This window comes from Lynx canadensis, chromosome B3 (genome assembly GCF_007474595.2).
Source record: "Lynx canadensis isolate LIC74 chromosome B3, mLynCan4.pri.v2, whole genome shotgun sequence".
Classification (NCBI taxonomy): domain Eukaryota; kingdom Metazoa; phylum Chordata; class Mammalia; order Carnivora; family Felidae; genus Lynx; species Lynx canadensis.
In genome coordinates, this window is record NC_044308.2 from 90,085,531 (window position 1) to 90,157,619 (window position 72,089).

Here is a 72,089-nt window from a genome sequence, read left to right on the forward strand (position 1 = left end):
AGTATACTAGAAAAAAAAATAAGTGTTGGAAATCAAGAGTTCTGTTTATTATTAATTGCAGATTAATTTTTCAATCTGGAATTCTCCCCAAATCAATAAATATATTAGAAATACTAGGAATTGATTCATATGCCTGGTCAGAATATAAATATGTACAATTGAGGAGGTTGCTTTTGAAAATCAGCAATAATAAAATGCTTCTGTTGTCAAAATAGTAACAAAAGCGTAGTATACCCAAGAATGATAGCAACCAGATATATAGAATCTTTTAAGTAAATAAAACTGTAAGATATCATGAGGGAAACTTAAGATACAAATAAATGGCATTAACAACTCTTTTGGGTAAGATGTCCCAATATTTTAAAGATATCATTTCTCCCAAAATATTTTATTCATTTATTAGAGTCCCTGTATCACCCACTCCCTACAAATCTTTTTCTAGGACATGACCAAATAATTCCCAATTTCATTTGAAGAATAAACCTGTACGTTGAAAGAATAAATCAGGAAAATTATGGCAAAGAATAATAATAATATAAAACTTGCTCTGTTAACATGTCAGTTTCTAACATGTAAATAAAATATTGATGAAAAAGGGGGCGCCTGGGTGGCGCAGTCGGTTAAGCGTCTGACTTCAGCCAGGTCACGATCTCGCCGTCCGTGGGTTCGAGCCCCGCGTCAGGCTCTGGGCTGATGGCTCGGAGCCTGGAGCCTGTTTCCGATTCTGTGTCTCTCTCTCTCTCTCGGCCCCTCCCCTGTTCATGCTCTGTCTCTCTCTGTCCCAAAAAAATAAATAAAAAACGTTGAAAACAAAAAATTTAAAAAAAAAAAAATATTGATGAAAAAGGGGAACCTGGGTAGCTTAGTTGGCTAAGCATCTGACTCTGGATTTCGGCTCAGGTCATGATCTTGCAGTTTCGTGAGTTTGAGCCCCGGCACAGACTCTGCTTGGAATTCTCTCCCTCCCTCTCTCTCTGCCCCTCCCCTGCTCACGCTGTCTGTGTCTCTCTCAAAAGTAAGTAAACTAACTTAAAAAAATAATATTGATGAAAAAATTGACAAGGAATTCATTGGGACTAAAAAGTTATTAGGGAAGCAGGCCCAAGTAAATATGGCAATTTACTTTTGAGGCTAGAATTTTTACAATCTTGAGAAAAAATCAGATTATTTAGTAAATAATGTTGAGGTAATTTTAAATTTGGAAAATACTTAGAGAAGATATTTATTTATCAACATAGGCCAAAATAAACATCCAGGTATTAAATATTTAGCTATTCAAGTCCTAAAATATAAAGAAGTGAATAAAATTTACTTTTGTAGTGCTTAAAGTAAGAATCATTAAGAAAAAAACATTTCAGTATGTAAACATTATTTTCTTTGTTAAAAAACAGAAACAAAGTTAATAAGTCAATGATATACTAGTTAAAGATATTTGCATTGCATATGAAGGACAAAGATTTAATATGTCCATGATATAAATAAAAACATGACAATATAAAAAGGACCAGCAATGATTAGGCAATTTATAATAGGCAAAATGGTCAAAGCCAATAACAATAAAGATATAACTAAATTCATTGGCAGTCAAATATGTGCCTCAGTGCACAAATATGTGCAAGTCTGTGAGCAAATGGGAATTTACATGAACTCTTTGTTGGAAGATAAATTGATAGGTCCTTTTGAAGGGCCACCTGATTGTATGTATAAAATTTGAAGGTAAACAAAACTTTTAGTTCAAAAAATCCACACTGAGAAATATCTGTGAAAAAATAATTTTAAAAATATGAATACCAAAATATAAAACTAGAAAAGAAAAGCATCTTAAATTATAAAATCATGGTTAAGTTAAAGTACATTGCTGTATACAAATACACGCACACACACACACACACACACACACATACTGGAATATGGTGTGGCTACCAAATACTTAAACTAACATGTCTACAATATACTCTTAGGTAAATACTACAGGCTACATGTGTAATACAATCCGATTAGGTAAAAAAGAGACAGAGGAAAAGGGAGAGAGACATGATTTTAATATGCAGTTGCTGGAAATATATACACCAAAATCACAAAAATGATGCTGGGCCTATAAATTATTTTCATTTTCTTCTTTGTACTCTTTTGTATATAAAATAAGCATATATTAATTTGTGGCTGGAGAGATAAGCCTATTTATAAGTATTGTCTTATTTATTTAGACATGAAAACAGCAAATACATTCTGTGCTTAGCTCATGGAAAGAGAGCAAATTGCGCAGATTATTTGCTATCACAACACTGTCAAGAATCCTCCACAACCACAGTCAATTTGAGCTTCTTTAATGGAAACTTTTAATGAGTGTTCGAGTTATGCTATACTAATGCAGTGTTACTCAGATGACTTTCGCAGATAATGTTGAGATCATTTTAAATTTGGAAAACACTTAAGGTAAGATATTTACTTATCACCAGAGATCAAAATAAAGACCCAAATATAAAATATTTAGCTTCAAATACTAGGATAAAATGAGGTGAACAAATTGTACTTTTGTAGTGCTCCAAGGCAAGAATCATGAAGAATTTCAGATTTCATTTCTTAAACATTATGTTTTTCTTTTTGATAAAAAGAAATGAAAACACAGTTAATAAGCAAATGATAAGTTGGTAAAAGATATTCTTAGTGTAGATGAGAGACAAAAGTTTGATATATCCATGATATAAAGAGAAATATAACATTATAAAAAGACTCTTACGATGGAATGATCTCCATGTGTTGAAAGGGCAGAAGAAGGTGATTGTGTCTAAAATGGTGTGATAAAAGAAAGTGGAGGGAGGGATTGTGTTCAGAGACAGAGAGAGAGAGAGAGAGAGAGAGAGAGACGCCTTCTGATTACAGAGAGATTAGAGAGTTTCACTATAAAGTTTAGGTTTTAAGTGTAAGTATATTCCATTGAAAATTTGAGGCAGGAGAGTAACTTGACCCCCTAAACACTTAAGAAAGATCACTCTTACTCAGAAGGGAGGCTGGGCGAGGAGTATGGAGACCAATAGAATGGCTGCTCTACTGGTATTGGAAAGAGGTAAAGATGGACTCCAGAAGGGCTGGAGAAGTGGAAATGGAGAGAAGTCACCACATTTCGGATATATTTTGGAAATACAGCTGACAGGTCATGCTGAGTGAAACAGTAATGTTCAACCACTGAGTTTTTGTTTTTCTAATTGAGGTATAGTTGACATAACATTATATTAATTTCAGGTGTACAACCTAATTCAATATTTGTAAGTATTGCAAAATGATCACCCCAAGAAGTCTTGTTAACATCTGTCAATAGTTATAATTTTTTTTCTTATTATGAAAACTTTTGCAATCCATTTTCCTACTACTTTCAAATGTGCCATACAGTATTTTTAACTATAGTCATACTTCTGTACATTACATTCCCATGACTTATTCATTTTACAACTAGAAATTTGTACCTTTTGATCCCCTTCACTCATTTCATTTACCTCCTAGTCTCTTGGCTAAGGTAACCATCAATCTGTTATCTATGTCTATGAGGTCGGTTTTTTGCCCTTTTTAAAATTTTTATTTTAGATACCACATATCAATGAGATCATGCAGCATTTACCTGTTTCTGTCTGACTTAATTCCCTTAGCGTAATATCACCAAAGTTTATATGTGTTTTTGCCAATAGCAAGAGTTTATCCTTTTTTATGGCTGAATAATATCATATATATATATATGTATATATATATATATATGTGTGTGTGTATACACACACATTTTCTTTGCTTTCTTTATCCATTTATCATTTTGAACACTTACGTTGCTTCCATGTCTTAGGTATTGTAAATAATGCTGCAATGGGAGTGCAGGTAATCTTTATGAGATACTGATTTTATGTCCTTCTGATAAATATCCAGAAGTAGGATTACTGGATCATGTGGTAGTAGTCCTATTTTTAACTTTTTTACTAATCTCATACTGCTTCTCATAGTGGCTGCACCAATTTATATTTCCACCAAAAGTGTACAAGAGTTCTCTTTTCTCTACATCCTTGCCAACACTTGTTATTGCTGGTCTTTTTAAAAATTTTTTTTTAACATTTTATTTATTTTCGAGAGACAGAGCACTAGCGGGGGAGGGGAAGAGAGAGAGGGAGACACAGAATCCGAAGCAGGCTCCAGTCTCTGAGCTGTCAGCACAGAGCCGGATGCAGGGCTCAAGCTTGCAAACCGTGAGATCATTGTCTGAGCCGAAGTTGGACACTCAACCAACTGAGCCACCCAGGTGCCCTTGCTTGTCTTTTTGATACTAGCCACTCTGACAGGTGTGAGATGATATCTCATTGTGGTTTTGGTTTGCATTCTCCTGGTGATTAGTGATGTTGAACACCTTTTCATATACCTGTTGGCCATCTGTATGTTTCTCTGGAAAAATGTCTATTCAGATCCTCTGCCCATTTTTTAAATCGTGTTGTTTGGTTTTGCTATTGATATGTATTAGTTCATTTTATATTTAGATATTAATTCCTTATCAGATATGTAACTTGAAAATATGTTCTCCCATTCTGTAGGTTGCCTTTTCATTTGTTGATGGCTTCCTTCTCTGTGCAACCTACAGAATGGGAGAAAATGAAATGAATGTTGTCTGAGCAAGAAGGATGTTGAAAATGTGAAGAAGGTGATGAATAATGAAAATCTGATATGGTAGAGAAGAGGCCTCCATAAGATCAGAAAGCTGTTGAAGTGATCATTTTAGAATAAGAGTGACTGGGAAGGATTGGATGTGATAGTCAGATAGGAGGTGCTATTCTCAGTTATGAGAGGTCTGTTGTACAACCATATGCTTGAGTGACTGAGGTATGATGGAAGAAAATATCACTGAGCCAAAGATACAAGGAAATAAAAGGCCATGGTGTTAGATGGATCATATTTCTGACTTTAAATGTAGCTAAGAATGATGAGGGTGTCATTTGTAGATGAGGATACAGTAAACCAGGAACCAAAAATCATGATTGAATGAGGAATATGATACAAAGAATGTCAGCTGGTAAGAACAACTGGGAAGGATATGGAGTGGAAAAGTCTGATGACATGCATTTCAAAGGAGTTGGGGTTTTGAAAGAGGGAGGAAACAGTTAGAAAATACCAGGGAAGAGCAAAGAGGACACTCTACCTCCATGCTTTTCTTACTCTCCTTATTTACTTCCTCTACTTCTGTGTATCAGAGGGGGAAAAAAGCCTCTTCTTGAGCAGGGGAAGGAGAAGCATGTCTTCAAGAAGAGCCAAGTATCAGAGTAATAAATTGAAGTGAATTTCAGAGAAGAATTAGAGAATCAGAGAGCAAGTTTTAAAGGGAATAATAGTAAGTCTTGTGAGGGAATACAATACAATAATTGAATTATATTGTTTTAAATACAATAATCACAACAATTGGTGTTTTAATGATGGATGAGTAAATAATAGTTGTAAGGTATCATAGCAATATCTCTGGTCCTTAGGTCTGGATGTTATTTAAAATATCAGGGAACCTACCACCAGGGACTGATGAAATTTTGTCAAGGAAGGAAAAACTTGCAGTGACCATTCAAGGAAGTTGTTTGTAGTCTTGGGAGAATGAATGCATGAAAAAGGAGGTGATTGAAGAAGGGCTGGACTCTGGGTGGAGGAGGGCTCTGGATTTTCCTATGGCTGGAGGTATTTTTAAGTCATTGTAGAACATAAGTCAGGAAGGTATCTGTCATCTCCTGAATTGCTTAAATCAGTGTCAATGCCAACCACCATCTAATGGGCCTTCCTGTACGACAAAGGCTGGAAGACTAAAGGCTATAGTACCCAGCCAAATTTCAACAGAGTTTCTGTATGTGTTTTAGATTTTGTCAATCAAATGGGTTTGAGTATGAATTGAATTTGGAACTGAGTTAAGGGGAGGAGGGCACACGAAGAAAGCCATCGTCATTCTGCTGGTACAGATGGCGAGAGGGCAAAATGCTTGTGCAGTTGGCAGTTCCCAGCCCCAACACCTGGTTTTAGTGGAAATAGTAGCAGCTCCTTTGCATTATTTTTGGAAGCATAGCCTGGAATCTGCCTCTTGGGCCCTGTCAGTGGATTTTTTTTTTTTAATGTTTATTTATTTTTGAGACAGAGGGAGGCAGAGCATGAACGGGGGAGGGTCAGAGAGAGAGAGGGAGACACAGAAGCGGAAGCAGGCTCCAGGCTCTGGGCCATCATCAGCCCAGAGCCCGACGCGGGGCTCGAACTCACGGACCGTGAGATCGTGACCTGAGCTGAAGTCGGACGCTTAACCAACTGAGCCACCCAGGCGCCCCTGTCAGTGGATTTTTAAAAAGTCATCTCTATACCCAATGTGGGGCTCGAATTTACAACCCTGAAATCAAGAGTTGCATGCTCTACTGACTGAATCAGCCAGGTGCTCCTCTCTTAGTGATTTAAAAAATATTTTTTTAATGTTTATTTTATTTTTCAGAGAGAGAGAGAGCGTGCAGGGGAGGGGCAGAGAGAGAGAGAGAGAGAGAGAGAGAGAGAGAGAGAATCTGAAGCAGCCTCCAGGCTCTGAGCTGTCAGCATAGAACCTGACCCTGGGCTAGAATCATGAACAGTGAGATCATGACCTGAGCTGAAGTTGGCACTTAACCGATGGAGCCATCCAGGTGCCCCATCTTAGTGATTTTTTTAAACCATTGTATATCCTATGATAAATGTCCTTTGCTTAAACTACCAGAGTGAATTCTTTCCTTTCCTAAAACCACTCCTCCCAAATATAGATGATTCACCTGAGGTTGGGCAGCCGATCTAATATTACATTGGTTGGGAAGTTAAGAAGTATTAACTAGGATCATCAAATTTTCTCTCATGATTTTTTTTTTAGAAATAAAGTCATTTATGAGAGATAATGGATGCTACTTACAAATTTTTTTTAATCTTTATTTATTTTGAGAGAGAGACAGAGTGTGAGCAGGGGAGGGAGACACAGAATCAGAAACAGGCTCTAGGCCCTGAGCTGTCAGCACTGAGCCCAACACAGGGCTTGAACTCACAAACCATGAGATCATGACCTGAGCCGAAGTCGGACGCTTAACCGACTGAACCACCCAGGCTGCCCCATGGATGTTACTTATAAAAGGTGAGCCTCATTCACTGGATAATTGGAGAGAGATAATCTTGAGTGGATTTGTAGTGTGTGTGTGTGTGTGTGTGTGTATGCACATGTGCACACGTACTCAGGTAAGCATATGTCTCTGAAATATTGCTGAGTAGCTTAGAAATGCTATAAAGTGACTCTTGATCATGACACTGTTTTCCCAGAATCAGAAACTGCCCTCACCAACATACTATTGATTATTTTCTCCTATTCACCTTTCTATTCTCAATTAGACAGAAATGTTACTTGAAACAAGTCACTCATTAATTTCTGAGATATTTATGTTAAAGCCTATGTGTGTGTCAGCCAGTAAGCTAGGTGTTGGGAATACAGGTAAGGAATGAACAGACAGGATCCTTGACTGCATAAAGCTTTCTGTCTGCTACAGAGGTAGATGCTAACAAAACATATTAATTAAATATGATGAATATTTTGAACAGGGAAGACTTGGGTTTAGGGAACAACTTCAATAGGGGGATGTAAGCTCGTGTAGGTGGTTCTTCTTAGGGAAGTTTGCTGCCAACTGATTTCTGACAGATGTAATAGTAGGTTTAACAATACGTACGGTAGCAAACACAAATCTCAAAGGCTTGACCTAACAAAAATTTATTTCTTGCTCCCTTGAAGCAAATGGAGGTTGATTGGGTGGCTTTCCTCTCAGTATGAGCCCACATGTCCTTTCCTTTCTTCCCATTGCTCTGTTTTCTCTAGGGTCTCCTCAGATTCCCCTGCTGCATTGACAGCATTCAGCTGCCCAAAGAACTGGGCTGATTTGAGGAAGATTGTGTATTTGATACTTAATAATTTCAACCTAAAAGAGATTGCTCACATTCCACAGAGAGCAGTCACATGGGCCTGCGGAGATGCACGGGCAGGGTGGAACAGAGGCATTTGGGAAACACAGTCCTTGACAGAGAAACTGCTTCCCAGTACTCTGCAAAAGAGGGAGACATTTACTAGTTTAGTAGCTAGTTGTCTCTGCTACAGGAACAGAAACAAACACACTTGCATTTTTGAGAGATAACTAGCCTCATAAAAAGCTGACTTAGAGAACAATATGACTAAAAGTGAACTGTTACTATTATTAACTTTAGTACCTTTGAGGAAATGCTGGGCTTAAATAGATATTTTCATCCAGCACATAGAAAATCTAACCCTTTAAATTTGGGTCAGAGATTAAAGTGAATAGTGGGTATGATGTGCTCTGGGAGCTAATGCTAGTGTTCTATGGAAGTAATCTCCTAGAATTTAACCCATGACCTCATTTACAAACTTGAAATATTTAGGAGAATCCCAGTAGTAGAAAAAAAGTGAATTTGACACAAATTCTACTTTCAGTTATTGTGTAATCTTCAAATTTAACCATTGTTATTGACATGTTTTTATATTAAATTTCTAATATCTGAGAAATCAATGCAAACAATGGAGAAAAGCTACAGAATTTGAATTGTTATAGAAGAATTGCAGGGTACAAAAAACTCAGTAGTAATACAAATGGGCCTGGGACAGCAAATTTTTTTCTTTTTTACTTTTTAAAGTTTTTTAAATGTTTCGAAATTTCTAATGTTTTTAGAAAGCAGACTGTGATAGTGTGATTTGTAATAAAAAAATATATGTGTCTGGTCTTTGTCCCTGTGTTTTGGCACTGAGCTCCTAAAACTCTTGGAATTTCCAGACAGAAGCAGCAAAGGTGTTTCTTGTTATGTTAATGAGGTGACTGTTAGACCCCCACCTGAGGATGGCAGCTGGTTGCCTGGAGAACCAACGTTTGATTGAGAGTTGGAACTCTAAGTCCCACCCCTGAGCTCTGGGGAGGGGCAAGGGCCTGGAAACTGAAACACTGCCCAAGGCTAACGATTTAATCAATCATGACTGTGAAATGAAGGCTCCTTAAAAACCCAAAAGGGCAGGGTTCAGAGTTTCCTGGTTAGTGCATGTTGGGGGAGTGGCCTCCGGGAGAGGGTATGGATGCTCCTAGCTCTTTCCCTCTCCCTTGCCCTATGCATCTCTTCAGCCTGGCGGTTCCTGAGTTATATCTTTACCATAAACTGACACTCTAGTAAGTAAAATGTTTCTCGGAGTTTTGTGAGCTGCTCTAACAGGTTAATTGCATCCAAGGAGGAGGTTTTGGAGCCTCTGATTTATAGCAGGTCGGTCAGAAGCAATGGTAACAACCTGGGCTTGTGCCTGGGCATCTAAAGTAGGAGGGGGTGGGGGATAGTCCTGTATGTAGGACTGATGCTATCTATCTATGGGTAGATAGTGTCTGAATTGAATTGAATTGTAGGACACCCCACTGGTGTTGGAGAATTGCTGGTTGGTGTGAGGAAGCCTTCACACACACATGTTGGGTCCAGGAACCCAAAATAGAGCCTTTTCTCCAACTATTTTTGAAAAAAAAAATTAGCAGTAAAGCTGAAAAAATACATTTCCAATAAATTTTTCCTCGAGATGAGTAACATTTTGTCACATATTTGTTCCCTCTTCCTGTTTCTTTCTCAGATAAATGGATAGCTAGCTAGCTAGAGATACAAGTGTTTTGCTGACTAGATGAGCTATTGTAGTTATCATGACCCAAGACCTCTATATACTTGAGCGTAAATCTCCTCTAAGAACCAGGACATTCTCCCGTATAAAAATAATACAGTTTGCCATGCAAGAAATGTAACACAAATGTGATACTCTTATCTAAATATAGCGTGCATTCAAAGTTCTCTAATTGTCTAGTCATGTCATTTATAGCTAGCTTTTAACCTAATCTGGGATGCAAACAGAGATCACGCATTGCACTTAGTTATTGGGATGGCTTTCTCTGCCTTTAAAAATAATATTTTAATGGCATTGACATTTTTGAGGGGTCCAAGCTAGTCCTTTGCATAATGTTTCTGAGCTCTCGTTTGTCTGGTCATTTCCTCATGAGTAGATTCAAGTTGAACATTTGTCATAGGGTATTGCATTAAGACGCCTGTGATACTAGTTTCCCCCATTATTGCTGATGTCACGTGTCTATGTAGTTAACAGTGGTGTCTGACTTACTTCTCCATTGGAAAGCTACTACCTTTTTCCCTTTTGTCATTGATAAGTAATCAGAGAGATGATATTTTAGGAATATGTAAAAATCGCTTTCCTTGACAACTTTAATCCTATTGAAGAACATTGACTAAACTGAAGGGTTAAAAGCTTATGGCAAAGTGATTATTTCTATTTTGATTGTTCCTGTGTCACTCCTTCCCTACACACTACCTGTCTCTTTTGTTTTGTCCGGCCCTCTTTTCCTTCCTACCTTACTTTTTCCCTTTCCTTCTGTGACTTCACTGCAGAGTCATGGATTCAATGCTTTATACCTACTGTGATCTTAGTTTCCTTTTCTATAATTCCACTAGGTAAAGACATTGTGGTGGTGTCTACCACATCCGAGATACGTTGCTGCCTCACACGCAGTAAAATGTATGTCATATGCAGAGTTGATTTGGGGAGAGCACACAGAATGATGCCCTGTACATGATAGTTATGAAGTATGTATATCCTTTTGATACAACTTCTCAGTTTTCCAGTATTTCCTTACTTCTGGCACAAGAAGTTTGCTTTGTCCTCTTCCTACCAGTCTTGTTATCAGTTATGTCTCCAGGAATTCTAGTTCTTCTTAATAGGATCTGTGTTTAGAAACCAAGGTCTGGGCATTAGGTTTAATGATGTCTTTTAAAAAAGCAGCCTTATAACAACAAGTAGAAAATAAGTGAGGGCAGGGCATTCCTACAGTACTGCTATTGTAGTAGCATAGGTAATTTTTAGGTCACTGGAATTTATCTAGAGAGCAGTGTGTTCAGTGGCTAGGAGTGTGCACTCTACCACCACATTACACAGTTGTTGTTGTTGTTTTCCAAGCTGCACCTGATCTACCTTTGTGACTTACTAAGTTATTTTATCTCTGTATGCCTTTGCCTCTTCATCTCTAAAAGGGATGTAACATAGAACTTACCTCATTGAATTGTGATTCCGTTCTTTTGTTCAACGTATTTTTATTGAACACTTAATATGTGACAGATACTCAGCTGTGTACACGACAGGCAAACTATATCTTGGAAGCCTTCATTGTCATGGGGGGATAGACTCCCGTCCCCTCCAAAACAAACAAACAATATATATGTATATATGCTGATAGGTTCCAAGGGAAAATGAAACTGGCTAAGGGTGGGTGGTTTTGGGGAAGCCTGCGATTTTATACAGACCAGTTGGAGAAGTGCTCAATGATAATATTTGAACAGAGACTTGAGGCAAGTTGAGCACTAAATCATGCTAATGACTAGGAGAGTTTTTCAGACAAGAAACCGCAAGCACACAACCCCTTAAAAGGGTGAGTGATACCTGGAATGTTCTAGAACAGGTGGCCATAGTAGTGGACCTGGGTCAGTAGGAGGCACAGTTAAGTGGCAAGGATGAAGCCATGTCAGGAGGGCCTTTTAGAAATTTGTAGAGACCTGTATTCTGCCTGGGGTGTGAAGAACCATTAGAAAGTTTCGAGAGAATAATGGTGACACTATCAGATATGGTTTAAAGAGATTGATTATTCTGGCTAATTGGTTAGAGAACAGACTTGATTAGGAAGAGAAAGAGTAGTTATTGCAATGATCCTATATTATCCTGCAGATAGGGTGTGGCAGATGGTGGGAGGAGGTCAGATTCTAGACATATTTTGAAGATGAAGACTGCAGGATTTGTTAGGTCAGATGTAGAATGTGGGAGAATAAATGAAATCAAGGATGGCTTCACAATTTTGGCCATTAATTTTAGGGCTATGATAAAGATTACATAGATAATTCATATAAAGCATTTTCAAACAAGGCCTAGGACATGATAAACAATCAATATATATGGGCTTTTTACTATTTTTCATGAGTGTCACTCTTTTTTCCACTCTTTTCTTTATGCCTTTATGTTTGTTTTCATGTTTTTGACTTCTGGATTTTAACTTGGCTGACACCTTAATGCTTTTTCTGTCAACTGCTAACCATCTAGCTATATAAATTTTAGTAACGCAGTAATCTTAGTGCCAATGACTACGACTGAAATCAGCATATAGTTCACTTACTGTGTAGCTATGGGCAAATTACTAATCTCTCAATTTCATCTCCTATGAAATGAGGATAATGATATTTACCTCCCAAGGCTATTATGAAAATTAAAGAATATCTAGATTCAAAAATGAAAGTCACTACAAAGTATGAGTTATTGCAGTTTTTATTGTTGCCTACACTCTGAGAAGGCTCTTTATGCTAATCCTAGCCACTTAAAGGCATGAAAGAAATGAATTTGAATGCATTAGTCATTCACACTGAGTTTTATTCTTGTTTGGTGATATTTGAATGTTTTTATTGGTGAGATTTGTTTTTTATATTTCACAGTTTGGGATTTATTGAGACCTGAGCAGCTCTATTGAACCACTTTTAAAAAGGTTTAATGAACCCAAATCTTTCACTCAGGATGAACATTGGACCCAGGAAGGGAGTGAGGCAGAAGGCAGTTTTGAATATATGTTTAAGTCATTCAACCTAAGAGGGCTCCACACCTTAGTGCATATTAGATGCTGCCAGGGTACGACTATGGAACACTATTGTAGGCTTTGAATGCCTTGATCACTTATGCAAAAATTAAGGAAGGAACACCAAGGGACTGAGGGTGGCTTTTGTTCACCTCATTTCAGTTGTTAGGTTCTTACTGAGACTGAAGTTGGGGGGAAAAAGCCCTGTATGTTTTTCTTAAACCAGGTAGGAACGCATAGCACCACCACTGTTCATTATTTTATAGGAGTTTGCGGCTCACAGGTATCTCTTCATGTAGACTTATTTTAAACTAAAAATCCTCATTCTCTCACCCATGGAGTTATGCTTCTTAGCCTGATATAATTATTCCTAATTATTAGAAAAGGGAATTGAGGCCAAGGGAAACTAAATCACAGGGTCATTTGCTTACTAAGTGGAAAGACAGGAATAGAACCTTGTTTTCCAGTGGGTCCTCTGTATCTCCCATCTACATTTTGGACCTATGTTTGCTTATGAAATATTGGTCTTTAGGTATCAGAATTGTCCGAATCAGCAAAAAAAAAAAGGTGATATTTGAGCTTTTGCATTTCTTTATAAAAGTTTTATGGAGAAGCAGCAAGGTTATATTTTAATTAAGTTTTAAACACAAGACAGATAAAATAACTTCACAATCCTGTTTTCAGTAAAGGTTTGGGGGTCCTTATGTAATCTGTTCAGCCCGCATGTGCATATGCATTTCACTTTTACCATAAATGATGTAACAGCAAGTAGAAAACTGTGCTTGTCACCAGAATTAGTTCTCCTGTCTGACCCATCTCAGGAGAATATCAGAAATGTAGCATTTTAGAATTAAGTATAAAATAACTGTATAAAAATAGTTACTGCATTTGGTAGGAAGCTCATAAGGTAACTTGAAAAATTCCTTTGTAACTAAGATACAAATGGGTTTTAAAACCCTTTGATATTTATGGGCACCTTCAAAATATGGGAAGAACATTTAAAGCCATTTAAAATATTTAAGTATTTTTTTAACATTTATTTATCTTTGAGAGACAGAGAGAGACAGAGCATGAGTAGGGGAGAGGCAGAGAGAGAGGGAGACACAGAATCTGAAGAGCCTCCCGATATGGGGCTCTAACTCATGGACCACAAGATCATGACCTGACCCAAAGTCAGATGCCTAACTGACTGAGCCACCCAGACGTCCCTAAAATATTTAAGTATTTATAACTTGTTAGGCAATATTGTGATCACGTGATGAAGCCATATATATATATATATATATATATATATATGTGTGTGTGTGTGTGTGTATATATGTATATACATATATATGTACATATGTGTGTATATACATATATATATGTATATACATATACATACACATAGTCATTTTGAAAGCTTAGTTATAAGGGGAATAGGTATGAAATAACTTAATAAGTCCAACCCCCCCCTTCCCCTTCCTTTTCTTTGTCAAAGACACCTTATGGAATTGATGAGTCTTAAATATATTTGTCATCAGGAATATTCTTGCTTTCTTTTACACAGAGAATAGGAATAGGAATTGTTTGGTTAGGTGAAAGAGGCTTTTGAATATGAGATTTGAAAAAAACCCTGTAGCCTATATCTGCATTTTTTCAAGCCTTAATTAATTTTTATGAATTAAGCAGGAATTTTATTTCTAAGTCATCAAAGATTGTTACAAACACAAATAAAGTATCCTTTTAAAAGTATCCTATATTAAATCAAAGGCACATCATCAAAGTAGGGGCACCTGGGTGGCTCAGTCTGTTAAGTGTCCAGCTTCAGCTCAGGTCATGATCTCACAATTTGTGGGTTTGAGCCCCACAACAGGCTTTGTGCTGACACCTCAGAGCCTGGAGCCTGCTTCAGATTCTGTGTCTCCCTCTCTCTCTGCCCCTCCCCTACTCATGCTCTGTCTTTCTCTCTCTAAAAAATAAATAAACGTCGGGGCGCCTGGGTGGTGCAGTCGGTTAAGCGTCTGACTTCAGCCAGGTCACGATCTCGCGGTCCGTGAGTTTGAGCCCCGCGTCGGGCGCTGGGCTGATGGCTCAGAGCCTGGAGCCTGTTTCCGATTCTGTGTCTCCCTCTCTCTCTGCCCCTCGCCCGTTCATGCTCTGTCTCTCTCTGTCCCAAAAATAAATAAACGTTGAAAAAAAATAAATAAATAAACGTTAAAAAATGGAAAAAAAAATAATTCATTTAGGTTGTAGTATTTTCACATTATTTTGTTTTTAATCATTTGCACTGTTCTGAAGATCACATTTAAAAAATTTTTAAAGACATGAAATAATGCATTTTTATTTGTTTTTAAGTATAACCATAACTATAAAGTAGAGGAACTTAAGACAAAGACCTAATTTGCATCATACACAGACAGGATGGGGCAATCTAATACACAACACAATGTGAATCTTTCCAAACAAGTTTGCTAAAAATATAGCTCCCATGTTTAGTGTTACAAATAAAACAATCTTCTCATTTAGAAAAATCAAGACATCATCTGATTAATAAAGCCTGTTCTTCCCCCTGTTTTAGAGTTGCTTGTCTTCATTTAGAAACTGTAAATTCATGAGGAAAAAAACAGGTTTTGTTATGGTCTATAAAGATCTTAGGAACAAATTACAAATATGCACTTTTTTAACAAACACAAATGTTTTCTTTCTCAAAATGTAAGCATTCAATAAATAAAGCAAACATAACATTCCAAGTATAGAAACACTAGTAATTCATTTATGAAAGAGGTATATTTTAGTATATATTTGGTGGTGGTGATGTAGAAAACATTGGAGCTCAACGAAGAATTCTTGAGCAGTCTTTGGGGCAAAAAGGTGGTTTTATTAAAGCACAGGGACAGGACCCATGGCAGAAAGAGCTGCCCAGGGTTGACTGGTGACTGATTATATACCTTCAAGTTGGGAGGGGGTCATGGACAGTGTTAAGCCTCTAAGGAATTTTGGAAGCACGGTTTCCAGGACCTTGAGGGGGCTAGCTATTGTTAAGATAAGGTTATTTACTATTGTCTAGTAAAATATTAGTCATGAGACCCTTCAGATGTATTTCAGTGGGCCATAAATTTGGAGGATTATTGCTAACATATATCTGGGGCAGGGGGGTGAGTTGGAGATAAAGGAAGTTTCCAAAGGGATTTTTATATGTTAAAGAAGACTTATTGGCTCCTAGAGGTCTGGCTCATGTCAAGCTAAGGCTGCCTTCTTCCCTTAGCAAAGTGTCATCATCCCCACAGCTGAGTTCCTAGAGGATTGTCACTGCCTGTTTCAAGGACTTGTCCATGGGCTGTAGACAGTAAGGAAATTTACTTTTTCACTTGCCTTAGTTTCCCACATCAGTAACTTTTTTTGGTCTTAAATATAAAAACACTTCACCAACAGAATCAGGCCATTATTATTTAGTCTCCTTATCAGAGGTGAAACAGTAGAATTTTGGCTCTAGGATCAGGTGACAGGAAAGGATTGAAATATCTAAAAGTCATTTGGCTGGAGAAAAGTGTTTTCTTGAGACTTGGAGGCAGTCATTCATTGCTTTGCACTTACAAGTATTCCTCAGTGAACTTCTTCCCTACAGTCTTTAGAATAAAGCATAGGATCTGGACTCCTGAAGGGGTTCCTTCCAGCTGGAGCACCTACCAGCAAGGCACCCTTGCGAGCATGCAGAATGCTGTGCTGTTGAGGCTCGATAGCCACCTGCAAGACCTTGATTTTCTCCATGCTGGCCTCTAGCTGGAGCTGCTCCCTTGGGCACTGTGGGCGTTCTTGCTGGTCCCGGAAGACAGGGTGGCCAACCATGCTAGGTGCTCTCAGGACTGAATTATTACATTCATCTGTAGTCTAATAATTTACAAAGTACTAAATAATCAACAATTTAATACTACTTTACCATTAATTAAAGGAACAAGAGATTTTCTTAAATCTTACACCTAAAAAAATCATTATTTTTGGGGGGTCCTGTGCTTAAAGAGTTAAGTTATGTCACAGGAATCTATAAATCATTTTAGACCCAGTGCAGACAATAGCTGTTAGTATTTTACATTTGAATAAGATATTGAAAACACATTTGTCAGAGATGTTTGACCTTGAGAAAATACCAGACTGATTTTCCAATGAAAAGACAGGCATTTTTATTCATAGAATTATGAAGGGGAAAGAAGAACCTATAATTTTACTTGATATACTTGTGGTAAGTGTGTGATTGGCACTTAGACCATCTTCCTTTAATCACGACTTAATTAATACATACAACTTTGTTCAGGAAAAGTGGTGAATAATAATTCATTGATGCTTTAGTTATTCACTTTTTACTCTCTGAAAGTAACCTCTAAAATCTTGTATCTTTCAAACCGTTTTTTTTTTCGTTCAATGTGTGCCATGGAATTCATTTCTGATATATCAAAATTTTCTCATGTAAATGTAAATAATTTATAATGAACTTCATAAAAATTTTGCATATGTAGCCAATGACAGATATTTATCCTATTAAAAGATTGAATTACATGTACCTTTTTCAAAAAATTTTTAATGTTTATTTATTAGTTTTGAGAGAGAGAGCATGTACACATGAGTGGTGGATGGGAAGGGGAGAGAGAGAGGGAGAGAGGGGATTCCAAGCAGGCTCCATGCTGACAATGCAGAGCCCAATGCTGGGTGGATCTTGAACCTGTGAGATCATGACCTGAGCCAAAATCAAGTGCTGATTGCTTAACAGACTGAGCCACCTGCGCCCCTACCTTTTTCAAATTTTTAGCATAAGTTTCCCAAATACTTTAATGCCTTGAAAGTTTTCTCACTGTTTATTTTTCAGTTTAGAAAGAAGGACAATCTTTATTTACTATTAATTTAATATTACCTATGCCCTTGGATATGATATATCAATGGTCACTACATTTTAATACATGTAGTTTTTGTTCAACCCATCAGATGATTTCTAATCACAGATTTTTGTTTTTTTAATGTTTATTTTTGAGAGAGAGAGAGAGAGAGAGAGAGAGCAAGCGAGCAGAGGAGGGGCAGAGAGAGAGGGAGATACAGAATCTGAAGTAGGCTCCAGGCTCTGAGCTGTCAGCCCAGAGCCTGGCACAGGGCTTGAACTCACAAACCACAAGATCATGACCTGAGAGGAAGTTGATGCTCAACTGACTGAGCCACCGAGGTGCCCCTGTAATCACGGATTTTAGGGTTAACACCAGTTTATCTAATTAAGCAAAACTGGTTGCACTTACTTATTTTTTTATTTTATTATTTTTTTTTGCATTTACTTATTAATTCATAATTCTCTTCCTTAATTGTTCTTTTTCCTGCCTCTCTATATACTGTTTTTATTGTTGTTGTTGTTGTTTGTCTTAGCCCCCAGAGCCTCTTTCTACTCTTTGGTCATCTCTCAGATCCTGTTCATTGCCTTTCTTTCTACCCAGAACTATACTGGATCAAAATTTTTGAACATTTGCAAGGCACTACTTATATACTGGATTATAATTGTATCCTGGCCCACAGCCTTGATTCTCCCACTCCTAAAGTCAGAAAACATGCTGTTTTAGTCCACATGACTGTGCAAGGATTTTCTGTGCATGTTCAGAAGACTGGCTTGCATAAGACATTAGAGGATTTATTTATCCTTTTGTTCTAGAGATTGGAGCAATTCATTTGTCATGTTTACCTTAATGTAACTACTTAGATTATGTGGATCAGTGGTACCCCGATGGTAGGTAAGTCACCTGGAGTGCTTGTAGAGATACTTACTGTTGGTCAAACATTCTGATTCAGTAGGTAGTGGGTGCTACCTGGGAAACTATAGTGTTAAGCAGAAACCTAAGTGATTCTGGTTCATGTGGTCCAAGGATTATACTCTTTAATAAAAAATGGTAATATTTCTCCTTCTATGAACTACTTAGGGTAAGAAATTAAAGAAGTTAGGATACTTTGGCCAAGTCCTTTACTTTTTTCTACCTATTTGCAACAGTAAGAATATCTCTAGCCCAACTTTGGATTCATTACACTTAAATCTCTTGCATCCTTATATGACTTGAAATTTATTTCTATGACGTACAAAAGACAGACCCCAGTTTCAGATGGCTTAGAGGAAATTTAACTTGCAAGTATATCACTGGTTCTTCAAATTATTAAAACTAAGAGAATGTTTTAGAGATAGAAGATACATATTGTAGATAATTTATTCTAATCCCCTGCTTCTAAATTAAAAAAAAAATATCTAGTCTTTTTAAAGGTTTTCTAAATTAAACATAAGCTAGTTATTGGTATCGTCACTAGTAGAAGACAGGTCTCTTCAATCTGAGTAGGAACTTCTTCCCACTGAACCAATATTTTATTTTATTTATTTATTTTTAAAGTTTATTTATTGAGAGAGAGAGAGAGCGAGCGAGAGAGTGAGCACATGTATGCACGAATGGGAGAGAGGGAGGAGAGAATCCTAAACAGGCTCCATGCTGCCAGCAGATAGCCCAATCTGAGGATTGAAGTCACAAACTCAGGAGCTCCTGAAGCAATATTTTAAAATTTTTACTATTTATGAGAATAACCTGAGGTACCTATCAAGATGAATATTCCTGGACTCAACCTTGGAAATCTTGTTATATAGTAAGTAGGGAGCATAGGAAACTTTTTTTTTTTTTTTTTTGGTAAATGTTTATTTATTTATTTTGAGAGAGAGAGCATGAGCAGGGTGGGGGTGGGGCGGGCAGAGAGAGAGGGAGAGAGATAATCCCAAGCAGGCTCCATACTGTCAGCATAAAAGCCTGATGTGGGGTTCAAACTCATGAACAGTGAGATCATGACCTGAGCTTAAACCAAGAGTTGGAGGCTTAACCAACTGAGCCACCCAGGTGTTCCAGGAAACTATCTTTTTAACCATCATCTAGGGAGATTTGAGTATAAGTGGTCCAAGGACCACATTATGTGAAATATTGTATAATATCCTGCTAAAAGGGTTGAAGAGTTAAATAAATAAAACATGATAACAAGCCTTAATTAGTTAAGGAAAATCATTCAACTAGGCTCCACAGCAGGCCCTGGGCTAATAGATTTACCCTTCAAGAAACCCACTGGTTAGAGGTGGTGGTGACAATTAGGCAAATGAATTATTTACAGCGTGTTAGATGACATGGAGCACAGGGAAAGGAGTGTCAGTAAGGCCATCAGGAAAAATACCCAGAGAAAGTGACCTTGATGGGGTGAGTAGACTGTGACCTAGGGCTCTCAGGCAGTGCGTGTAGCTTGGGTGGGGGGAACCATAAACAACAAAAATTTGTGATGAGGGAAAGCATGACACATAGGATTGTTACAGGATATAATATATGTGCTTAGCACCCATCGTAAACATTCGGGAAATGCTTGTCATTATGTATATTTAACAGCAGACTAAGGCTGTAAGAAATTGGAAAGAGAATCCCATGAGAGACATTGATTTGGGAGGGCCTCAGGCCACTTGAAGCTTTATATCAAATAGTGAATAAATACTTAGGGCGGATGCTACTGTCTATAGCTCATTTTTATGAACTCACTAATAAATTATTTGTGGGAGAGCCAGCAATTTTCCAGGACCTGGGCCTTGAGCATCTGGGAAGATGAAATTTCAAGGAGATATCATAAATGGTATCAAATATTGCAAAAAGGTCAAATGTGAATAACAGCTGAAGAGTCTCCAACAGATAAGGTTGTTAGCTCTTCATGACATGATTCTGATGTGGGTGGTTAAGAATAGTTCAGGAATGCTGATAAATATTCACACCCCTGCCTTCCAAATTGGGACTATTAAATTAGAATCTCTGGGGTATATGGCTTAAGGATCTTGACTTAAAAAAATATCTGGGAGATTATTTTGCAGACTGGGGTTTGAGAACCAGTGAACTAGAGAAATGTATTTCACTATGTGGTAGGAACAGAACTGAAAAGCTTTAACCAGTATACAGAGGAGAGGAAGTGTAGATAAAGTAAGTGTAGATAAGATTTGTTATGTAAGCAAGGCAGGAGTTAGGAAGGTGATTAGGTCAATGGAGGATTTTTGTTTTTATATTTTGTTTGAATTAACACAAACCATGGGAGTCCTTAAGTATGTTATTTTCTGATTAGAGACTTCAGAAGATACTCTGGGATCATTTGCTTACTACCAAATAACTTGTATCTTTATTTGAGTTCTGAGGCTGTAGGTTTTTACTAATTTGCCAATACAGTGATCTAATTTATCCAAAAGTTAAACATTTAGGAATCTTCAAATTTGAAGCACATTCCCCCCCAAAAAAAAAGACTTAGTAAAAGGACTTAGTAAAAAGATTTAGTAAGAAGACTTAGTAAGTGGATCACAGAGCTGGGATGTGAGAAGGGCAGAACAGCATTTTAAATTGTCACATCATTCATTTTAATAAAAAGTTTTTAGGTTCTTACTGAGAGGTAGTTTAGCACACCATTCTCATCATTCTTTTTTTTTTTTCTTAGTTACTTTGTTTATTTTATGTATGTATGTATGTATGTATGTATGTATGTAATCTCTGCACCCAACATGGGACTTGAACTTCTGATCCCAAGATGAAGAGTCGCATGCTCTTCCCACTGAACCAGCCAGGTACCCTTTAACACATCATTCTTAACATGTTTATATTTCTAGTACTAGCATAATTTTTACGCCAGATAGCATTAAACTCTTTAACTGTCTTCTATGCTAAATACCAAATAATGACTATGCAACCATGTTTGTCTGCAAAAAGACTGTCAGGAAGTTAGATAGATGCTTCACTTCTGCTTTCTAAATCTTGCAGAATTTCAACTTTTGGTTGACTCTCACCTGGGCAATTCAGAGAAGGAAATTCTGTGAAGCATAGTTCCCAGCTTAACCAAGTTGCCACAGCACAATCACCCCATAACTTATATTGGGAGTACTTTGTGTTTAGGAGTCTTCTGTACTTTGTATTTAGGAGTCATGATGGTTCCACATACGTTATGAAGTTGTGCCTTGACGACAACAGAAGGGATGCCATGTGAATCAGAAGGCAGTCTTTACTATTGTTCTTATTTCTCCTCTTCCTCTTAATTTATAAAGAGATAGCTTTTATTGACTATGGTCTGCATGAACTGTGGAAATTGTTTACCCACAGTTTAATTTTATTTTCTTAGAAACATGAGAGCTAGGGTAACATTATCATTTTCTTCTAACAGATGAGAGAGCTGAGGTTAATGGATATTGGGTAATTTGGCAAAATTATAAGATCTTTCTATTTAAAAAAATGTTACTCATAGTTTGTTAGATTCAGGAGTATAGTCAAACCGCTGTGCTATGGAGAGAAGAACTAGGATTTCATTATTAGTTTGAATAATGGTAAGAAGAATGACCAGAGTTCAGGTAGGTGTTTATACTTCTTCCTGTTTGGAGAGGACTCACTTTGATCCCTTGATGTAAATAGGCCAGAGGTTGACAGAAAGGCCAACCAGAAGGTCACAGCTCACCAAAACAAAGAGGACTGGGAGACATAGTACAGAGCCTCACAGGACAGAAAGAACTGATAGGAGGTAAATTGCTTGCCTTGGTATTGGTAGGGGAAAGCCTCCTAGTTTCTAATCTACTCTGAATCCTTTGTGTAGAGACAGAGCGGGAAGAGTACCTAGAAATATCTAGTTATCAGAAAAAAATAAGAGTAAGGAAGGATCAATTGAATGGAGTATAATTTTCCTTTTAGAAAACGTTGCTCATATGTAAAGCAACTGCTCATAAGAATTATTCCATTCTTCACTTTCTAGCATAACGTGACTGTCCATTTTAGTTGTGCATTGATAGCCTAGTGAGAATCTTGCAGAGAGTTTGTTTGTTCATATGTGCTCTGTAAGCTGGTCTTCATGCAAACAAAGCAGGACATGGAGCCATGAACTTGGAATTAGAGAATGTGGGAAGAGTTACTAGTTATAGGGAGAAAAAAGGTAAATGATACCTGTCCAGTCTAGTTTATAAAGGGATTATACTTAAATATTAAGGTGAGCTGATATAAAAATCAAATATGTTATTCTTTGAAAATGAAAAATATCTCATGGGAGGGATACAGCTTGATCAATATATATTAAACAACAAAAATAGGTTTACCTTATTATTTTTAAAAATTTTTTAATGTTTATTTTTGAGAGAGAGAGAGAGAGACAGAGTGTGAGCAGGGGAGGGGCAGAGAGAGAGGGAGACACAGAATCTGAAGCAGGCTCCAGGCTCTGAGCTGTCAGCACAAAGCCTGACGCGGGGCTCGAACTCACAAACTGTAAGATCACGACCTGAGCCGAAGTTGGACGTTTAACCAACTGAGCCACCAAGGCACTCCCAAAATAGGTTTACTTTAGATTGAAATTGTTCATATGTTCACAGTAGCAATCATGATAATATGTTTTCCATTATTTCTTTCCTCCCCTTTTTTTCTCACATAATAGTCCTGAGTGTTACAAACACTGGGAAAATATCCTCATTTACCTCACCTTCCATCATTCCCAGAAACATAACTACAAAATTAATCTCTCCTTATAAGTGTTTGCAGATCATTTGTATGGAATACATAGGAGTTAAAGTTACAGTAATATTCTCTCCCATAGGCAGTTGCTAATTTTTTTTATTTTTTATTTTTATTTTTTGGCAGTTGCTAATTTTATCTGAGTGCTGTTACACCTTTAGTATTTATTTATTTATTTATTTATTTATTTATTTATTCATTCATTCATTCATTCATTCATTCATTTATATTGAAGTGTAGTTGACACACAATGTTTCAGGTATACAACAGTGATTTCACAAGTTTACATGCTATTGTTTAAAAATTTTTTTTTGAATTTTTAATGTTTATTTTTTGAGAGAGAGACAGAGCTCAGATGGAGGAGGGGCAGAGAGAGAGTGGGCGGGGGGGACACAGAATCCGAAGCAGTCTTCAGGCTCTGAGCTGTCAACACAGAGCCCATCGCGGGGCCTGAACCCATGAACCGTGAGATCATGACCTGAGCCAAAGTTAGATCCTCAAACGACTGAGCCACCCAGGTGCCCTACATGCTCTTCTTTTAACTAAATTTTAAAGTGGTGTCCAAAATAGCTAATAAGTAAACAGTATTTAAAAATGCAAAATGTATGCTATTTCTCTAACTGCAAAAGGTAACAGCACGCCAGAACATGTTTAAAGCAATTTTCAGTTATTTGTGCCAACATTTTGTATCTTTTTTCCTAGTGGCAATTTTTCTTGGTGGTATTTATTACTAAGATTAATGAGTTTGACTTTCACTAGCTTGAGAGCTAAGTAAATAAGTTCTTAATTTACTTGGGGTGTTTTAGCACTCAGACATTCTGGAATTTCTTTTTTAATCCAATGACATTAAAAAACCACTTAGGAATAATTATACAATGTACATTCAATCTCAGAAGAATTGTTTTTCTACTGTGAGGTAGAATCCAATCAGAAAGAATTTTTAAAAGACTTTCTCCTAACGTGTTCGTATTGATTGAATTGAGATATGGTCCACACAAATCAATACATGAGAAGACAAGTTGCGTGTGATGACAGTAATTCTATCTGCAGGGTAACTGCCAAATGTCTGGGTACCAATGATTGTATTTCAGCTGGCTGGTCAGCACATGATAATTTGTCAGTAAGTCATTTTGCTTTCTCTGACTTACAAAATAATACTTATTTTCCTCAAAATATACATTTTGCTTACTATATCAATATTATTATATTATATATGTAATATATATATTATATATCAAGACTAGAAGGGTTGAAAATGCCCATTTTTAAATTTGACTTCTTTATCTGGCTCTTCAGAGAATGGATGGTCTCAGAATCCACATGCTGTCTGGTTTCCAGTATTGGTTTAGGCAGGAAGGTGCTTGTGGCCAGGTGTAAGACAATGATACGCTACTGCAGCTACTGAAATGTTCTCTACTAGGGACATTTCTGCTTACCAAGGCTAAAGAAAACCAAGGAAGTAGAGCAGCAGATTACATTAGGAATTTCTATAAGGGACTATCAAAGGAAGGGGTAAGAAGTACCATTCAGAGAACCATGTAATTGGGTGGGACTTAGAAGTCTCTAATCTATCCTCCATCCAGTGCAAGAAGCCCACGGGGGCATTTTCTCCCACCACTTACTCATTTCTTGGATTGGCAATGTTAATTATCAGTCAGTGAAACACATTTTACATAAGTAAGAAATGATAAACATCAGAGTACCAGAAAAACAACCCACAAAGAAGAAATATTTAGGATATTCAGTTCAAGGGCAAATACACTTTACTATCATATGATCCTGCTTAATTTCTTACCTTTTTTAGTTCTGAAATTTTTAGTAAAAACATACAATTTCTATTTTTAGAAACCAGGAATGAGATGAAGCTGAAGTTCTCTTCAATAAGAGAATAGTGGTTCTTTAAAAAAGACCCATTGCAGTTTTAATGTCTACAACTGATACCCATTATTCACCTAAATTACAAATTGCATTTCTTTTATGATATATATGTCCATTTCTAGTTAGAAATGTAAATCCAACTATAATACTGTGTTAAATTTATTTTTACATCTCTCATATTCCATTGTGACTGAATATTTCATAAAATTTAAGTTACCAACTTTGTTATCAAGGCATATTTTGCATCAGTGTTCAATATGTTTGGTTGTATATTAATTCATGGGTATTTTCTTTTAACCAGAAGATTTCTTCAGAGACCACTTCTCACTCCAAATTTAACCACATTCTGTTTTGTTCTCTTAGGAAGAATCTGTATTATTAACAGTAATTGAAAGATGTTAAGAAGTCACATATTCTAAGAGTTTTTACATTATGTTATCTGGATGTCTGTAGGTGCCTTTGAAAGAAAATTGTTTAATCTGTGCTTTTCTTGTTTTGTCGACACTCTGAGTAGTAATTGTGGTTACAAGGCATTGAAGTCCATTTAGAGTAGTTTTACACTTTTTTTTTTCTTTTTTGGTAGGCAAAGGGAAGAGTGCAGTAATTTTATCATATGATTATCATCACATTGGAAATGTATCTCTGGGTTGTATAGGACATTTTCTGCAAAACCTCATATTTGTAATTTTGGATCATTGAGGAAATGTTTGAAACCAGTTTGCACAGAAGAGTTTCACAATTTAAAAAATCTCAAAATCCTAGCCATAGAGGAAGATACTAGTTTTGTCCCCATTTTTCAGAAACGAAAACTGATATGGGACGTGTTTAAAGTATGCTGTGCTGGGCCACACTAACCAACAAAGATGATATATTTTAGTAGTTTCCTTAATGAATATTTCAAATGAAATATACTTCTGTGAATGGCCAAGTGAATCACACAATAGATTTTGCATTTTTTTTTCCCCTCTGTGGTTTCTCAAGGCTCTTTTTAAGTAGGGAGCATGCATGTTTTTGAGGGAAAAATGCGAGCTAGAGGAATTAATTTTCAGTTGATGAAAGTGTTGTTTTTATTGTTGGATTTCATTCTTTTGAAGTTTCAATTTTGTATTTTAGGAATTGTTCAGCTAAGGAAGAAAAAAAGCCAGGAAAATTCTGACTTCTATTAGGACCTTTCCATGGGGTAGGAGGTTCTTTGCAAGGGCTTGTCAGCAATTACTTCTGGAGTTTGTGAGCAGTAAGGATCAAGGTAAACAGAACATATTGGACTGTTGGTTTAGACAAGAATGATGATATGACTTCAATATGCAATGTTGGCTGTCACTCACTCCTTGTTTTTTTTCTCCTGACTCTATATTCTCAAATTTTATGGTTATACATACATGCTGTCCACATTAGGGTTGGAGTCACTTCATTCTAAAATTTGATGTAAAACAATAATAGAGAACAAAATCACCCTATACTTAGCAAGGGGGATATTTGGTAAAGTTGATATACTCTAGCACTGCTGTTTAATATAATAGTCGTAGCCATTTGTACTCTTTAACACTCGAAATGTGGCTCCTGTGATGGAAGAACTGAATTTTTAATTCTGTTTAATCTTAGTAAATTTAAAGTTAAATAGCCCCATGTGGGTGAACACCCCTGGGCAGTGATGTGTGTAGCTCTAGAAGTGACTGCCAAATGTCCATGCCCCTGACCCTTTCCCGAATATGTGGAGTGCTGGTTCTTTCTTAGGGCTCATTGACACCTACCTCATTGACAAATTTGAGCATTCTTTTTTCCCTAGTGTGGGCCCAGCTTGAATAGCTAGATCTCTATCTATAAAAGTCTTTGGTTAGCCAACGTCTCCTGGTCATCCTCTAGCTTTGCACCACTGGTTGCCTGTTTGCTTTCTCTGAGTCTTCTTGTAATTGGGACTGGATCCTGTTCCTTCCAATTCTGGCTTACAGTGACAGCTACTGAGCATGCCTTCTGTCAGTTATAGCCATTTCCAGTTGGTGATTTTTGATTCTTGGACATAGAAGTTCCTTTCAGTAATGTGCAGTGGACATCTTGGCTGTGTTCATCAGGGCACCATAGCTAGTTTCTGCAGCTGTCATAGATGTCTGCATGTCAAATCTGGTGATGAAGCTGTCATTTTTCATTTTGTTGCTGCACAGCTGGCTCATTTGGCAAATTATTTAATCTGTTTGCTCTAGCTTCCTTATAAAATGGAGATAATACTCATATCTAGCTCACTTGGTTACTTGAGGAATAAATGAGTTAATACAAGAGAGGGGCTTTGAATGGTGCTTGGATATATGATTGTTGTATAAATCACCATTAGTAACAGTACTTCAGTGTTTTACATCGGATGCTCTGATTAAAACAATTTCCATTTAGCTCTTCATTTTTATTACATGTCAGAATATTATAAAAATACATTCTTTTAATTTTTTTCTGTAATTTAGCCTGAAAATGTTGTAGGGGAGGCTTAAGAAAGTGACTATATTACATATTTAACTTCAAGAACTTGAAATTTTCATTCAGTGCTCGATTTTCATCCTAAATGATCTAATCTGTGACCTTGGGCCATTAAATATGTGTGTGTTTTCTTTTTCTCTCCTATCTCACATTACTGTCTAGTTTAATAACAAATCCTGGGTCAATAGGAACTTCTTAGAAGGTAGTTTAAAAACATCAATTATTAATTACATATGCCCTTTTGAGTTTTACTGCTACCCAAAAAGCTTTAGAATTTTTCTACGCAGAATCCCCTCCCCAAGCCCAAGACAGCTTTTCAAATAACTTGTAAGAGAATCATATTACATTTATTGGCTAGGATTAGTGTCTCTTAGGTTTGAAATAATTTGTTAATAATTGGTGTCTTTACCAGATACTAGGCAGATTTCCTAAAGAATAACCAAGCAAGGACACTGTGCACTTATCTTCATTCAGAACCACTGACTTTATCTGTTGACTTTAGTTCTGGCTTCTGTTCTTCTAAACATTCAATTCATATATAAATATACACATACATGTATATATGCGTGTATATCTTGGTAATTTCTTGTTGTTTTTAAGCATTTGTGCCCTGTAGAAGAGAAGGAAAAAGTGGAAAATCAAGATGAATAATCTTGGCAGCTATGTTGTAGAAATATATAATTTTGTTTACTGAGACAAATGACTAGTCGTGTTGTGAGAAATGGTTAGCCAACTAGCAGAAAACAAGACAAAACAAAACAAAAAAACATATCCAAGATGAAAAAATAAAACATTTATGTGTAAAATATGAACTCTTAGTAATGTAAGAGGAAAACCTGAGAGAATTTATAATCTTACAATGGAGCAGTGCTTCATAACCATAACTCCTAGTCTGGAGCCCATGGAAGGAAGAATGATAACATTACAAAAATCAGTTACATTAGAATAAAATCTGTATCGCAAAAATACCAAAATCAAATACATAGGCCGGGAAAACTATTTGCAATTTATATCACAGTAATGTGTTAATAGTGCTTAAGATTTTCTAGAAATCAAGAATAACACAAAAATTAAACCTGTACACAAACGGAAGACATTTTTTTTAATGTTTTTATTTATTTTTGAGACAGAGAGAGGCAGAGGGGTGGAGAGAGAGGGAGACACAGAATCTGAAGCAGGCTCCAGGCTCTGCACTGTCAGCACAGAGCCCGACGTGGGGCTCGAACCCACAGACTGTGAGATCATGACCTGAGCCGAAGCCGGATGCTCAACCGACTGAGCCACCCAGGCGCCCCAAAGGGAAGACATTTTTAATAAAAGAAGATGATGAAATGGTTCTTGTACATAGGGAATTATGTCTTAATCCTAACCCTAATGTCCATCAGAATCCTATAGAAATTCAAATCCTAAAGCAACATTGATAGAATTTTTTAGTCTCTTGAATTGATGGACATCTGTAAGCTTGTTAAACTCACACTATTGGTATAGTCACTAGTAGCAAAATAACACTCTCACTTGTTGCTTGTGAGAATGTAAACAGTACATCTCCCATGTTGGACAGTTTTGCAAGATCTATAAATATTAAAACTCCATGCATATTTTAACCCAGACATTTTTTTCTCCCATGAATTTATTACTGGTTCTATGGTTGAATATTCATGACATAAAATTTGTATAAAAATTATACTGTTGGGTGCTTGACTGGCTCATTCAGTGGAGCATGTGACTCTTGATCTCGGAGTCATGAGTTCGAGCCCCATATTGGGGGTAGAATTTACTTAAAACACATGCACACCCACAAACACACACCCCCCAAAATAAAAAAGCATTAAAAATTTTATACTGTAGTATTATTATAATAGCAGAAATAACTTAAATTTCTGTAGCATTTGATGGTTAAATGAATTAAGGTATGTCCATACAATGGAAACCTCCCCAACTGTAATAATGAATTAAAAAAAAAAAAAAAAGAAGAAGAATAAGGAAGTTTCCTATACAAGATATGAAAGACAGCCAAGCTATAATGTTAAGTTAAAGAATCAAGGCATTGTAGGAGCTCTTTCCTTTCTCTCTCCCAGCCATTTTGGCAGCTGCTCTTGGTTGGGGCTGTCCTGCATCTAAGGCCTGGAGGTGGTGGCTGAAAAGAAGAAAAAGTCAGTGGAGTCAATCAACTCTAGGTTCCAACTCATTATGAAAAGTGGAAAGTATGTGCTGGGGTACAAGTGGACTCAGAAAATGATGAGACATAGTAAAACAAAACTAGTCATCTTTTTTTTTTTTTTATGAAATTTATTGACAAATTGGTTTCCATACAACACCCAGTGCTCATCCCAAAAGGTGCCCTCCTCAATACCCATCACCCACCCTCCCCTCCCTCCCACCCCCCATCAACCCTCAGTTTGTTCTCAGTTTTTAACAGTCTCTTAGGCTTTGGCTCTCTCCCACTCTAACCTCTTTTTTTTTTTTTTTTCCTTCCCCTCCCCCATGGGTTCCTGTTAAGTTTCTCAGGATCCACATAAGAGTGAAACCATATGGTATCTGTCTTTCTCTGTATGGCTTATTTCACTTAGCATCACACTCTCCAGTTCCATCCACGTTGCTACAAAAGGCCATATTTCATTTTTTCTCATTGCCACGTAGTATTCCATTGTGTATATAAACCACAATTTCTTTATCCATTCATCAGTTGATGGACATTTAGGCTCTTTCCATAATTTGGCTATTGTTGAGAGTGCTGCTATGAACATTGGGGTACAAGTGCCCCTATGCATCAGTACTCCTGTATCCCTTGGATAAATTCCTAGCAGTGCTATTGCTGGGTCATAGGGTAGGTCTATTTTTAATTTTCTGAGGAACCTCCACATTGCTTTCCAGAGCGGCTGCACCAATTTGCATTCCCACCAACAGTGCAAGAGGGTTCCCGTTTCTCCACATCCTCTCCAGCATCTATAGTCTTCCGATTTGTTCATTTTGGCCACTCTGACTGGTGTGAGGTGATACCTGAGTGTGGTTTTGATTTGTATTTCCCTGATAAGGAGCAACGCTGAACATCTTTTCATGTGCCTGTTGGCCATCTGGATGTCTTCTTTAGAGAAGTGTCTATTCATGTTTTCTGCCCATTTCTTCACTGGATTATTTGTTTTTCGGGTGTGGGGTTTGGTGAGCTCTTTATAGATTTTAGATACTAGCCCTTTGTCCGATATGTCATTTGCAAATATCTTTTCCCATTCCGTTGGTTGCCTTTTAGTTTTGTTGGTTGTTTCCTTTGCTGTGCAGAAGCTTTTTATCTTCATAAGGTCCCAGTAATTCACTTTTGCTTTTAATTCCCTTGCCTTTGGGGATGTGTCGAGTAAGAGATTGCTACGGCTGAGGTCAGAGAGGTCTTTTCCTGCTTTCTCCTCTAAGGTTCTGATGGTTTCCTGTCTCACATTTAGGTCCTTTATCCATTTTGAGTTTATTTTTGTAAATGGTGTGAGAAAGTGGTCTAGATTCAACCTTCTGATGTTGCTGTCCAGTTCTCCCAGCACCATTTGTTAAAGAGGCTGTCTTTTTTCCATTGGATGTTCTTTCCTGCTTTGTCAAAGATGAGTTGGCCATACGTTTGTGGGTCTAGTTCTGGGGTTTCTATTCTATTCCATTGGTCTGTGTGTCTGTTTTTGTGCCAATACCATGCTGTCTTGATGATGACAGCTTTGTAGTAGAGGCTGAAGTCTGGGATTGTGATGCCTCCTGCTTTGGTCTTCTTCTTCAGAATTCCTTTGGCTATTCAGGGCCTTTTGTGGTTCCATATGAATTTTAGGATTGCTTGTTCTAGTTTCGAGAAGAATGCTGGTGCAATTTTGATTGGGATTGCATTGAATGTGTAGATAGCTTTGGGTAGTATTGACATTTTGACAATATTTATTTTTCCAATCCATGAGCAGGGAATGTCTTTCCATTTCTGTAAATCTTCTTCAATTACCTTCATAAGTTTTCTATAGTTTTCAGCATACAGATCCTTTACATCTTTGGTTAGATTTATTCCTAGGTATTTTATGCTTCTTGGTGCAATTGTGAATGGGATCAGTTTCTTTATTTGTCTTTCTGTTGCTTCGTTGTTAGTGTATAAGAATGCAACTGATTTCTGTACATTGATTTTGTATCCTGCAACTTTGCTGAATTCATGTATCAGTTCTAGCAGACTTTTGGTGGAGTCTATCGGATTTTCCATGTATAATATCATGTCATCTGCAAAAAGCGAAAGCTTGACTTCATCTTTGCCAATTTTGATGCCTTTCATTTCCTTTTGTTGTCTGATTGCTGATGCTAGAACTTCCAGCACTATGTTGAACAACAGCGGTGAGAGTGGGCATCCCTGTCGTGTTCCTGATCTCAGGGAAAAAGCTCTCAGTTTTTGCCCATTGAGGATGATGTTAGCTGTGGGCTTTTCATAAATGGCTTTTATGATGTGTAAGTATGTTCCTTCTATCCCGACTTTCTCAAGGGTTTTTATTAAGAAAGGGTGCTGGATTTTGTCAAAGGCCTTTTCTGCATCGATTGACAGGATCATATGGTTCTTCTCTTTTTTTTTTTGTTAATGTGATGTATCACGTTGATTGATTTGCGAATGTTGAACCAGCCCTGCATCCCAGGAATGAATCCCACTTGATCATGGTGAATAATTCTTTTTATATGCTGTTGAATTCGATTTGCTAGTATCTTCTTGAGAATTTTTGCATCCATATTCATCAGGGATATTGGCCTGTAGTTCTCTTTTTTTACTGGGTCTCTGGTTTAGGAATCAAAGTAATACTGGCTTCATAGAATGAGTCTGGAAGTTGTCCTTCCCTTTCTATTTCTTGGAATAGCTTGAGAAGGATAGGTATTATCTCTGCTTTAAACGTCTGGTAGAACTCCCCTGGGAAGCCATCTGGTCCTGGACTCTTATTTGTTGGGAGATTTTTGATAACCGATTCAATTTCTTCGCTGGTTATGGGTCTGTTCAAGCTTTCTATTTCCTCCTGATTGAGTTTTGGAAGAGTGTGGGTGTTCAGGAATGTGTCCATTTCTTCCAGGTTGTCCAATTTGTTGGCATATAATTTTTCATAGTATTCCCTGATAATTGTTTGTATCTCTGAGGGATTGGTTGTAATAATTCCATTTTCATTCATGATTTTATCTATTTGGGTCATCTCCCTTTTCTTTTTGAGAAGCCTGGCTAGAGGTTTGTCAATTTTGTTTATTTTTTCAAAAAACCAACTCTTGGTTTCGTTGATCTGCTCTACAGTTTTTTTCGATTCTATATTGTTTATTTCTGCTCTGATCTTTATTATTTCTCTTCTTCTGCTGGGTTTAGGCTGCCTTTGCTGTTCTGCTTCTATTTCCTTTAGGTGTGCTGTTAGATTTTGTATTTGGGATTTTTCTTGTTTCTTGAGATAGGCCTGGATTGCAATGTATTTTCCTGTCAGGACTGCCTTCGCTGCGTCCCAAAGCGTTTGGATTGTTGTATTTTCATTTTCGTTTGTTTCCATATATTTTTTGATTTCTTCTCTAATTCCCTTGTTGACCCACTCATTCGTTAGTAGGGTGTTCTTTAACCTCCATGCTTTTGGAGGTTTTCCAGACTTTTTCCTGTGGTTGATTTCAAGCTTCATAGCATTGTGGTCTGAAAGTATGCATGGTATAATTTCAATTCTTGTAAACTTATGAAGGGCTGTTTTGTGACCCAGTATATGATCTATCTTGGAGAATGTTCCATGTGCACTCGAGAAGAAAGTATATTCTGTTGCTTTGGGATGCAGAGTTCTAAATATATCTGTCAAGTCCATCTGATCCAATGTCTCATTCAGGGCCCTTGTTTCTTTATTGACCGTGTGTCTAGATGATCTATCCATTTCTGTAAGCGGGGTGTTAAAGTCCCCTGCAATTACCACATTCTTATCAATAAGGTTGCTTATGTTTATGAGTAATTGTTTTATATATTTGGGGGCTCCGGTATTCGGCGCATAGACATTTATAATTGTTAGCTCTTCCTGATGGATAGACCCTGTAACTATTATATAATGTCCTTCTTCATCTCTTGTTACAGCCTTTAATTTAAAGTCTAGTTTGTCTGATATAAGTATGGCTACTCCAGCTTTCTTTTGGCTTCCAGTAGCATGATAAATAGTTCTCCATCCCCTCACTCTGAATCTAAAGGTGTCCTCAGGTCTAAAATGAGTCTCTTGTAGACAGCAAATAGATGGGTCTTGTTTTTTTATCCATTCTGATACCCTATGTCTTTTGGTTGGCGCATTTAATCCGTTTACATTCAGTGTTATTATAGAAAGATACGGGTTTAGAGTCATTGTGATGTCTGTATGTTTTATGCTTGTAGTGATGTCTCTGGTACTTTGTCTCACAGGGTCCCCCTTAGGATCTCTTGTAGGGCTGGTTTAGTGGTGACAAATTCCTTCAGTTTTTGTTTGTTTGGGAAGACCTTTATCTCTCCTTCTATTCTAAATGACAGACTTGCTGGATAGAGGATTCTCGGCTGCATATTTTTGCTGTCTAGCACCCTGAAAATCTCGTGCCAATTCTTTCTGGCCTGCCAAGTTTCAAAAGAGAGATCAGTCACGAGTCTTATAGGTCTCCCTTTATATGTGAGGGCACGTTTACCCCTTGCTGCTTTTAGAATTTTCTCTTTATCCTTGTATTTTGCCAGTTTCACTATGATATGTCGTGCAGAAGATCGATTCAAGTTACGTCTGAAGGGAGTTCTCTGTGCCTCTTGGATTTCAATGCCTTTTTCCTTCCCCAGTTCAGGGAAGTTCTCAGCTATGATTTCTTCAAGTACCCCTTCAGCACCTTTCCCTCTCTCTTCCTCCTCTGGGATACCAATTATGCGTATATTATTTCTTTTTAGTGTATCACTTAGTTCTCTAATTTTCCCCTCATACTCCTGGATTTTTTTATCTCTCTTTTTCTCAGCTTCCTCTTTTTCCATAACTTTATCTTCTAGTTCACCTATTCTCTCCTTTGCCTCTTCCATCCGAGCCGTGGTGGTTTGCATTTTGTTTTGCATTTCCTTTAAAGCGTTTTTCAGCTCCTCGTGACTGTTCCTTAGTCCCTTGATCTCTGTAGCAAGAGATTCTCTGCTGTCCTGTATACTGTTTTCCAGCCCAGCGATTAATTTTATGACTATTATTCTAAATTCACTTTCTGTTATATTATTTAAATCCTTTTTGATCAGCTCATTAGCTGTTGTTATTTCCTGGAGATTCTTCTGAGGGGAATTCTTCCGCTTGGTCATTTTGGATAGTCCCTGGTGTGGTGAGGACCTGCAGGGCACTTCCCCTGTGCTGTGGTGTATAACTGGAGTTGGTGGGCGGGGCCGCAGTCAGTCCTGATGTCTGCCCCCAGCCCACTGCTGGGGCCACAGTCAGACTGGTGTGTGCCTTCTCTTCCCCTCTCCTAGGGGCGGGATTCACTGTGGGGTGGCGTGGCCCGTCTGGGCTACTTGCACACTGCCAGGCTTGTGATGCTGGGGATCTGGCGTATTAGCTGGGGTGGGTAGGCAAGGTGCACGGCGGCAGGGGGGGCAGGCTTAGCTCGCTTCTCCTTAGGTGATCCACTTCAGGAGGGGCTCTGTGGCAGCCGGAGGGAGTCAGATCCGCTGCTGGAGGTTTGGCTCCGCAGAAGCATAGAGTTGGGTGTTTGCGCGGAGCGAGCAATTTCCCTGGCCGGAACCGGTTCCCTTTGGGATTTTGGCTGGGGGATGGGCGGGGGAGATGGCGCTGGCGAGCGCCTTTGTTCCCCTCCAAACTGAGCTCTGTTGTCCGGGGGCTCCACAGCTCTCCCTCCCTTTGTCCTCCAGCCTTCCCGCTTCCCGAGCAGAGCTGTTAACTTATGACCTCCCAGAGGCTAAGTCGCGCTTGCTGTCGGAACACAGTCCGTCAGGCCCCTCCGCTTTTGCAAGTTGGACTCGGGGGCTCTGCTTGGCTGGCGAGCCGCCCCTCTGCCCCGGCTCCCTCCCGCCAGTCCGTGGAGCGCGCACCGCCTTGCCGCCCTTCCTACCCTCTTCCGTGGGCCTCTCCTCTGCGCTTGGGTCCGGTGACTCCATTCTGCTAATCCTCTGGTGGTTTTCTGGGTTATTTAGGCAGGTGTAGGTGGAATCTAAGTGATCAGCAGGACGCGCGGTGAGCCCAGTGTCCTCCTATGCTGCCATCTTCCAACACCTGTTTAAACTAGTCATCTTTAACGACTGCCCAGCCTTCAGGAAATCTGAAATAAAGTAGTCCACTATGTTGGCCCAAACTGTTGTCACTATGTGGCAATAATATTGAATTGGGCACAGCATGTGGGAAGTACTACAGAGTGCACACTGGTTCTCATTGATCCAGGTGATTCTGATATCATTAGAAGCATGTCAGAACAGAGTGGTAAATTATAAATCATGCAAAATTTTTCCTTAATAAAACTGGCCAGACCTTCTTAAAAAAAAGAATCAAGTTGCTATATGGCATGTGAAGTAAATAACATAATTCAGAAACACAGTCCAATAAAAATATGTGCTTGTATATTCATACATATATAAACCTCTGGAAGAATGCATATTACTGGAACTTTCATATAGGAACTGGATGTATGGACATAAGGATTAGAAAGAAGCTTTTTACTGTATAATTTTATGTATGTTTTGATTTATGAACAGCATAGATGTATTACCTATTCAAATATACATATAAGTTGAATAAAAATGTTAATTAAGGGAAGTATCCCTTTGAGAAACTCAAAATAAATTATATTTCTATAACTTATGTTTCAAGCCATCTGTAACAATATTAATTTCATTTATTATTTTGGCACAGTGGATCTTTGGGCCTCTGAAGCTCATTGTTTTAAATTTCATATTTGGTTACATTTCGTTAAGTTACGAAGTCATAATTCCTCACTGGAATAGTCCCGAAATTTGTATCATTTTTATTTCAGCCAATAGCAAAATAAAACCCAGGAAGATTACCTTTGCATAATGTCAGAAAGCACGACTGTGGGAGAAATGGACTAAATTTTCTATTTTTTAACTTTCAGTCAGTATTCCTTCAATGATGTTGAATTCTATTACATTGCACTATCATTTCTTACATGTTCTATTTTAGTGTTAAAAGCTTCTATTTTATTATTTTGTAAAAATCTTGAACAGCCTCTTCAAGGACAAAATGTTAGCAAAATGGAACATGAGAATTATGAACTAAAAATATTAATATCTATTTTTCTTTTAATTTATTATTAGTCTGTTAAGATCATCCTTTGCTACAAAGGGAATTCATTTTCAAATAGGAGAATACTTTAAAATATGTCTAGAATATTCTACAAAGTTATGTAAAGAGATTTCTATTAAGAAATTTTATAATTTAAAGACGAATCAAGTTCTTAATACAATAATTGTCTAAAATGAGAATTTGGACTTTGTTTTCTGAAGTCTAAAAATTGTCTTAATGGGAAACTAACAATTATTTTAGCCCAAAAATGAAAGACAACTAACTAGCATTTCCCTCTTTAAAGTATTTTCCCCCCACTCTTAACATCTTTTATTTGCTGCTCTTACATCTTAGATACCAGCTGCTTCAGCTTGTCATCTGTATTTGTTCATCCTCGCCTCTCTTGAGGCAATTAATCCTTGTTTCTTTCACTCCAGTACCACTTTCGACAATCCACCTCTCTTCAAACAAGATTGTTAAATAAATCTTTCTAAAGTACCACCTTCTGGTATCACTTCCAAGCCCAAAGAAGCTCTAATATCTCACAATATGTTCAAGAGAGATAAAATGCCTCAGAGTCAAATCTTGATTCCAAATCTATTTATTGAGCATCTAGGCATGTTGCAAGGTCTACAGAGACTTATTTCCTCTCTTCCCTATATCACTCTTTCTGGAGGTCAGAGTTTTAATTCATTTTCAAGTTCTGGCTCTCATAGGTAAGCAAGGGCCAGTACCCTTCCTCTAGATGCCACAGTCTCCTTATTTGTGAAATTGGAATGATAAAGTATACTTACATTACCGTTGTTAGGATTCAATGAAGTTGATACATGTAAGATGCTTTGGAGATGTGTTTGGTATATAGTAATCACTCTACAAATATGCACTATTTTTATTCCCTTCCTCCTTGAAGAGTCAGGGTTGTGTTTGACTTCTCCCTTAGGTATATCTGTTTCCTGTGTTTAAGATTCTCTTCCTCCTCATCTCTACTTATTCAAATTCTGTCCTTCCTTCAGATCACAGTTTAAGTGGCTTCTTTCTGATACAGATATCTCTGTGCACTCCAGCCAGACACCTAATAGCACTGGACTGCAAATTCCACTTAGCTCTTAATCACATACTACTCAGGAGTAGAGATCATGTTTTAATTATTTGATTCCATCAATGCCTGGGTGCTGAGGCTTCTTTCACAACAAGACAGAATCAATAAACAACAAATTTCTTACATGTTAGGTATATACATCTTCTGGACCCAACTTGAAAAAAAATTATGACCTTTAGTCCTTTCATCATATTGGCAATCCACATATCTTTTATTTTTACATGATACTCATTGGATGTTCCTTGAATATAAGAATCCTGTCACTGGGATTTGTGAATGGGCTTCAGAAGGGCAGCAAAGCCTCTGAAATTGCAGAATTTGGGGTACGGGAATATGTGTATTTTCTCCAGGCGAAGTGGTAGGCCCACAAAAATACTAGGAACCATTCTTAATTATTGTTTTTATCCACGTTTGGTAAGTAGGAACCAAATTAATAATATTCAAATTGATCATTAATGTTATATATCTTATCATTTGCTTAAACTTCCATGTTTTCAATGCAAGATATGCATTTTAAGAATTAAGTATATAAGATTCTTATGATTCCATTTTTATTGTTTTTTTTTAACTAGATGAAGCCTTAAAGAATATTTCTTTTTTTCCCCCATAATTGTCCAAATGAAATTGATGCTTTTAAAAAATGAATGGTGAAAGGTGTGCCTGTCTGGCTTAGCTGGTAGAGCATCGAACTCTTGATATTGGGGTCATGAGTTGAAGCCCCATATTGGGTGTAGAAATTACTTAAAAATTAAAAAAAATAATATAAATGGTGGTTTGTTAACTTCCGTCAAGATGAAGTAGGGAGCTTGGCAGAACTCCTCAGCAAAACAAGCTACATGAAAATTATAAAATATTGTTACTTAAAGTCTATTGAAATTGGGGTGGTTGGCTGGCTCAGTCAGAAGAGCATGTGACTCTTGATCTCAGGGTTGTGAATTCATGCCCCATGTTGGGTGTAGAGATTACTTAAAGTAAATAAATGAATAAACTTTAAAAAATAGTTTATGGAAATTAACCATAAGGGAATGTAACAAACAAATATCTATTCAAGAGTATCTACTATATTTTTGAAAGAACAGCAAGAGACTGTGGCATTTGAACCATGACTAGCTGCATTACCTTTATACCACACAGCTCCATGTTATGGAGGCTCTATTATAGGCATATGTAGCCAAAAGCTGAAAGGCTACTTTTCTACCACATTTCAGTCTAGGATTATAATTTTACCCTGAGAGGACTCTTATGATTAGTGGTTGCCAGGTTATTGTTTTTCCATTCATTTTATTTACAATTTGCCTATGTCTTTAGCCTATTATACATTCTAACAATCTCCCTTTACAATTACTGTTTTGCTTTTTACGTGTTTCATTTCTTCTTTATATGTTTAATATTCATTATATTATCCATCCAATACTATCTCCTACCACTTGTACAATTATTTTTTTTTGTAAATGTTTATTTATTTTTGAGAAAGAGAGAGGCAGAGCATGAGCGGGGGAGGGGCAGAGAGAGAGGGAGACACAGAATCTGAAACAGGCTCCAGGCTCCGAGCTGTCAGCACAGAGCTCGATGTGGGGCTCAAACTCATGAATCGTGAGATGATGACCTGAGCTGAAGTTGGATGCTTAACCAAATGAGCCACCCAGGTGCCTCTTGTACAATCATTATATCAGCATATTCTATAAACTTCAAAATACATTGTTACTATTTTTTTGCTTTAAGAAGTCAAGAAATTTCTACTCCTGACTGGAAGCAGAAGTCTTCTTATTTATTGTTTGATTATCTTATAATTACTGTGAGACATGTTAAAATCTTGGATTTGTCTATTTCTTCAAGTTTTGTAATTTTTCTTTAAATATCTTGATGCTATAAAAAGCAGAGATTTTAGTAATTAACATTTCCTTTGTATTGACTCATTAAATTTTCCTCTTTATCTATATTAGAGAGTTTTGTTTAAATTTTTTTTTCAATGTTTGTTTATTTTTGAGAGAGAGAAAAACAAAGTGCAAGCAAGGGAGGGGCAGAGAGAGAGGGAGACACAGAATCTGAAGCAGGCTCCAGACTCTGAGCTGTCAGCACAGAGCCCAACGCAGGGCTTGAACCCATGAACCATGAGATCATGACCTGAGCCAAAGTTGGACACTCAACCAACTGAGCCACCCAGGCACCACTAGGGTTTTCTTTTAAAATATACTTCTTTAATGTAAACGAAACTTCACCAGTGGTTTTTTGCTTTTGTTTTGTGTGTGTGTGATTTTTTTTTTTTTTTTGAGAAAGCTGTCTTTTTCCATCCCTTTATTTTCAACTTTTCTATGTCCTTTTACTTAAGATATAACTATTATAAACAGAATATAGTTTTTAAAGAGTGTCTCAATCTTTATATTTTAAATGTATTTTAAATGAAATTCTGGTCTGCTTACATTTTATGCAATTAATATGTTTATAAGATTTTATTTTATACCACAGACAACATGGGTTATTAAAATATTTCTGAAGTTAAATAACATGATGAGGATTTTACTGTAGGAGAATTAGATTATGTCATTGCTAAGGCAAGGAATGAGGTCAGAGAAATTAGAAAATTATTAAAATTAACACATGTTTGAGATATTGATTTCCTATAAAATCAATAAGGCTGGGGTGGGGGTGGGAATTAACAGAATTGGTGCACAGAGAGGACAGATGTAATTTTTCCCTTTTTTCTAGTTTTATTGAGACATAATTGACATGTAACACAGCATTATCTTAAAGTGTACGGCATAATGACTTGATATTGTGAAATGCTTACTATACTGACTGGACTTCCATCATTTCAAAGATACAAAAAATATTTTTTCCTTGTTCTGAGAACTCTTAGAATCTCCCCTCTTAACAACTTTTAAATATACCATATGCAGTGTTAACTATAATCATCAAGTTGTATGCTACATCTCCAGTATTTATCTTATGACTGAAGTTTGGATCTTTTGACCAGCTTTATCCAATTCCCCAACCCTGACCCCCTGCTTCTGTTAACCACAAATTTGATCTCTTTTCTATGCATTTAATTTTTTAAATTTTTTTATTTATTATTTTTTTCTTGTATTTATTTTTGAGAGACAGAGCACAGTGGGGAGAGGACAGAGAGAGAGAGAGAGAGGAATAGAGGATCTGAAGCAGGCTGTGCGCTGATAGCAGTGGGACTTAAACTCATAAACTCATAAACCCATAAACTCATAAACTCATAAACTGGGAGCTCATGACCTGAGCCAAAGTTGCCCGCTCAACTGACTGAGCCACCCAGGCACCCCAGTTTTTTATTTTTTAATTTTTATCTGTAGATTTCACATATAAATGAGATCATATTGTAGTTGCCTTTCTCTGATTTATTTTACTTAGCATAATGCCCTACAGTTTCATCCATGTTGTTGCAAATGACAGGATTTTCTTCTTTTTCATGGCCAAATGATATTCTATATTATATGTAAATTTTTTATTTGGGAAAAAAAAAGGCAGGCTATAGGTTACACTTAGGTGATGGACAACTTTAAGAAATTTGTAGAGCAAGAGAAACCTATGAAAAATAAAGGGAAGGAATCTGAGAGATTACAGGAGAACCTGGATAGTTTACATTCTGAAACTCTTCCTTTTGGACTAGGGGCTAACTTTGCCAAATGCTAAGAAACTTCTTATTAAAATGTGGTTCTAGGGGCGCCTGGGTGGCTCAGTCGGTTAAGTGTCCGACTTCGCCTCAGGTCATGAATCTTGTGGTTCACCAGTTCGAGCCCCGCATCGGGCTCTGTGCTGACAGCTCGGAGCCTGGAGCCTGCTTCCGATTCTGTGTCTTCCTCTCTCTCTGACCCTCCCCCCATTCATGCTCTGTCTCTCTCTGTCTCAAAAATAAGTAAACGTTAAAAAAAATTAAAAAACAAAATAAAATAAAATAAAATGTGGTTCTAAAACCAGTAGCATTAGATTCACCTAGGACCTTTATCAGATTCTACTTTTAAAAAAATTGCAAAATGATTTCCTACACATTAAATCTGAACACTGTATAATGCAGTAGTTCTCAATCTTGGCTGCTTATTAATATTACCTGTGGAGCCTTGAGACACTGCACCATGTAGGCTATAGCCCAGACCAAAGCAGAATCTATAAGTCTGGGGCTCAGAAATCAGTATGTTGAGAGCTCCTCAGTGGTTCCCTTGTAGCCAAGGTTGAGATTCAGTGCTACAGAGACACATAAGAGAACAAGGACTGGAACTAGATGATCCAGAGCAAGGAGAACTGGGGAGGATTTCAGAGGCTAGATTCTAGTCTTTGTTCTGCTATGGATAGAATTCTTTATTCTCTGTAAAATCTGTTTTCTCTTTGTATTTTTGTTCTTATATTTGGCAAATATTTATTAAGGCCATGCTTTATGCCAGACACCATGAGAGGAGTTGGATTAATAATCTCCAAACCCCACCAGTTCCTAAATCATCTGATTTTACTGTCTATGATTTATAAATTGGGAGATCATTGGTAATACCTAATGGATCGGTGGTAATCATCTGTATACGGTCACTGTGCGAGTGGGTGGTAAAAAAAATTTGCTGGTTGTAACCGAAGGATTGAATGTACAGTATTGATCAGAAGCATCTATTGTATCAAATATGGAAAAGCAATCCAAGTTGGTTTGTAGAAATGAAACTGTATAAGCCAATGAATTTATTAGAGTATAAGTTGAGGAGAGTTTGAGAAAAGAAATATGGGGAAAAGTAGATGACAGACTTACAGATTTTTTCCCCCATTTTGACCACCAGAGAAGTGACAGGAGCTAGATCAGGGCATCTCAAACATTAATGTACACAGGAATCACCTGGGAGAATTTGTTAAAATGAAGATCCTGACCTAGTAGGTCTTGGGTGTAGGGCCTGTTGCTTTTCAAATAAGCTTCAAGGTGATGAAATGCTTCTGGTATGGAGACCACACCTACAGCAGCAGGGCCAGAAGCTCTCCTGCAAGGTACAAGCAGAGTGAGGATCTTGCTAAAAGCTAATCTGCTCATGCCTGTTTCTTAGTCCTTGGGCACTACTTCACCACCCTCACCCCTACCCCCAGAAAGATAGGGGCACAACTTTAAAAGATACATGTGAAAATGAGATAAACTGCAGTGAGAGATAAGGCAATATGTCAAAATAATATGAGGGAAGAGTTTGGGGAGAGAGGTTCTGCAGTTCACAAAGGTAAGACTATTTCAAGAACTTGGTTCGTCTTTGAAAGAGTAAGTAGAATCTAGGGTACAGCAGGGCTGTTTTGTTTCCAAATGACTTTGGTCATAGTGTCAAAATCCACATACCTCATGAACACATGTCCTTACCTGTTTATGTGACATTAATATCACATGGATGACAGCCTTACTGAGAACAGGGTCATTGAGTCAAGACCAGGTACTAATCAGAAAATGACATGCACTGTATATGGAGATATGGCCAATAGTAAAAGGAAAACTATTACAAAGAGCAATGAGATAAATAAAATAAAATTAAAATTGAGAGTAACCATGGAAAGAGAAAAAGACCCATTTTTGTCTGTTTCAACAATGAAAAACAAATTGAAGAGGGAAAGTGTATCATTGGGCTATTCACATTAGGAGAAATAGCTGTCAACAATGAAAAAGAGGAGAGGATTTACAGATCAGTAGAAAAGTAATCAGGAAGACATGACTAAAGCACTTTTTTTTTTCTTTTTTGAGAGAGGGAGAGAGGGTGCAAGTGAACGAAGGGCAGAGAGAGGGAGAGAGAGAGAGAATCCCACAAGGGGCAGAGAGAGAAGTGGGGCTCACCCCAAGTGGGGCCCGTGCTCACCTGAAGCAGGGCTGAGGCTCACCCATGAGCTGTGAGATTATGACCTGACCTGAAGCCAGATGCTTAACTGACTGAGCCACCCAGGTGCCTGTGCCTAAAGCACTTTTAAAGCAACATTAAGAGTGTACTTGCTACTTGACCCATACATTTTTGGATGAATAGATGCTTGGTGTTGATGCTTTCTCCACCTATGCTCTGCAGCCTAGGGGAGGCAGCAGAGAAGTAGTTGAACATGTGCAGAGAGGGACTCATTGATAGCATCACAGAGGATACTGTTGATAGTATCACAGAACCCAATTGTGGAGAGGAGTAAGGTTTGCTTACTGGGAATGGGAATGGCTGACCATACATTTCAGGGAAAATACAAGTAGCTGGAAGTGAACCAATGAATTGAGAGAATTAGAAGGCACTTTGGTTTAAAGTTTCTGATGACTATAAAGAGGGAAATGTTTTACTTTGTGAGATCTGTGGGTGAAAAGATATTGGAAACGGTGAGATTAGAATATGGTAAGAGATGATAAATTACAAAATATGGTTGTACAAGGCACAGATGACTGACACAGAGTGAATATTATCATAAATGGCTTGAGGGAGAGAAGTTTCACAATGTGATTTTTAAAGTTAGTAGATGTCTGCAAATTTGAGATGGAAAATAAACCATACACACCAGTTCTTGGATTTATTAAGGAGGGAGAAAATGTATCCCAGTTTTGAACATTTGGAAAGAGTATAGTAAAATTATAGATTAATAGGGTTGGGAAAGGATTTAGAGCTAATACAGTCCAATACTTATAACTTACAGATGAGGAGGCTCATAATGAAGAAGGTAAATTACTTGTCCAAAAGAACTGGAATTAAGATATAAGATGATTGACCCCTATTGTTCTTTGTACTGGTAAAGATGATGGCAACAATTTTGACAATATGAGCTAAGGCATACGTATACATACCAAGGGTTTACTGTAGACAGGAACTTTGCTCATAGCTAATGCAAACAAGTTAAAATGAATTTCTGATTCTAGTTCCTCCTCCAGAATGTTCCCTCCACAAGGGAAGTGACTTTTTAAAAAATTTGTGTGTTTATTTATTTTTGAGGCAGAGAGAGACAGAGCATGAGCAGGGGAGGGGCAGAGACAGAGGGAGACACAGAATCCAAAGCAGGCTCCAGGCTCTGAGCTTTTAGCAACAGAGCCCAATGCAGGGCTTGAACTCACAAACTGTGAGATCATGACATGAGCCAATTTCAGATGCTTAACTGACTGAGCCACCCAGGTGCCTTGAGGGAAGTGACTTTAATTGGTTTATTCCCTGGTATATCCATAATAGGTATTTGGTATTCCATGTGTATCTGCTAGATGTATGAATAAACACATTTTTTAAATTTAGGATTTGCTAATCAGCTAGCTGCTGCTCTAAAACTATGACTTTGCGAATTTTTTTTTTTTTTGGTGCTAATCACTTCAAGTGCTCATTAAGTATTGATGGACAGTAAGGATAGATAACACTTATTGAACACAGACTGTGAACCATATGATGTACATATTATTTTTATCTACATAACAAGTCTCGAAAGTAATAATTATAATATGAGAGACCTAATGTATTTAAATTATTTCCTACTACTGAAGTTCCAGCTAGTAATATATGGTGAACTTATTGGGCAAAACATACAGAAGATAATTTAGAAGGAAGATTAATGATTTTCTTGGAAAAGAATGTCTCCTAAAACAAAGATGATGCCAGCCAGAGTGGGCTCGAGGAGAAAGCAGGCAAAAACCTCTTTAATCTTGCCCGCAGCAATTTCTTACTCAACGCATCTCCGGAGGCAAGGGAAACAAAAGCAAAAATGAACTACTGGGGCCTCATCAAAATAAAAACCTTATGCACATCGAAGGAAACAATCAACAAAACTAAAAGTCAACCGACAGAATGGGAGAAGATATTTGCAAATGACATATCAGATAAAGGGTTAGTATCCAAAATCTACAAAGAACTTATCAAACTCAACACCCAAAAAACAAATAATCCAGTGAAGAAATGGGCAAAAGACATGAATAGACACTTTTCCAAAGAAGACATCCAGATGGCCAACCAACACATGAAAAAATGGTCACTCATCATCAAGAAAATACAAATCAAAATCACAATGAGATACCACCTTACACCTGTCCAAATGGCTAACATTAACAACTCAGGCAACAACAGATGTTGGCGAGGATGCAGAGAAAGAGGGTCTCTTTTGCATTGTTGGTGGGAATGCAAGCTGGTGCAGCCACTCTGGAAAACAGTATGGAGTTTCCTCAAAAAACTAAAAATAGAACTACCCTATGACCCAGCAATTTCACTACTAGGCATTTATCCACAGCATACAGGTGTGCTGTTTCGAAGGGACACATGCACCCCTATGTTTATAGCAGCACTATCAACAATAGCCAAAGTATGGAAAGAACCCAAATGTCCCTCAATGGTTGAATGGATAAAGAAGATGTGGTATATATATACAATGGAGTATTACTCAGCAATCAAAAAGAATGAAATCTTGCCATTTGCAACTATGTGGATGGAACTGGAGGGTATTATACTAAGTGAAATTAGTCAGAGAAAGACAAAAATCATATGGCTTAACTCATATGAGGACTTTAAGAGACAAAACAAATGAACATAAGGGAAGGGAAACAAAAATAATATAAAAACAGGGAGGGGGACAAAACAGAAGAGACTCATAAATATGGAGAACAAACTGAGGGTTGCTGGAGGGGTTTTGGGAGGGGGGATGGGCTAAATGGGTAAGGGGCATTAAGGAATCTACTTCTGAAATCAGTGCTTCAGTATATACTAACTAATTTGGATGTAAATTTTAAAAAATAAAAAATAAAGTTAAATTATAAAATAAATAAATGAATAAATAAATAAATAAACCATTTAAAAGGAAAAAAACCCAAAAAACCAAAAAACAAAATATTAGTTACCAAATGGGAGTTTCTGACGTGTTAGATGGAAAATTTTCCCAGTTCAGCTGCATGGATCCATTGATGCATTACACCTAAGTAATGGTGTAATACTTAGGGAAATGAGTAATGTGATGGAGAGGTAAATTCCCTCAATTCTTTTGACACAGACAGTTCATTATTGGGAAAGGCTCAAGACAATGGTAATAGTATCATAGCAAAGGAAAATTGAGTTTAGCACACTAATCTGAAAGTCTGTGACCTCTCAGATTTAGCCCATGGGCCAGCAGCAGCATCTGGGAACATTTCAGAAATGCAGGACCTCAAGCCCCACCCCAGATCTACTGATTCATAAACTGCAGTTTAACAAGCCTCCCACCTTAAGGTAGGTGATCCCTAGCCAATCAGTTCACTGAAACAGAACCACGCAGAGCAGTGACAATGGCAGGGAGATCAGTCTTGCCCAGGAGTAGATGTAGGATTTGTGAAGATTCTGTACAGATATGGTAGATGGATAAAGATGTTATGGGAGCAGAGGAGTGAGAATTTAAATGAAATCTTGGTAATGATTATTGTCAGAACTCCATCTGTAAACAAAGTCAGTGAAGCCTAGAAAAATTGAGGTCTTGTCTACTTTACCAATGAAGACACCACAGGTCAAGAAAGGTAACTTCCTCAAAGTGGCGCAAGAGAGTCTGTTCTTGCTCTACTGCCAGTATTTTAAATGAAAAGTGACCTGTCTAACAGAAAGTATGCCCTCACTACATTTTCACACATAATCAGGAGCCAAGAGAGACAATATGACCTTTTCGTAATAAGCACTAGGGCAAGATGGCTGTTGATGTGTGGGAAATGCCAAGTTTCTGCTAACGCAAAAAAGTGGAGATGGAAGGTGATAAAAATTTGGTAGTAAAAGGACTCAGTTGATTTGAAATGTCATCAAAAGAGACAAAGCTGACTCAGATGCGAGTTACACAGTAAGAATTCCAGGTGTAGCTCACAAGAATGATAGCAAAAAATCAGAAGAAAGATGAGAGGCCCCCAGAGGTGAAGGTGGCAAAGTGACTTATCAGGATGAAGATAGAGTTGGTTGGGGGTGCTGGCAGGAGAATGATCAAACAGTAAATCCAACATCTCAGAGACAACCTACACTTCTGAATTAAGTCAATATGAACACATTGGCACAATACTTAACTAAAATCCTGATTATAAAAAGTCCAGTTTCTATTTAAGGGCTCAGGAATATTTTACAAGCCTAATCACGTTAATTCTCACTCTACTCCCTGGAAACCGATGTATATACAATACTATTTAAATGTATACATTTTCTATTTCTCAATTGAGACACAGAAAGAACTTGGTGAAACAATCTCCTTCTCTCAAGCTGAAGTAGTTCAAAGTATATTATTCTGTGCTTTAAGTAATCCAGCTAGCTCTTCAAACCATGGTACTCTTGTATCACTGTCAAATTCTGGTGTCTGATTTAATTATTAGAAGATCCTCTTAGATGTCCTGGTAAGACTTCAAGAAGAAAGAAATGAAAATCCAAATTTAAAAATTAGGAATATTTTAAGACTTCAGTGTAGCCATCAATGGCTGATGATGATGTCTATATTTATCCACAAATGGAATATAGTTGCTTAATTAGCAATTAAATATTGTCATTATTTTAATTACTTAATTTCTTCCAATCTTTAAAAAAAATTATGTTTTATTTTATATTTGAGAGAGAGAGAGCAAGCAGGGGAGGGGCAGAGAGATGGAAACAGAATCCGAAGCAGGCTCCAGGCATCGAGCTGTCAGCACAAAGCCTGATGTGGGGCTCAAACTGATGAACAGTGAGATCATGACCTGAGCCCATGTAGGATGCTCGACTGACTGAGCCACCCAGGAGCCCATCTCCCAATCTTTTTAATGTAGATGATGGGTAGTGATATTCGATGATGAGTCGACTTACATACCATGTGATTATGTTAGAAGAAATTTAAGATAATTAATGTTGCCTCAAAAATGTCTCCTTAGAAGAAAACTTTTCTACAATATAGCATTGGACTTTTTCCTTTTTTTTTTTCTTGAAAAATCAAATTATTCTCCATGTCCATTGAATCAAAATATTTCCTGCTTTTAAAAAATAGCATTAATTACTGTCTATTTGACCAGTTTTCTCAGTGTTCTTTTTGAGTACATTTTATTTTCCCCATTAAACAGAATGGCCTTCAGAGCAATGGCAGTAAGACAGTGCTCTTTCCCGGCTAAAGTGTTTTCCTTTTTAAAAGGGCTGCAGTTTTTGCTCCTTGTCCTCTTTCCTCTGGGAGAATGACTATTTATAAATACTTGTCTAGAATGCTGTGCACTTTTCCCAGAGTAAATGCCCCAGATTTGATGATCATTTCATTGTAAAAGCCCTTGGAAATCAGTACACTTCAGTCTCTAAGACGGTATTGGCAGGTGGTACAATAGATGTCAAAGTGTTTTATCAGTATTATTATGTCTGCCTTTTTTTTTTTAAATCACACCCTGATATTGTAATTTTTTTTTCCTTTGGAGGACTTTAACCTTCATGTATTTTGGTTTCTTAATTAAAATGGGTGGAATATATTCTCTACCTTGCAAAAAATACTTCACACAATATATAAGCCCCTCTGACTTTCCAGAATACTCAACTCTTACCTGAATGAACGCTTTGTGTGTAAATGCAGAGTGTTTTCACATCAAAGTGCTTTCTGCTCTGCTTAGTTCCAAGTTTTTGAAGTAGGAGAAAAATAATATACCTGAATTAAGACTATAACTTAATTTTGCACACCCCTGAATTACTTAAGTTGGATGATTGATACTAATCCATTCTCTGGGACCAGAGAGGAATGCAAATATTTTTAATATTTTAATATATGAGAATTGGTGGCATTTTCAGATTTGACTCTCCTAGAGACAAACTTTCATTTTTATTCCCTCCTTAGCCTATACTTAGAATTAGCCTAAATATTGATAATAGCATTACTTCATTCTTTAGGGTTGTAAGTGATTGAATATCTTTTTCTTTCTTTCATTATATGTGGGAAGTGCAGTATTTCCAAATACGGCTCTTCTGAGAACCAGCCTTAATATTTAATTCATCCTTTTTCCCTGGAAGTAGGGGGAGCTCATAATTATGGGCAGTAGATGATTCAGTTGGATGTGGGAAAATGGAACATCAGGCATGTTCAGCTCCAAAGCTGCATAATGCATAAATGATCCTGTAGCACTGGGTTCTGAGGTGCATTTCATCACATTGAGAAGACACTTTGACATCAAGTTGACCCCCAAGGTAATGCATTTCTGGTTGAGATTTTAATCAGTGTATCTGGTCTTCAGAGCTAGATTAGTATCACCTGAGTTGGAGGCGGTTTTCTTTTCACCATAATTCTATGAATGAAAAGATTCCTCTTCATGGAAAGTGTTTTATTTTTAATCCTCTACCTTTCCAATCCAGGCATTTGTAGGGTCTAGCACCTCTTTATGTTAGGAGATTCTTCCTGGAAGTCAGCCTCCAAATGTTTTAGGTAGCCATGTTGAGATTCTGTTTAAATCTGAGGTAATTTTTGTGCTGCTTAAATTAGTTTTCAGAAGTATTTACTTGTTCATGATTAGAAACACTTTCCAATCTGCTGAAAGTCATAGTACATTAAACTATTAAATCTCTGAATTTTGATTTGTCATGGGACCAATTATTTTTTTAAATTGTTTATTGAGAGAGAGAGAAAGAGAGAGAAGGAGAAGTTATATAGAGAGAGGAAAGAGAGAATCCCAAGCACTCTGCACAATGTGAAGCTTGAACTCATGAACCCATGAGCTCATGACCTGAGCCAAAATCAAGAGTCAGACGCTTAACCAAATGAGCCACCCAGGTGCCCCTATTTTAAGGCCCAATTGTGTATTGGTCAGGGTTCTCCAGAGAAAAATAACCAATAGGATATATACAGAAAGAGAAATATGTATAAGAGGAGATTTATTATAGATATTGGTTCATGTGGTTAAGGAACCCAAGAAGTCCCACAGTCTGCTGACTGCAAGCTGTAGAACCAGGAAAGCTGCTAGTATAATTCAGTCTGAATCCAAAGACCTGAGAATTGAGGGGCTGATGGTATAATTCTTGATTGAAGTCTCAGAGCCCAAGAATTAGAAGCACGAATGTCTGGGGGCAGGAGAAGATGGATTTATTAGTTTAAGCAGAGATGGAATTTGCCTTATTCTACATTTTTGTTCTACTTGGGTTCTCAATGGATTGGGTGATATCCAATCACATTGGGGAGGGCCATTTGCTTTACTCAGTTTACCAGTTCAAATGCTAATCTCTTCTAGAAACAGCCTTGCAGACATACTCAGAAATAATGTTTTACCAGGTCTCTGAACATTCCTTAGCTTAGTCAAGTAGACACATAAAATTAACCATCAAAAATCCACCCCTTGTCAATTGGACATCTGTATGCATCTCCATAAAGCATATTTAATCTCCAAGCAAAACCAATAACAAGGTCATAATTTCACCAAACATGATACACCTATTTTGTGTATAACTGAAAACACTAATCCCTTCCACATAGAATCCTTGAATGTTTATTCTTTTGATAATCAAATGCTATGATTTGAAATTAGCAATACTTAAATACTGATATAAAGTCTATATAACTTTTGTCATGTCATAAGGGAATAAGAAAGAAAAGAAAAAAAAAAAAACGGGAAATAGAACAACCAGAGTCATTTGCCTAATATTTGTATAGATACATATAAACATTAAAAAAAGGAGAAAACACTCATCACGAGTGCAATTCCTATTTCTGTAACAAGTTACATGCTTGTACACTTCTTTTTATAGTCACTTTTTTTAAAGTTTATTAATTATTTTGAGAGAGATAGAGACAGTGTGAGCAGGGGAGGAGCAGAGAGAGGGAGAGGGAGAATCCCAAGCAGGCTCCACACCATTAGCACAGAGCGTGATGTGGGGCATGAACTCACAAAACCATGAGATCATGACCTGAGGTCGTGGTCATATCATGAGGTCATGGTAATACTAAGAGATACCTAAGGCATCCCCTATATTCCAGACATACTCTTCCTTACCTCCCTTGTAGAATAGTAGTCCAATTTCACCTTTGGTATTCAGTATCAATCACTCTAGCCAGCACTCTAAGTTCCTTCCTTGCTTGTTGATTCAGAAGCATGAGGAGCCCAAAATGGACAGGTGACAGTCTTAACTTCCAGTTTGATGGAATCATTGTTGTGTCTCATGGTGGAAGCATTTCTTTCTCTGAAACTAAAATCTCTAGGCCAGCAGAGCATAAAGTCATGGGAACAGGAATCAAAACTTTTGCTAGTGAGTCACTAGGGGTAATGGTGAGTAGTGCCACCTGCATTTCCACCCCTTGATTCCTGGACTTATTGGATGTTATAGACTCTGGGTCTAAAGTTCTGTCTTGTCTAGCAAAAGAGCAGGATGTGAGGGAGAGGGGGATTTTGAAGATATACAGTGTTTGGGGTTTGGGTCAATATAAAACAAAATCCTGGAGCCAGGCAGATTAGTAGATGATTGTTAACAGCAGATAGGAGGATCTGTGCCTATTAATCTTTGCTAGCCTAGGGAATAAGGAAGATAGGGGGGATAACCTCAGGGTTAATAAGGCACCTTTTCTTTTGTTAACCATCTCCACTCTGGGCTGCTTTGCCTAGAGCACAGTGGTCCATAGTCCACTTCACCAATTTACTTAACCTGGCCCTATCCTCCTGTGAAAGCAGCTTTTCTGCTATGGTACTAAATTTGGGGTGCTTCCGCCCTGAATATCTAATCTTGTTTATTTCATATACCTATGTATTGGGCCCCTATGCGCCTGTTACTATTTTAGTCCTTTGCCTTTCCCTCTCTATTCTGAGGGCTCTGCACCCCCTATTTTGGGGTGCCTTTGCACCTCCCTATTCCTGGCACCTTTGTGCCTCACTATTCTAGGGGTGCTTTGCACCCCCCTATTCTTGGGGTACCAGTCTGGTTTACCCAAACTCAGGTGTGAGCATTTTATGAATTTGTATTTCTTTATGCCTTGTTAAGCCATTGGTGTAAGGCCAAGGGATTCCCAAGCTTATCCCCGCAATTGGATACTGATTCAGAGCATAAACAGTTTTCCGAAGAAAATTTCCCCAGCCTTGCAAAGTATTGTCACCTCAGTGGTGTTACCTGTTATGGGCCCAGTCTTATTTTAAGGTTGAAGTGTTTCCTAAAATCCCTATTATACAAGTATTACTAGGGGAAATCACTTAACTTTTAGTTTTTTAGTGGGACATTTTTGAGAGAATTTTTTTAATAGGACTTAATACTCATGATAATGTGAAGCACAGTGTATAGGTGGAGAGGTTCTCAAAACTCTGGGTCTGATTTGCTTATCACTGCAAACTAGTTAGCTCCATTATTTACCCCAGAACTTCCTACTCTGAGAATATGACCTCTATATTCTAGATTCAAGGAGATAATATCTCCACAAGAAATTAAGGGCAGTATATTTTTAAAAGTCTGTGGGCCAACAGTGGCCAAAATAGACTTTTCCAAATGACTACTGGATTTTATCTTATTTTTTAATTAAAGAGTGCTATCTTATTCTCTATATACAGAGGCCATGTTTAGATGGCATCAGCCACAGGTGTAGTTTGGGGAATTATTTTAAACTCCTAGGGTAGCCATATGATTTCTTTCTCTCCTTTCCCTCACATTGTCTCATCTTCTCAGTACTTTATGACGGGTACCATATTGCTTGTACTGAGCCTCCAATGAGAATTTCACATCCATTTTCTAGACTAATTACTTACTTAACATCATTTTCCTTATTCTCATGTCCAAAATATATTGTTACTGATTATATCCATTGCTAGGGTATTTTTTATCCTTTGTACTTTTAAAAAAATGATTATTTTTGAGACAGAGAAGGAGAGAGTGCATGAGCAGGGTAGGGGCAGAGAGAAACGGGGATAGAGGACTCAAAGCAGGTTCCATGCTGATAGCAGAGAGCCCAATGCAGGGCTTGAACTCACAAACTGTGAGATCATGAACTGAACTGGAATCGAGAGTAGGGTGCTTAACCACCTGAGCCACCCAGGCACCCCTCTTTTATACTTTTTTTAAAACAAATTTGTTATTCATTTGTAAGCTTGTTTTTTTAGGTTTGCAGATAGTTCTTCTGCTTTTATCTGTTGTCAGTATTTAAGACAAGTTTCTTTGTAACAACTCACTTCCTTGGCTGATTTTCAAATGTCATAGCCACCATGAAGTATGAAGGATCATGCCACTCTCTGAGCAGCTCCTTGGTTTGCACTCAACAGGGAGTAAATGCCTTTCTAAAAATATTTTGGGAGAGGAAATAAAGAAGATACCTATTATGTTAGCTGGAATATATGGTATATCTCTGGGGAAATAAGCTTATTGTAAGTAATTAGGTTTCTGGATTCTATCTGCTCATGACTTAAATGCTCTTAATGAAGGATAAATCTAAGATATACTTTGTTATATCTCATGTGACCTATGAAATGATGTAAGCAGGGCAGCCAGCTGTATGCTTCATCCATTAATTATAAGGATACATTATTATGTGGCTTGACTACTTCTCTTGTTTGTGTCTGGAAACATTTTAAAGTACTAACATACCATTTTTTCAAAAGGAGAATATAACCATTTTTCTCATAAATTTACTAATATAATTGCAAATGAGCCTCAGAATCTATTCAGTTAAAACGTAAAAATAAATAAATAAATAAATAAATAAATAAATAAATAAATAAATAAATATCAAAACAGACCAGCATAACACACTACTCTCAGTAGCTGCATTTCCTGGAGACTGGGAAGATTCTAATGTACATAAATATTGATGTCCTCATAGCTTCCGGTTTTCAAAGTTTCTTCTTCCACATTGTGAAAATTTTTGAGGTAACTAATGCAATTTTTAAATTGTTACAAATGAAACTAATACAATTTGAGGTTAAAGATCTTACATGAAAATAATACATATTATTTTGTATTAGAAAATATCTTTAGTAGTCGTCTAAAATGGTCATTAGTATTTTGGTGATTATTCATTCCTACACCATTTTCTCTCTCTCTCTCTCTCTCCCTCCCTCCCTCCCCCCCGCCCCCTCACACGCGCATGCGTGCGCGCGCACACACACACACACACACACACACACACACACACACACACGATAGTATTTTGAAACAATTGTATAGACCTTTTTCAAGTGAGATAAAGCTTTCTCTTTCTTATTTCCTTAGCTTCACTCCTTTTTATCCACATCAGACTCTATCCCTACGCTAAGTAATCCTTGGCAATATGCTTATAATGTTATCTGTCTCATCATGCTTACATATAATATATATGATATGTATGGGGTTTACATATTTATAGTAAATGATAGTTACACAGTCTATACATGTGTCTTTTGTTCTGTATTCTGCAATACAATTTTTTTCCATTATATCAAACATACACAAACCCCATACTTATGCATGTAAGTTATCACTGTTAGCTTTTATGAGCCTGGGTTCACATTATACACATTCATTATTTAAGCATACTTTATGGAAATCCTGTCACATCAACTAGCATACCTCCAATTTATTTATTGTAATTCCTTCATAATAAATCTGGTAGTAGTTGGTTCATCCATATACTCATTGATATCATTTATTGATATCACATTGATTCTGCTGATTTTTACCACTAAAACCATGCAACATAAAATATATGATTGTTGTCCATGGATCTTTAAATTATTTTTTTCCCCCTTGAATGAGGTGCATTTCAAGAACACTTTTTGGGTCAAAAATTCAATGAATATTATCCATTTAATTTCTGAAAAATGCCATCAAAATTTACAGTCCTGTAGCAATATGTGAGTTTCCCCTCATATCCAGGCCATCTGCTCTTCTTCTTTTTTTTTAATATGGAATTTATTGTCAAATTGGCTTCCATACAACACCCAGTGCTTTTGTTATTATAATTGTTTAAATTTCTGTCAGACTGATGGATGTTATCTAATATCTCACTGTTGTTTGAGCATCTTTTCATGTGTTTATTGGTTATTCATTTTTCTTTTATATGAATTATGTTCTTATTGTTCATTAGAGCTAGCTTCAGCCACATTAAAATGGTAGTACATTGAACCACATTGAGGGTTGATTCTCTTTGTTATAAAAGAAATCTACAAGTAGGCAGTGCAAGTATTGGTGGCTTTCTGCTGTGACCTGGGTTCTGGGTCCATTCGGTGCTGTACCCTGCTTGGCAAATATTTGACTTGGTCCACTCTCACAGGCTGGAACTTTAGCTGTTAAATTCGAGACACTTGGAAGTAAGAAGAGGAATTAGTGCTTGCTCCCTCCCTTTAAAATAAATCTTCCTTAAATGCACATATTCGCTTTTCCTGCCTATATTACATTGGCTAGAAGGTGGATGCTGCTGCATGGGGTTATAATATAGTTTGTGAAATATGATATTTTATAGTGTTGGCAGAATACCTGGCTTAACAGCAGGTTTCTGTTACTAAGAAGAAAGGTGAACATACATATTAGGAAGCCACAGGCATGCTCTGCCAACCATATTCTTTCTTATATTGCTTTGGATTGTCTTTTCCATTAAATTTGAGGTAATTCTCTGATGCCATCATTGCAAATATTAAGCAACGTATATCATTCATATATCAACTTTGTTTATGAAATATTGCATAAAAGTTTTAATTTTCATATAGTCATTATGTCCTTTTTATCTAAGGTTTCTGTGTTGGTTAGAACACTTCCTCAATCACTGAATGTACATGATTAGATAAAGTTTTTCTAAGACTATTTTTGCTTTATTCTGCATGTTTTAAATATTTAATCAATCTCGACATACTTTCCTAAATAATGTGGCTAAGGGTCAAAATTATCTTTTTTCTTAATGGATATTAAGTTTGTTACCACTATTGATTAAAGTGATGAAATTTATAACCTTTTTCTTACTGAACAAAAATAGCACCCTTGTCATCTATTCTATTTTTATATGTATTGAAATCTCTTTTTAGACTTCCTTTTCTTGTCTTTTTCCTATTCTTTTGTCAACAACATACCAATTTGAAGTATGTTGAATATCATACATAATTATCTGAGGTTGGAAAACGAATGTTCACGGGCCAAATCCAGCCCACTGCTTATTTTCGTAAAGCATGTTTTACTGGAACATGGTCATGCCATCAATTTGCATACCATCTATGGCTGCTTTGTGCTACACTGGAAGAGGTGAGTCATTGTGATAGAGATCGTATTGCCATAAAACCTAGAATTCAATTGTCTGTCTCTTTACAGAAGTTTACTCCCCCCAAATGGCTAATTGGGTGGCTCTTTGCCAAATTTATAGGTATTCAGACAGTAAACATCTACTAATGTTTAAATATCACATGTGTGAACTGTTTTGAGCAATAAATAAGGTGACATGTATGCACACCAATACAAAATATATAGTTACATTATCAAAATCAATTGTTGACATTAATAAAAAAGGCCATCAATTATGCAGAGAATTAGATAGTAAAACATTTTGTATCAGTACTTGTTTCTCACTATTAATGAAGTTGTTTTGGAGATAAACATCCCTAATAAGGGTTGTCTTACATTACATTTTAAATAACTTTGCAATTTTTATTACAGGAAATTTCAAGCTTCCATTTTAAAAATTAGAACAGTGTAATAGACCCCCACGTACACATTACCCAGCTTCCATAATGATCACCAAATAGCCCATCTTATTTCATTCATCTAGCTAATAACCTCATTGTACAACTTCAAATTATTTTAAAACAAAGCCCCCACATCATATTATATCATCTGTAAATGTTTGAGCATGCATTGTTAACAGTTATGGAATTTTTTAAAAAATTAAAGTTAGGAAATGTTTGTTTTAACACACTGTCAATACTCTTATCACACCTAAAAACATACCATTACTTCTTTCTATAATCAAATAGCTAATCAGTGTTCAGATTTCCATATTTGCTTCATAACATTCTTTTCATGATTGGTTTCTTATAATTAAGGTCCAGATGTGTTACCAAAAGTGCAATTAGTTGATGTTTCTCAGGTATCTTTGAATCTATGAATTCTCGTTCTTTTTTTTTTCCCTCCTTGCAATGAATTAATTGAAGATGCTAGGCTATTTTGTATTTTATAGAACTCTATCTTATGGTTTTACTGACTACTGCTTTTTTACATATATTCTGTTGACTGTATTTCCTGTAGACTGATGGTTAGATATAGAGGGTAGATAAGATTTAAATCCACTTTTTTTCTTCTTGACTAGTATTCTTTGTTGATTGTGCTGTGTATTTCCAATTGTTTTCTATCAGGAGGTAATGATATCTGGGTTTCTCTCAAGTATGAGCTCTCAGGTATTGAGAACTTGACACATCTGTTATGTAGTTATCCATTAGCTGTTCGCTAACGACTTGTTGATCATTGCTGAGATTCATTATTTTATTATGGTTTGCAAAGTGGTGATACTCTAGGCTTATCATTCTTTCTTCATCTATTAGCTGAAAATCTAGAAAGTAAAACTCTCATCAAGTATCTGTTATTATTAGGTATAGTTCATATAAAGGAAGAGCAGGATAAAAGCTTGATTCTTTTATATTATTTACATATTTTCAAAATTTTGGTTTCCTGACACCCTCCGAATATAATCAGTATGTTTTTAAATTGGTTGGGTTGATTGCTTGTTCAGTACCACTGTTCTTAAGTTACCCCAAATTTGTCTAGTATAACTCCTTTTTTTTTTTTTTGCTTCCTAAGTACTTTTAGTTAGACCTCAGTAGTCTTCCTTGCTTAAACATTAGATGATCCAGATTCTTCTTGTATATTTTTTAACACAGTCCTGGAATCTCATTAGGTTTCTGAGGCATAGAACTTGAAATTACTTCTCATTTTTTACATTGTTTGTGAAACAACCATATTGACAGGCTGATACTTATATTGATTTTCCCATTTATGAATTCTCCTTACCATATTTTGCTTTGAATGGTTCCTAAAATATGTAAAAGGAGTGTTTTATGCCTATTAAAAATCTCACCTTCCAGCCTTTGTATAGCATTAACTATGGGGTTGGGATTTTCTTTTGTAAGCAGGAATGTCCCTGTATGCCATCCATCTTTATTTAGTTTGTATGTGTTTGAAATTTAATTATTTTCAAAATATGTATTCAGAAAATCCAAATAATGTAGTGTGAAAATTAAAAGAAAATATAAGATTATTTTGGAAGCATTAAGTAGATTTGTTTCAATTTTACTTAAATATGAAAATATAAATACATCTAATATAAAGATTTGGAGGAAAATATGGCATATTCTGGCCTAAGTGACTTTATTGTTAGATGTAAGGATGCCCAAAGAAACAACAACCAAAGAAACAAAAAGTAAGACCAAACAAATTGTAATACTGAAACTCAGGGTCTGAGTTCAGATTTCTTTCTCGGGACGGGGGCGGGGGGGGGGATAGATTAACTGAAGTGTTATATATAAAATTTTATCTATTCTAAACTCAAATGTAACGAGAGAATACATAGTTCTTTAAAAAAAATACGTTGCCTAATTTGCAACTTTAAAGACTATAGATCAGATTGTTTTTGGGCAAAACATTTTCAAAGTAAGGATATAAATACATTAGATGAGTTATTTCTGCACCCCAATACAAAATTACATGGAAGTATTAATATATTAGTTTTATATTAAAATTAATATATAAGTATCAATATATTATTTATACTAATATCAACATATTAGTATGAAGTAATTCTAGATCCTGACCAGTTGTCTTAGTTTACAATCACTGAAAAAAACTAAGGTTAATCAAGTTTCATAGATGGCATATTCTTGCATCATTGGTTATGAAAATTACCTCAGGGCAAAGTCATAGAAAGCATTTAGCATAAATTTTCTAAATCTTTTTTGAAATAGCTAATGTGGTTCTGTTAAATATGTACTCCATAGAGGGTTTCCTGTTAACGCAAATGTGTTTACAGTAACAACATCAAACCACTTTATGAAGGTAACAATAGTTCATATCAAGACAATAGTGTTACATAAGATGCATTTTTAAATTTGTTACATTTAATGATCTATAATTTAATGGCTCTTAATTCTAAAAGTTACTCAAAAAATAACATTTGGAAGTATATATTTAAACTTTGTTTATGAGTTTCTCTCTGAGAGAAGGGAAGATCTGACATCCTGAACAAGTATCTTAGTGTAAATAAGAACACTAATTAGTTAAATATCACACACACACGCACACGCACATGCACACACACACACACGCACACACACACACACACACACACGTCTTGCAGGAAATGCATGAATACTGACAGAAGCATAAATGAAGTTGAAAATAGAAACCTAGAGAGGTAGGCAACTTACAAACTTGTTAGTTGCTCTCAGAAAGATTTTGAACTTTCTTGTTTTAGATGGGTACATATGGTAGACAGTCAGGGTATGCATCAGATGTGGTAACTCATAGGAGATGACTCTCTAGAGCCAAAGTCCTGGAGAGTGACATACTTAGTGAATGAGAGAAGTAAGAAAAGATGCTCTACACAGAGGGGAAAAAACAAGCAAACTTTACTGCCTTGAGTATAGCACTAGACCTATGGGAAGTGTGTAAATAGTCTCCTGAGAACTCAAAACCTCAAAGTGGCTATCATATATAGGATAGATTTGTAACGTGAATGTATCATACTTCTGATTCCATGCGTTCTTAAGCTGTAAATTATTTTCAAATTAGTTCCTGGTTGGTAGTGGTTACAGACAACTGGCAGATATAATCATAGTTTCTCCCTAAAAGAAACCCTGCTTAAATACAGGATTCAAATAATTTCACAGATAAGATTTTATTCACATAAATCCATAATAAAACGTCACAAAATATACAAGAAAAAGCACTATTTATAAGGCAATATGACCAAACAAAAGTAATTGAAAAAAAGTCAGACTCAGTGTTTTCAGATTTTAGAAGGATGTCAAAATATAAAACCAGTGTGTGTGTGTGTGTGTGTGTGTGTAGATACATAGAAAGGAATTTGTAATAACATATTAACACATGTTATATGATATTAGTTATTAGGTGACATGAAAAGAACCAAATGAAAAGAACCAAATGAAACTTCAGGAAATAAAAAAATAATCTTGAAATTAGTAATACAATGAACAGCAGATTAGGCATAATGAAAGGAAGAATTTGTGAGTTGAAGGGAGAACTGGAGTAATTACACAAAAAACATTGGAAGTAGAAATGGGGATATGCAGAGACATGAAGGATAGTTTGCAAATCTAATATATGTTAAAACAATCTTATTTATAAACTGGGCGTATCTTTCTCTTTTTTTGTGTTTGTGTATTATCTAATGTCTTTCAAGAAAGGATTTAAAAATTTCTCTAATGATTATAATTTTCTCCAGGAAAATATTTTGAATTTTGAGTTAGTGTTGCTTTTTGATACCTTCTTCTAAAGACGACCCATAGATTAAATGTCGTTCCAAACACAATTATAATAGGTTTTATTATGAAACTTGACAATTATAAAATTAATGTAGAACACAAAGTATCAAGAAGAGCCAAGACAGATTTAAAAAAATGAACAAGTTTAGGTCTTGGCCAAATCAAATAGCAACAATTTTCATATAACTTGAGTAATTCAGGTCATGTGGCATTAGAACTGAGATATTCAAAAGAGAGTCAAAGTAAGAAGAATCTACAAACAAATCCACACAATTATGAAAATTATACAAAACAGAAGTATCTTTGCAGATAAGTGGGGGGAAAGAATTGATTATTAATAATGCTTTGGGAACAATTGATTATACATCTGAAAATACTTGAGTTTTGTAACTATAGTATTCTAAAATCAGCTGCATTTGGAGTAAAGATTTAAGTGTGAAAAAATGAATCTTTAAAAATGTTTAAAGTAAATAATGGGAAACTGTTGATGATATAAGGGAAAATGTTGAATCAATACACAGAGAAAAATGTGCAAACCATACAGAGTAAAGTTGAGAAATGTGACTCCTATTAAATTAGATTTTTAAAAATCTGAATATTCCATAAAACACAGATAAGTCATATGCTTCTCTTTGTTAACATAAACTTGAAGATCTATATGTTACATAACTGACAAAAAATTAGTATCAGGAATGTGAAAACTCTATACACAAATTAAATCTGCACATTCATCTTGTAAAATGGGTGAAGGACATAAATAGATATTTTCCAGAAGAGGAAATAAGAATGGTTAATAAACCAATAAAAATGAATCCACTATTACTAGTAATCAAAGAAATAAAAATTTAAGGGGTGCCTGGGTGGCTCAATCGGTTAAGCATCCTGCTCTTGACTTCGGCTCAGGTCATGATCTCACGGTTCGAGCCCCACATTCGGCTCTGTGCTGACAGCATGGAGCTTGCTTGGGTTTCTCCCTCTCTCCCTCTCTCTCAAAATAAATAAACTTAAAAGAAATACTAATTTAAAACATAATCAGATACCATTTCACGTCTACCATTTTGACAAACCCTAAAATATCTATAAATAAAATTGTTAGAGTACACAAACTAACATTTGTAGGTTTTGCTGGTAAGAGGTAAATTGGTACAATCTCTTTGTGAAACAATTTGTCATTACAATCTATAAACTTGAATATGTACTTATCTTATAACCTGATAATTTTACTATAGGAATATAATTCCAGGGAAGCTCTTCTTAATGCAGATAAGGAGACAAGAGTATTCATGGCTATATTTCTTATAATAGCAAAAAGTCAGAAATAATCCAAATGTCCACTGACAGAGCAGTGAATGTATAAAATTGTGGTATATTTGTACAAGGGAACGTTATACAACCAAATAAATGAACTATAAATGCATAAACAGGCACAATTAATGATATAATGGAAATGGAAATCATGAGACTCAAGAACATGGTTACTGCATATGGGTGAGACATAGAATGGGAAGGAACATAGAATGAGAGTCATTATTATTGTTTTATTGAGATAGTATGTACATGTACGGATGCTTGTTTCTTTTTCCTTTTTTTTTTTTTTTTTGGCAGCCTACGTATAGTTATTCTTCTCCTTGAAGATCTACATTAAGCCATGAGCTTTACCAAGATAGTGTCAATGTATTCATTTACCTCCAAAGCTGAATAATACTTGATACATAATTATCATACAAAAATGGCTGCTGAATAGTCTTCATTATTTATAAACTATTCTTGTTTAACAGTTTCAGATTAAATTTCTCCCCTTGCCATAGTGAACTGTTGGTGAGCTTTCCTACTCTAATAGAAATTTAATTTAAATCAGACAGACTTTTCTTATTTTCTAAGGTACAGAGGACAGTGGTATTATAGATTTTTTTTAAATATACTAAAATCATCATTTTCCAGAACTTTTCATCTCAACAGTGCTATCCCCATAAATTCCTCAAACTTCCCAGAATAAAGACTAATAATGGGGTTATATGAAATGTTCCTGGGGAAGAATATATAGAGGCAGACAGATTTTCAGGATCCTCATATTTGTGAATAACATACCCATGAATTGAAGGAAATTGTATACTTAAAAATATATATGTATAATGAAATGGAAAGAATGAAAATTAAATGAGAAAGAAAACATCACCCAAATCTAGTGCTCCCCCAAATAAATGGCTCCTCACTATTATTCTGAAATGGTTTAAAAAAATCAAAGAGGAATTCTAATAATACCAGATCTTTGACATTTAAAAAGATGTTTCTTCTTGTCTTGTTCCTCTTGTATTGAATCATCAGAACATTCTATCCTCTGATCCAATCATGTGGACTGTTTAATTGACTTGATCTTGTTTTGTTTTTTTTTAAGTTTATTTTGTTGGGGGGGGGGAGGAGAGAGAGAGAGAGAGAGAGAGCGCAAGCGAGTGGAGAAGGGACAGAGAGAGAGGAAGGTAGAGAATCCCAAGCAGGCTCCTCACTGACAGCCCAGAGCCCTATGTGGGGCCTCATCTCACTAACAGTAAGACCATGACCCGAGCTGAAATCAAGAGTGTGCACACTGAACCCACTGAGCCACTCAGGCACCCCTATCTTGGGTTTTAAATTAGCTTTATAATGTAGGAATCAGAATGGCTTTCTATGGCACCATATCTAAGGTCAAAATTCCAACTCTGGCTTTTTGGTTTTTATTAACCTCCATCTTTAACAGAAGTACCTCAAATCATATCTCACATTGGTCTTAATTTGCAAGTGGAGACTGTTCTTTCAGAAACAAATAAATTTGTAATTCTCCCTGGTTCCTGTTTGTTTTTCTTCCTGGCTTCTCTTCTTTAATTCATAATTCTCAATGGAATCTTTGTTTTGATGAAATTGCTTCTCTGAGTTCTAGTTTCTCCCTTATTCTTTCAATCCTTGTTTTTTATCAAACCAATTTGTTTCCTTAATCTTTTCCTCTCTACTTTATACTTACTGCACTGGAAACACACACGCACACACAGACACACACACACAATCTCATGATATCAGTGATCATTTTCTTTTCTTACACATTCCTGTGATACTATTTCATGAGCTTATAGATTAGTGCTTCCAGTGTCCATGTCTATAGAGAAGGATGAAAACAGTGATGATACTAATTAGCAGTTATAAAATTTTTTTAAGTTTTATTTATTTTTGAGAGAGAGAGAGAGAGACAGAACAAGTAGGGAAGGGACAGAGAAAGACACAGTCTGAAGCAGGCTCCAGTCTCCTAGCTGACAGCACAGAGCCTGATGTGGGGCTCGAGCTCATAAACCGCAAGATCATGACCTGAGCTGTAGTCGGACACTTAACCCACTGAGCCACCCAGGTGCCCCTTAATTAGCAGTTCAAGACATTGTGGTTATCCTCTCTACATCTACTTTCCATTATATCCCATCTGGTCATCTTAAACCAAACATACTTGATCTTTCTGTCTTGCCATGATACGGTTGGCAATGGCTTGGGCCAGGCTTGGAATCAGTCAATGCATGTTGAGGACACATTGGCTGGGCACAGTTGTGACAGCATATTCTTGTACTTAAAAGAGATCTATAAAACTGTATTTGTCTATCTCTTTGCTAAATGTGAACGCCAAAACATGTAGCTTTAAACTCAGTGGCATCTACATGGTAAGGGGCCCATCTTTAGAGTAAAATGAACACTGAATGTAAGGGGAGCTAGAAAAACTTGAGTCCCTAATAATCTGAGTCTCTGATCACTGGTGAAGCCCATCCTCCCCACAGCTTCCTTTATGCCAACTAATACTTTTTCTTCTTTTAAGCCAATTTAAGTTAGATTTTCTTTTACTTGTAGTCAGATCTGTGCTAATGGTTACGTTAGCTTTCATTAAGTGTCTATTCTGTGTCACATCCTGAGGTTGATATTTTACATATTTTATAATTCTAATGGGCATTGTAGCAAGTTTTCACAACTTCATCAACATTGATTTTGGAGTCAGATAATTTTTTTGTTTGTTTGTTTTGGGTGACTGTCCTGGATACTGTCAGATATTTAACAACATCTCTGGCCTTTACCTGTCAGATGCCAGGCACACCTATCAGTTGTAACAAGTAGACATGTCATTTCGTATTGCTAAATATCCTCCATGAGACAAAATCATATCTGGTTGAGAAAAGCCATGTTAAAGGAAAGCATACGTATCATAATTATACACGAGGAAGCTGAGGATGACAAGTGAATAGATTAAAGAGTGCAAAACTAGAATACGCAAACACCTAAGGTTTGCACCCAAGTCTTTATAATCCCCCCAATTTTAGTTCCTTTTGCAGTGCATAATGAAGTTAAAGAAGTACAGTTACTGCATATAGACGATTTGGAAGGTAATTCATTCAAATACAAGGTCGTCGTTACTATTATTGTTAGTATTTTGGTGTATGGTACCAGCATCTTGAAAGCACAGTGCTCATCCGGGTGCACTCATAAAGAAACCACTTCTTTCTCTCATTGTCCCAACATGGACTGTGCTGTCCTTCCATTTGTACCAATTTTATGCAAGTCCCACAACTTCTTCAGTCACTGTTGGAAAATATAAATGCTTTTCAAACTCTTTTGCTTATAATAACAATCTAATTGGGGCGCCTGGGTGGCTCAGTGGGTTAAGCAGCTGACTTCAGCTCAGGTCATGATCTCACGGTCCGTGAGGGCTGTGAGTTCGAGCCCCGCGTCGGGCTCTGTGCTGACAGCTCAGAGCCTGCAGCCTGTTTCAGATTCTGTGTCTCCCTCTCTCTGCCCCTCCCCCATTCATGCTCTGTCTCTCTCTGTCTCAAAAATAAATAAATGTTAAAAAAAATTAAAAAAAAACAATCTAATTTCAGAAATTAAATGGCAGTCCAATATAAGTTTCCAGTTACTCATTTCTACGTAAATTCCTGGTGCTCTACCCTCTTACAGCTCAGAGTTATTTCCAGTTAGACTCTTCAGTATGGTAGAGTGGGAGTAATATTCAAGTTGTTCTCTTTTCCCACTTTTCTTTCTTCCCCTCCCCACTCACTGCGTCTTGGTTTCCAATGTGAGGCTGGAGTTTGGAAAAGGAGAAAGACTTGAAGATGAGGAAGAATCTTGCTTGCTTGGTACTGACATTCGCTGGTAGCAGTGCTTTCTGGGATTGGTGGATATTCTAACCTGACTTTTCTTATGAAATATTTTGGAAGTTACTTTTGTAGGTTCTGAGAGATTGGCTTCTCTCGTTATTACATAGACGATGCATTTCTTCTGGGTTGCAGTGCATGACTCTTGTTTCAGCTGTCAGAAATTTGTCTATTACCTATATTTAGGTAACTTAAAATAAACCCAGTCTTGTTTGCTAATAAGAGTTTCACATATGATCATCTGGAATATAGGTACTTCTGACTTGTCACTGATAGAAGTATTACCCTTTTTACTTTCTATGTCCCTAGCCAGAATGCCAGCCAGATAGCCTCCTTACCTTTAGAAATTCTAAGCTGTGGTCCGGTATCAGTCTCAACTTCCTCTGTAACCTTTCGGAGGCACAAATCAATCTCTAGGAACAGTGCCTCTGATGTTCCTCATTGAACTTAAGAGAAAGGACTCTCATACTTCCTTTCTTGTCGGAGATATAAGGAGGAAAAATGTGACAACATTCCTATGAATTCCTGCAAGAAGTCTCCTCATTTCTTCAGCCTCAAGCCTCTTATTTACCCTACAAGAGGATTATGGGCCAAAAGTCATTAAACAGGATTTAGAGCCTGCATTCATGATCTAGGCTATATGGCTGGAGTTCTGGCTAGGGTCGTAGAAAATAAAGAGAGTTATACTTCCATCGATGATGAGTCAAACGTAACTATACTTCAGCTGATCAAATATGAAACTCATGTTAGCAAACAAGACTAGGTTTATTTTAGTTTACCCCAATATAGGTAATAGACAAAATGTCTGATGGCTGAAACAAGAGTCATGCATGGCAACCTAGAGGAAATGTATTCACTATGAAATATGGCTATACCTGTCACCTTTGTGCTCTTAGCTTTTGGGACCTCTCCCAAAACAAAGACTGAAAGTACCCACTTTTAATGTCTTATTAGGCATGGATAAAATGTAGATACCTTTCAATGCATATAGTGTAAGATAATTGGATTTATATTAAGAGAACTGACTATGGTCTTGGATCTGTCTCTTACTAACTTAATGACCTTGGAGAAGTTACTTAGCCATTTTATACATCTACTTCCTCATCTGTCAGAAGGAAATACCATACCTACTTTATTAAAGCTAAATGCCTGACAGATAGTAGGTTCACAATAAGATGGTTATGGAATGTAATTCTAGAATATGTACTTTTCTGTCTTGCAGTTTGAAGTATCACTGGTACAAGTAACCATTGAGTTTATTGAATTAGCCAACCATATTATTAAATGTCAAGTTATGTACCTGTCCTTTGATTTGTTTGACATGGATTAGAAAGGGCACAGAACTATGTCTTTCGCTAAAAACAGGCAAAAATACCAGTTATTGTAACTATTCTTAAGCCTTTATTTTGTACATACTTAACCTATATTGCACATTTAAAAATTATAAAATGTTTTATTTCTACAAGTAAAATTGTTTGTATTAGTTGTAGTTGTTTATCATGCCATGTCTGTATGGAAGGGATGCCCTTATCAGGTGCAGTAGACATTATGGTTGATTTCCTCAAATGTGTCTTACTTCTCACTGACTGCATGGTCATTTAGGTGAGTGGGCAAAGCTCCACAGCCTAGGCTTGATTAACTTGAGCCAGTCATAATAATCCCGTCTGTCTTGTTAACAACTGGTTTCAGAAACCCAGTTCTAAGCATTAGCAATTGACATTCCACTACTACTTGATGAATGGACATGTGACCTCTGTTGGGCCATTAAAACTGGTAGAAGAGTAATTTTCAGGATTAGAGAGAGAGGTTTTTGCCCTTGCATCCCTTGCAGCAGGTGCAATTAAAGAAGCAAGTGCCTCCAGAAGCCATCTTACAACCACAAAGGGGAGTAGCCTTAGGATGAAGCTGAATGCTGGGCTTACAGAGTGTCAGACTAGAAAGATCCAGGGTCTTCACGTCTTTTCTCAAGTACGTTTCCTCTGGACTTCCAGGATCATGAACTGGTAGAATCCTTTGTCTTTAGTAATCATATGAAAAGCAAAAAGGACACCTCAGTAGGACTGTGTCTTTGTTGTTGTTTTACTCTTTTTTTTTTTTAACGGTTATTTATCCAGTTTTGAGAGGAAGAGAGTGTGAGCAGGGGAGGGGCAGAGGAAGAGAGAATCCCAAGCAGGCTCCATACTGCAGGACTGGGCTCGAACCCATGGAACTGTGAGGTCATGACCTGAGCTGAAGTCTGACACTTAACTGACTGAGCCAGCCAGGCACCCCTGTTGTTTTGCTCTTAAACTGACTGTGGGTACTCAAATCATTTATAAGGGGCTTACATATGTATTTATTGAAATATATCATCTTGTTTGTTCTATTTAAGCTTTTCTATTTCAGAAAAAATTGTGTATTTTGAGTGAGTACCTTATTTTTAAGCTGATAACTTTTTAAATGTGTAATTTTTTAAAATATGGAAACAGCCCGACTATAGCATTCCTTTGTAGTCATGTTGCATGGTATTTTTACATCCATTATGCATATGTATATTTTAAGAAATCACTGCTAAAATTATCTTACTATTATAAGAGCTATTATTTCAAATCATCCACATGCAGCCTTTATCTTCACCACTGTTTTTATCATGGCACCATATAACTCAGTGATCTGTAACTTTCAGTTTACCTCTAATACAACTTCATTATATTCCCCTACATTCTCTCTAATCACACCTTTGTTTGTGACAAACCAAATATTGTTCAAATAATTTTGTTATTTTCATCCTTTAAGATTTTATTATATATATAAAATATTGGAAGAGAATATATATATAATATATATACAACATATATTTTATATTAGAAGAGAAGACAAAAGACAAAAAAAGCAGACCCCAAAAATATAAATAAAAACCTTTGCTAAAAGTTTTTAGTAAAATTCAACATAAGAAATGACAGATTGTGCTTGAAGACATTATACTAAGTGAAATAAACCAATCACAGAAGAAGAAATACTGTGTGATTTCTCTTATATGAAGTATCTAAAATAGTCAAACTCATAGAAGCAAAGAATAGAGTGGTGGTTGCCAGGGGCTGGGGTGTAGGAGGAAATGGGAATAAAATTTCAGTTAGTCGAAATTGATAAATTGTAGAGACCTGCTCCACAACATTGTCCTTATAGATAACAATGCTCTATTGTAACTTAGAAATCTGTGTAGAGGTTCGATCTCAGTTAAGTGTTCTTACCACAATGCAATAAAAAAAAAGAAAAGGGGCGCCTGGGTGGCTCAGTCGGTTGGGCAGTTGACTTGGCTCAGGTCATGTTCTTGTGGTCGTGAGTTCGAGCCCCGTGTGGGGCTCTCTGCTGACAGTTCAGAGCCTGGAGCCTGCTTCGGATTCTGTGTCTCTGCCTCTCTCTCTGCCCCTCCCCCACTCACTCTGTCTTGCTCTGTCAAAAATAAATGTTTCAAAAATTAAAAAAAAAAGAAAAAGAAAGTCTAATGACAATATCTGTTAAAAGAAAAAAAAAGATATTTCTTTTTTTTTCAATATATGAAATGTATTGTCAAATTGGTTTCCATATAACACCCAGTGCTCATCCCAAAAGATGCCCTCCTCAATACCCATCACCCACCCTCCCCTCCCTCCCACCCCCCATCAACCCTCAGTTTGTTCTCAGTTTTTAACAGTCTCTTATGCTTTGGCTCTCTCCCACTCTAACCTCTTTTTTTTTTCCTTCCCCTCCCCCATGGGTTTCTGTTAAGTTTCTCAGGATCCACATAAGAGTGAAAACATATGGTATCTGTCTTTCTCTGTATGGCTTATTTCACTTAGCATCACACTCTCCAGTTCCATCCACGTTGCTACAAAGGAAAAAATTAAAAATAGACCTACCCTATGACCCAGCAGTAGTACTGCTAGGAATTTACCCAAGGGATACAGGAGTGCTGATGCATAGGGGCACTTGTACCCCAATGTTTAAAGGATATTTCTTTTAAATATCTTATTCAAATGACTTCAAAACATTGAAAGCCATCCCTAATTTGTCACATTTAGCAAGACTAAACAACCTTTTAAGTTTACAGCATGTCTTTGAGGCCACCAAAATTACAAACTAAAAGCTTTTAAAACAGATTAAGACATTTATATTTCATTATCAATTAACTGGCACCTTTATCTAAAATTTATTCTAATATGCATTTGAGCTTTAAAAATGATGTTCATGAGCTCGCAGGAATTGACATACACTAATTAAAAGTACAAAGACCTATTAAATTACAGTATGTTTTAAGCAGAAAAACAGCAAATATTATCATTTTTTTCTTTTATCTTTGTTTAGTGTAATAAATATGCATACTCCATTTTTATAAAACATTATAAAGTTGTACTTTGTATTGCTGAGGGTAGATATAATCTGGGCCAACATGGTTAAGAAATTTAAAATTGTAAACATATTTTCAGCAATGTGCTATCATTACTGTGCACTATAATGGAATGAGCTAAACTTAGAAATTTATTGTATGAAATAATTATTTTCATCTGTACACTAATCTCATTTACCCACCACATGATTATCATATCAGTTTTTAATTCATCTTTTCCCCACAACCACAGTAAAAGCATCGTTTTTCCTACTCTTTGAGCTTTTTATTTCATATCTAAGTAATCAGTTACTACTTTTCAGCACCAAATTCCCCAATTTTTTTCCTGCCTTCTATCAGATTATTATTTTTTAACAGTCCTTAATTGTTACTTTTATTGACTATATGAAGTCAATAAACCACTGGGATATTTTGCCTTGGGGCTTTTCCTTTTAAAAAAAATTTTTTTTAAAGTGTACTTATTTGAGAGAGAGAGAGACAGATTGTGAGCAGGGAGGAACAGAGAGAGGGGGAGACACAGAATTCAAAGTGGGCTCCAGGCTCTGAGCCGTCAGCACAGAGCCCCATGTGGGGCTCCAACTCACAAACCGTGAGGTCTTGACCTGAGCTGAAGTTGGATGCTTAACTGACTGAACCACCCAGGCACCCCTGTCCTTTTCCTTTCTTATTTCTTAGTAGTTTCATATTATTAGTCAAATTTAGCAGCAGTTATGATACACTTATACATCAGAAATAGAGCCTTACACTCATTCTCTCATTTAAGTTTTATGAGCACTTTACCAAGGTGCCTAGAATTAGTATCCTAATTCTAGAATGAAAAACTGGGGGATTAAAGGCCTTCACATAGGGGCGCCTGGGTGGCTCAGTCAGTTGAGCGTCCAACTTCGGCTCAGGTCATGATCTCATGGTCTGTGAGTTCGAGCCCCGTGTCGGGCTCTGTGCTGACAGCTCGGAGCCTGGAGCCTGTTTCAGATTCTGTGTCTCCCTCTCTCTCTGACCCTCCCCTGTCCATGCTCTGTGTCTCTCTGTCTCAAAAATAAATAAACATTAAAAAAAAATAAAGGCCTTCACATCATCCCCGAGTGACAGTTATTAAGAAGTAGGCTCAGCATAAGAAACCATGGCTATCAGATTTGGAACCCAAGGTCTTACCTCATGCTTTCTGCTTTTCATTTTCTTGCATGGCTTCATCTGTTTTTTTTGGAAACAGTTGACATTTGACTGCATCTTGCTTCATAAATTTTATTCCGTATGGCAGTTAGTCAGGCCTAGAAAGATATCTTCTAACCTGTCTCTTCTAACCCTTACCAGATATTTTCTATTGCCTGACACATGGAAACTAGTCAGCTGGCTCAAAAAGAAACCCAGAAGTCCTCTTTAGTTCTTCTTTTA

General features: G+C 36.8%; 1 long non-coding RNA gene across 1 annotated transcript; it reads left to right on the top strand.

The window, feature by feature from the left end:
- The first annotated feature begins 16,178 nt into the window (after positions 1 to 16,178).
- On the top strand, positions 16,179 to 38,785 carry LOC115517279. Its single transcript, XR_003969763.1, has 3 exons — positions 16,179 to 16,245; positions 37,454 to 37,459; positions 38,775 to 38,785. It is a non-coding gene; the product is annotated as an uncharacterized LOC115517279 (long non-coding RNA).
- The last annotated feature ends 33,304 nt before the right edge of the window (positions 38,786 to 72,089 follow it).